The 68,372-nt window shown below is 34.2% G+C and overlaps 2 protein-coding genes and 3 long non-coding RNA genes across 5 annotated transcripts; 4 read left to right on the top strand and 1 right to left on the bottom strand.

Annotated features, from left to right (window-relative positions):
• Nucleotides 1-6,004: 6,004 nt before the first annotated feature.
• Nucleotides 6,005-8,588, top strand: LOC131618276 (uncharacterized). Its single transcript, XR_009288781.1, has 2 exons — nt 6,005-6,105; nt 8,306-8,588. It is a non-coding gene; the product is annotated as an uncharacterized LOC131618276 (long non-coding RNA).
• A 3,470-nt stretch (nt 8,589-12,058) lies between these two features.
• LOC131618277 (uncharacterized) lies at nt 12,059-14,643 on the top strand. The gene is made up of 2 exons (XR_009288782.1): nt 12,059-12,159; nt 14,361-14,643. It is a non-coding gene; the product is annotated as an uncharacterized LOC131618277 (long non-coding RNA).
• A 9,522-nt stretch (nt 14,644-24,165) lies between these two features.
• LOC131618278 (uncharacterized) lies at nt 24,166-26,750 on the top strand. Its single transcript, XR_009288783.1, has 2 exons — nt 24,166-24,266; nt 26,468-26,750. It is a non-coding gene; the product is annotated as an uncharacterized LOC131618278 (long non-coding RNA).
• Nucleotides 26,751-30,138: 3,388 nt separating this feature from the next.
• On the top strand, nt 30,139-32,138 carry LOC131618279 (probable WRKY transcription factor 41). The gene is made up of 3 exons (XM_058889538.1): nt 30,139-30,597; nt 30,706-30,834; nt 31,332-32,138. The coding sequence occupies exons 1-3, from the start codon at nt 30,266-30,268 to the stop codon at nt 31,918-31,920; spliced, it is 1,050 nt and encodes a 349-aa protein (XP_058745521.1). The 5' UTR covers nt 30,139-30,265; the 3' UTR covers nt 31,921-32,138.
• A 26,216-nt stretch (nt 32,139-58,354) lies between these two features.
• Nucleotides 58,355-60,104, bottom strand: LOC131618281 (hydroquinone glucosyltransferase-like). Its single transcript, XM_058889539.1, has one exon. The coding sequence runs from the start codon at nt 60,024-60,026 to the stop codon at nt 58,608-58,610; it is 1,419 nt and encodes a 472-aa protein (XP_058745522.1). The 5' UTR covers nt 60,027-60,104; the 3' UTR covers nt 58,355-58,607.
• Nucleotides 60,105-68,372: the final 8,268 nt, after the last annotated feature.

Here is a 68,372-nt window from a genome sequence, read left to right on the forward strand (position 1 = left end):
TTTTTAACTTTGAATAACAAACCAAAAAATGAAGGTTTCTTTAAATCTTCCCAAAAATATACCATGGGCCTCCATGTAGGTATAAGTCCCAAGCCCTTTGTAAATACCTGTTTACATAGCTTTGAATAAATTCAAGTGGACTTCTCCCCGAGTGTGAGTCCCGAGCCCTGTGTATACAAATGGATCATGCTTACAGGTATATTTCCTTCATAAACTCCATTATATACACACACACTTTGTCATATATGTATAACTGTTCATGTTTGTTCATGTACTTGTTCATATTTGTTCGTACTTGTTCATACTTGTGATTGTGTTATATATGCTTGTTCAACTTAGTACAACACTAGGTTCCCCATAGCCTCCTATTGGGCTTCGTGCAAAGAATCTCCCTAGTTTAGGTTAGGACATAGAGTATGGTTTCCCGGTGAAATCGCTCTAAGAGCTCAAACCAACTATACCATGCCTCCCCTTGGGCTTTGTACAAACGAGTGACCCTCCCATAGCCTCCTCTTGGGCTTACAATGCAAGGACCCTGGATTGTCCCTCCCATAGCCTCCTCTTGGGCTTACAATGCAAGGACCCTCGGATAGCCTCCTCTTGGGCTTCGTACAAGGACCCACGGGCTTCTTATAAGCATCCCCCAATATCCAAAACCAAATACCCTAGGAGATTAGACATTTATCATCTCTATGCTAGGAGTATCTCTTCTATATCATCACAAACAATCAATCAATCAATCAAACTTTTTTTGCCACAAGGCTGGCTAATCAATCAAACTGTTTTACCACCGTACTGGATGATTAATCAAAGTTTTTGTCACAAGGCTGACTTCATTGAAACTTTTGCCACAAGGCTGGCTGATTAATCAAAGTTTTTGTCACAAGGCTGACTTCATTGAAACTTTTGCCACAAGGCTGGTTAAACAACAAAAACATCTTTATCATTCTAAGCACCCTAAGTGGCATGGCCCCGGGCTTATAATGAAAAGATTTTCAAAAACAAACAGATGTATGTGATGATATAGATTAGATACATCTAGCATTTAGACGACATTTGTCTATTTTCCTTTGCTTCCACTAGCATAAGTGGGAACTACGATTGCTCTGACTTTCTCAACATCCCTTTGAGAATACGTAGGCACAAGGTCGATCCTTGGCGAGCAAAACAAAACAAAAAAAACCATTCAAACCTTAGCACCCTTAGACCCCGAGCTACAGATGCTCTGATTCCCTCTAAGGGATATGTATGCAGAGGATCGCGATGATCTTTGCGAGCATAATCAAACAAACACCTTAGGTCCCACCTATTTCACAAGAACCTCCACCACAACAAGAATGGAATGAAAAACAAAGCAAAGAAACCTATAGAGTACTATAGATACGTTGGGTGCTAATACCTTCCCTTCGTATAACCAACCCTCTTACCCAAAGATCTCTCCCCCCACTTTTAGGTTATTGCAGCTTTTTTCCTTTTCCTCTTTTGGAAATAATAAAAAGTTTGGTCGGTACAAAAGAAAAATCATTTTTTATGAGCACTCGAGCCCAAAGAAGGCATCAGGTGTCTCATCCACGAAAAAGAGGAACAAAACGATTTTTCGCCCGCGACAGCTTCCTTCAGGGACCGCTTCAACTGTTCATTGGATTCGCGAAACTGATCGATATCTCAGATTAAGCTAGCTATAGTGGCCTCAACATCCTATTTCTTTTTTTTTTTCATTTCAGCCAGTTGCTTGGTAACCTCATCCGTCTGGCAGGCCAACTCTTTGAGGTCATCCTTCAACTTGGTCACCTCCTAGATCAATCGAGCCTCAACATTCTCAGACTCATCCCCGACCTCGAATAGAGCCCGGGTCATCACAGTACACCCGGTTCATCACAGTACACCGCATCAGATAAGAGCTTAGATTAGCATAAGTTGCTGAGCCCCAATGGACTTGGCCTTGTTAACATCTTTGGTAGAGTTCATATGGTCATAAAGAAACTTCATGCCACCAAATCTATTTGACCAGAACTTGAATTCACCGGAAGGCCGCGACTATCGGCTACTATCGTCGGTCTATTTCATTAGGGTAGAAATAGCCAGGTCGGGTTTGCTCATAGTGTCTCCCGATAATCTTTTTGCCTTCTTTTATAGGGATTTGCCGAGGTTAGTCAGACGGGGCCGGAGCGGCATCACAAGGCACCGAAATCATGGTAATTTCTTTTTCCGCCCCGCCCGTTTCCTCTTTTTCAGAGCCCAGGTTTTTATATCGGTCAGGTCGTACTTCAAGGCGGATTAACCAGCTCTCCTAGCTCTAGCTTCGACCATTAATTTTCTCTGTTCTATGATGTCAGCAGCTGATATTTTCTCTGTAACAAAAACAAAGTACGGTTAAGAAAGCTAAGGCGATACAAATACTTGTGTGATAGGGCTTATAAAGCCTTACCCATATATTTTAAGAGTTTATCTTGATCATAAACCATGGTCATTATGTCTTTAACCTTCAACATTTTGAAGGAGTCTAAGATGGCCAACACTTGGACTTATTCCACTTTCAACTTGTCGTAATCAAAATCGTAAACAGGTGATAGGATGCCCGTCCAATAGAACAAGAAGCGAAAACTACCATCCATCGCATACATGAGTCTAAGGAATCTGTCTCCGCTTTTGACGTGAATAAATATGTCCTTAAAGCCTTTATAGTTAGAGGTAAAAAGTCCGGAGGAAGCTTCTGCTGGGAGCCCCATTAATAGAGACCCAAGTACCTTTATCCGCACCCTTCAATTTGAAGAAAGAAAATAATAGGCCCAGGGTGGGGTTTATGCTCAATGTTTCACAAATAACATCAAATGCCTTGATGAATACCCAACCATTAGGATGAATATGAACTGGGGCTATATTTAATGTGGTAAGGAGATCGACATCAAAGTCGGAGAAAGGGATATGGATTTTGAAATCCTAGAGCACCCTGATATATAAGTAGAAGAATTCCTCATTTACACCTCGAGGACGATAAAGACATACTCTCTCACTGTCCTCGCTGGGTTCTAGTATTACATCCCTCTTCATTCCCAGTGGATAAAAGGTTCTTGATAGAGCGATGCTTACCAATATCGTTGTGGTTAACGGTGATACACTTGTAGCTTAAAACTTCCGAATTAACAAAAGACACGTCCATCTCTATTAGAACATCTACAGAACCTAAGGAGTTAGATTCCTAGTTTGAATTTCTAAGAGACGTGTAAATGTCACCATAAACCTCCCTAATTATTTGGTTAAATCCAGTTTATCCTAAATGACCCTCACAATATTTCATGCATTGTGCCCAGAGTTCCCTCTTTTCTAGGGCATTTCGGGGAACAGGCGCATTCCCTGAATCATCACACTCTTGTATAAGCACCATGATTGAAAAACAAAAATGATGAAAGTATAAGCGCCATACTAACTTGCATAGCGGTTACGATAGTCCAAAAGTCCCATGAACGTTACCATAATTAAATGAAGGTGTTATGCCTAAACGATTGCGGCGGCGAGAGTTACACTTGGTTATTTATGAGTGGAGAGGAAGGGTCATCTCTTAAATAAGGAAGGTCATAAGGATATCAGATAAAAAGGAGCCTCCCTTGGAGGGAAAAGACAAGCATACACTACATAAAACCACCATATACATCAACGATACACCTAAAAGTTGCAACCCTACATGATTCACTTTGGGAGGGTTATCCAAACGTGTTTTATCAGAACAGTAACATTAATATATAAATATATAATTATGAGAGATTGAAAAAGTGAAATCAAGAAAACAAAAAAAAAACTTGCGCCTCACTTTTTATAAAAATTCAAACTTGCGCCACACTCTATTCGTAAACTAGTGTGACATGTTAGAGGTCGTTCTATCTACAAGGGTGGATATACTCTGACCATTCTCTGGGACTCTAAGACAATTGAAGTTCCTATTAGTCGTGGTCGATTACTTCACCAAGTTTCCAAGATAACAACAAAAAGAGTTTGTTGTTTTTACTGGAGAAATATTGTTTGCATGTTCATATTACTTAGGACCATTGTCTCCGAAAATGGAACACAATTTGCAAGTACATCAATAACTGAAATCTACAAAAATCTAGGAATATAGACAAAATTCATATCGATCGTGCACCCCAAGACAACGTGATTTCATAGTCGACCAACAAAGTCATAATCACCATCATGAGGTATTATGGTCGAACCAGAGGAATCCCCACTCATCAACCAAAGAGAACCCATTTTAAATGGTTTACGGTTCAAATGCAATGATCTCAGTTGAAATCAACATGCCTACATGGCAATGAGAATACATTTTTGAAGAAGACAACTGAGCCTAACTTGAAAGCTCGACAAACTTTCCATAGGAGGTTAGAGAGATGGCTCAAATACATGAATTTGTGGAAAATTAAGGAGCAGTAAGGAGATACAACATGAAAGTAAGACCTCGAAGAATAAAAGAATACAGCCTCGTATTGAGAAGGTGGTGGATTCGGCCAAAAATCACAAGTTGAATCCCTACTAGGAAAGCCCATATCGGGTGCAATAAAAGTTATCTCAAGGTGCATACAAGTTGGAAAGTCTATAAGGAAAGGAAGTTATGAGAACTTGGAACATTGTAAACTTAAGACACTATTTTAGTTAAAAACGGGCCTCAAAAGGCCAAATAAATTTTACTCATAAAATGTTATGTATGAATAAACGATGTCTCATGGTAGCACTTTTTCCCCTGCAAGAGCATGGGTTTTTAATGAGACAACCCTGATGTTTTGAAAAATATCTTGTATTGTTGAGGTACTAAGCTCCTTGGAAAATCAAAGCTCTTAGAAAAGCGTGAATCCAAAACCTTCGGGCTCTTCGTGCTTAAATTTAAAGCTCTTAGAAGAGCGTCAAGCTGGAACCTTCGTGCTTTCTATGCTTAAAATCAAAGTGCTTAGAAGAGTGCATATCCAAAACCTTCAGGATCTCGGTGCTTAAATTAAAAGCTCTTAGAAGAGCGACAAGCCTAAACTTTCAGGTTCTCAGTGTTTAAATTTAAAGATCTTAGAAGAGCACCAAGTTGGAACCTTCGGGCTCTCCGTGCTTAAATTCAAACTCTAAGAAAAGCACCGAGTCACAACCTTCGGGCTCTCCGTGCTTAAATTCAAAACTCTTAGAAGAGTTCCAAGCCATAACTTTCGAGCTCTTTATGTTTAAACTCAAAGCTCTTAGAAGAGAGTCAAGGTGGAACTTTCGGGCTCTCTGTGGTTAAATTCAAAGCTCTTAGAAAAGCGCTAAGAAAGAACCCGCTAGGCTCTCATGGAAAAATCAAACATAACCATTTTCCCAAAATCACAACAAAGAAGACTAACACTAATGAAATTATATATAAAATGATATAACAAACAAATATCCAATCCAACTCAACTAATTAAATAGTGTCATTACAAAATCTCCACCTAGGGCTTAAAGTGTAACATCCCGATTTTTATTAATATTTTTATTAATTATATTAGTAATTATATTATTTGGTGTTTTTAATAATTATTTTCTTAATTTAGTCATTTCTGATGTTTATTGAAATTTTCACATTTTGGGATGATTTAGTCGGTATTAGTTCGGGATAGCGGATCAATATTTAATCGAAGATTTTAATATTTTTAGTATTAGAAATATTAATGAGTTAATATTTAGCGTTTTGGGAATTTTTCGAGTAATTAAGATTAGACCGAAAATATGAGACATTGAGTTATTAGAGGATTTTATCCGTATTTATTTTATTATATTATTTTATTTTACTTGGTGTGTTAAATAATTATTTAATTGTTATGAGATATAATAATTAATTGAATTAATTAATTTTGTGTATAATTGTGTTTATTGGGTTTAATGGGTTAATTAAGTTATTAGGGATATATAATTAATTGTGCCTAAGTAGTAGAAATAAAATATGAAATTGATTTGTGGGTTAAGCCCATTAAAAATAGAGATAGTAAGGAAAATAGGGTTTTAGAGGTTATAACTCATTTGGGGAAAAAGAAGAAAAAAGGAGGCTAGAGGAGAAAGAGGAGAAGAGAAGAGGATTTGGGGAGAAACTAGAAGATTGAAGGAGATTGATTCAAGGTAAGGGGGAGAATCCCTATTATTATGGGTTAGTATAATTGGGTCAATGGATAGAAACATGTTTAAGTTAAAATCCCTAATTTTTATAGTTTTGACATTGTTAGGTTTTGATGAGTAATCCTTGATATGTGATGAATCATTATGTTTGAAATTGATATATTGAAGCCTTATTTTAGTATGTAGTACACTTAAGAATGAAAGGAAGAATAAGAAAGTAGCAGTCCTGTAGCGACATTCTTCTTTTCTTTGAAACAGTAGCGACATTGTTTCTTTTCTCATGTAGATAAATTGCTACTATATATTACTTCACATGAGCTATGATATACACATTGGTTCATTATGATATATGCTTAAATAATGTAGCAGCAAGAAAAGTTTACTAATATAATATTTAGTGATTATGAAAAATCTTCACATGTTGTTTAAATAATTTTGATACTTTTAGAATCTTAAAAGATTTTATGCTACTTCATTTTCAATTCTATCATGAGTGTACTAGTATAAAATTATACTGTCTTGGTTTAACTGGAACAAGTACTGTAGCTTCACTTCTAAAATTATATATATAATAGAAATTGGAAATGAACCTTTATAATTGAAATACAATAGAAACAGTCCCGTTTGATCGAATAGCCGAATTAAGCGGTATAATTAATTGTCCGGAATTTAATGAAAATTTACATGATAGCTAAGTTTAATCAGTAGATTAACGTGGTGGTGTTATTTTGTTGAAAATTGTAATTTTTACAAATCGACCGAAATTGTGTTTTATTTAAATATTCTTTATAAATAAATTATAACAATTTAATAGAATTGTCAATAGAGTTGTTAGAGTTGTCAATAGAGTTGTTAGAGTTGTCAATAGAGTTGTTAGAGTTGAAAAATAAGTTGTCAGAGTTGTTTTGAGTTATTAAGAGTCATACTTTTAATTGTTTTGTGTAATTTTGACATGTTTAGAGTTGTCAGTGTATGATGTCAGTGTTGCCTTTTTGTTGAAACTTTAACAATTCATATCTTTTGAACTGTAACTCCGTTTGAGTCTCCGTTCGAAGCGTTAGAAAGCTAGCGCGATATTCTTTTCAATAAAAATGGTCATGAGCAATAGAATGCTAGAAATTGGAAATGGAGTAGAAATAGAAGTGAATTAAATTAATATAGTATGATTATTAATTGGTTGATTAAATTAATAGTTGAATTAATTTCAATGTGTTTAATTGATTGGAATATAATTTGGAATTAGATCAACTATTCGGTTTGTTGGTAAATTACGATATTTTGAGAATTTATCTGTAATTGGGTTTTTGGCTCGAATATTTATGTTGAGAATAATATATTGTCATGCCAATGATGTTATTTTGATAATGTGTATATTCATATATATGTGATAAATGTGAATTGACATGAGATAGTATACTAGTGTTAATTGGATTTTGTGAATCGTAATTGATTAATTGACCTTTTTATATGTGAATGATATGTATGTGTTGAGAATGTTATGTACAATATTGTGGATAATTCATAGAGTGAATTATTGGAATATGCTAAGTATTAAGATGGTAGAGATGATCTTAATTGCATATGTTTGATTAACATTGTACATACATTCATATCATGGTGTGCCTTGAAACAAAGGTGGTTTGCTTTGAAACAAATGCGAGGCTTCGATTCTAGAGTGAATCGGAAGCGGTAAACTATATGTTTACATTTTGGTGGGCTTTGGTCTTGTCCGGATCGGAAGCGTGGCTTGGATTCTAGATATTGAATCGGAAAGCGGTGAAACATTGGGTTCACATTGCGGTACCACATGCATAGCGTCACATATCTTGCATTGAGTCACATTAGAATTATGCGATAATTGATTATGTGAAGTTGATGTAGTTGTGATGTGTGTATGAGCTTGATAATTGAAATGAGTAATGTTTGAATGCATATTTGATTAAATGTGTGAATATGTGATCATTATGGTTGTGTGCGTAATTGAGAATATAATATTGGAATTGAAATATTATACTCTTTATACTTGTTGTATACTTGATAACATGTGAAATATCGATCGATTATTATTATCTACATGATTATACATAGTGTGATTAATTACTTGAAATGTTAATTTAACCATTGTATCTTATTATACTTCCTTCATAATGATTCGTATTCTCACCCTTCTGTTTTAATGTTGCCCTCGTTTGGCGACATGCAGGTTCTGGAGTTAGTAGTTCGCGTGTGATCTTAGTCGGAGTTTCTTCTGAGTTTTTGGAGATTAGGTAGTAAGTCGATGCTCTGGTCATGTAACACTGGGTAGACTAGTTATTTGAACTCATGTTTCTATTCGGTTATGCATTACGCTTGATTTGAGAACCTGTTATGTTATTACTTGTTGTTTGATAGGCTCTTAAGCCAAATATTCCGAATTATGTTTTAATTTATGTTGATATGATTATTGAGACTTGATCATGGTATGGGACATGGATCATTTTATGAAACACATGAGTATTAGTAGTTTTCGCTGTGAATGCATATTCTAGATAAAGTATGATTAATTGAGAAGTGTTATTTGAAATGACCAGGTGTATCATATATTGTAAGTAAATGCTGTCGGTTTTTAAAGGCTTTTTAGTTTTTGAAAAGTCGATGTGACGCCCTTTTGAATTATATGCATGCTTATTCTCTGATTATATGCTTATTTATTTTGGGGTATAAAAGGGGTGTTACATTAGTGGTATCAGAGCCTGGTTGACCAGTTGGTCAAGGTTATTAATGTCTTTTATCCTGCTGTATTTGATTCGTGTATCTGACACGATCGATACTGTTTTGCCTGGATGTTTGGTTGTTTAGGACGATGGATGCGGGAAGGAGTGTTGACATTAATGTTGAGGCAATGATGAGGTGGACTGGTGCGATTGGACAAGAGCTACAAGAGAATGTCGGTTAAGGAGGAGAGGATGTGTTCCGTGCTTTTGGAGACTTTCAAAGGTGAAACCCGCCGATCTTTGAAGGAGGGTATGGACCAGACAAAGCGCATGCATGGATGAGAGAAATTGAGAAGATCTTTCAAGTCGTGAGTTGCACTGATGTATAAAAGGTACAGTTTGGTACTCACACGCTTACAAAAGAAGCTGACGTTCGGTGGAGTAATACTGTGTGGAGATTTGAAATAGAAGGTATTGAAGTTGCTTGGACTCTTTTCCGTGATGCATTTTTGGGAAACTATTTTCCAGAAGATGTGCGTGGAAAGAAAGAAGTGAGGTTTCTACAGTTGAAACGAGGAGGAGAACAATTCCGTGAGAAATCGTATGATGACATGAGGGAACAATCTGGTCTTGGCAAGAAGCCAAGTGGGGGAGAAGCTTCTAATCCAATTAAGTGCTACAGGCGTGGCGAGACGGGTCACAAAACTGTTGATTGTGGAGTTGGTTCGAGTAGGATTTGCTACAGTTGTGGTAAGCAAGGACACAATTGTGCCATGTGCAATAAGTCAAAGAAGGATCAAGCGAAAGGAAAAGTGTTTGCGTTGTCTGGTGCTGAGACTACTTCTAAGGATAAGTTAATTTGAGGTGTGTGTTTATTATTGATAATGGTGCAACGCATTATTTCATTCTTTGGATTGTGTTATAAGATTGGACCTTGTTTTACCTGTCATGCATAGAAGTATAGTTATTGATACAACTGTTCTGGCCTTGTTTCTACTTTTTTTACGTGTTTGAATTATCCGTTGAGCATCTTTGGTAGATATTTTGAGAATTCATTTAGGTTGTTTTTCGTTAGACCAAGTTGATAAATTTTGGTATGAATTGTTTGAAGTTGAATCAAGTAATTGTAACTTTAAGGGGAGATTGTGGATCTCGGTGCTGTAAGTGACTTCGAGTGCAAGTTCTGAAGGAACACTATTATAGTTCAATAACGATGGTTTATGTTTCATTATGATTGTCGACTGTCTATTGACAAATTGAGGACCTGATCACCCTTAATCTATTGTTGATAGGAGGCGATATCGTATTGAACGAGATAGACTTGTCTTACTAACTTAGTAGCGTGTAAATCGACTAAGGAGAAGTTGAAGAGTAGATTTGAGGAATTGTTTGAGAAGAGGTTCATTGTCTGAGTGTATAGTCATAGAGTTACCACTGTTCGTCGAGTAAGAAGAAAGAAGGTTTTATGAGGTAATGTTTCTTGAGGATATTTGATTCAAAGAGCGACGATGATCATGTTTAACATTTAAGGATTGTGTTATCGGTGCTGAAAGAGAAGAAGGTTATGTAAAGCTTTCTGAATGTGAGTTTTGGTTGGAAGAAGTGAATTTTATTGGATATGGGATTTCAAGTTGAGGTGTGTTGATGCAGATATCGATAAGTGGTAGCTTATGCTTCAAGGTAAGTTAAAGTTCATAAGGGGAATTATTCGATGTATGTATTGGATTTGTTTGCCTTTGTGTTTGTTTTGGAATGTAAGAGGCATTGTTTGTGTGGATCAAGGGTTGATGTGTGGAGTGATCACAAGAGTTGAATATGAGGTAAACAAGACGAGTAGAATTTCGAAGGATTTTAATCTTTGGTTTGAATTACCATCCTGGAAAAGTGAAGGTTGTGGCTGATGCATTGAGTAGGAAATAATTTTATAAGTCATGTTGAGGATTCAAGAATTAGAAATCGTTGGAACGATTTAGAGGGTTGAGTTTGGTTGTGAAGCGGCGTCTTTGTGTGTTAAGTTGGTATGTTGAAGCCTACTTGGAATATTTTGACAAGATTTGAGAAGGTTAGAAATTGGATTTTTTTCAATTGGTTAACAAGATGATATTGATTAATCAAGGAAAAAGTAGTAACTTTTGGATTGTCGAGAATGGTGTTATGAGATGTTGTGATCGAGTTTGTATTCCTGATGGTTAGAATTCGGACAAAGAGAACTTTGGATGAAGGGTATCGTAATGGTTGAGTATACGTCATGATGCTACTAAAATGTATCAAGATTTGAGGAAAATGTTTAGTGGTAAAGTATGAAGAGGGATATAACGGAATTGTGTATTTGAGTTGGACTTGTCAGAAACCGTTTAGTTGGTGCAACCGTTATTCTATTCGAGTAGAAGTGAGATAGTATCTCTATGGATTTTGTTTCGGGTTGCTGAGAACATCGAGTAATTGTGGATAGGTTGACGGGATGCGCTTATTTTATTCCAGTGAGGATGGATTATCGGATGGAGAGACTTGCTAAGTTTGACATCGAGAGAACGGTGTGTTTGCATGGTATTTCATTCGAGTATTGGAGTGACATCCTTGGAAGCTTGTATGGTTGAAGATGTGGAACATTTTGTATTGGTATGAATCGGGAGATAGTAAGCGTGGTTTCGGTGTCGAAATGGTTGTGTCAATTGAATTTTCGAGGACGAAAATATTCTAAGTGGGGGAGAGTTGTAACATCCCGATTTTTATTAATATTTTTATTAATTATATTAGTAATTATATTATTTGGTGTTTTTAATAATTATTTTCTTAATTTAGTCATTTCTGATGTTTATTGAAATTTTCACATTTTGGGATGATTTAGTCGGTATTAGTTCGGGATAGCGGATCAATATTTAATCGAAGATTTTAATATTTTTAGTATTAGAAATATTAATGAGTTAATATTTAGCGTTTTGGGAATTTTTCGAGTAATTAAGATTAGACCGAAAATATGAGACATTGAGTTATTAGAGGATTTTATCCGTATTTATTTTATTATATTATTTTATTTTACTTGGTTTGTTAAATAATTATTTAATTGTTATGAGATATAATAATTAATTGAATTAATTAATTTTGTGTATAATTGTGTTTATTGGGTTTAATGGGTTAATTAAGTTATTAGGGATATATAATTAATTGTGCCTAAGTAGTAGAAATAAAATATGAAATTGATTTGTGGGTTAAGCCCATTAAAAATAGAGATAGTAAGGAAAATAGGGTTTTAGAGGTTATAACTCATTTGGGGAAAAAGAAGAAAAAAGGAGGCTAGAGGAGAAAGAGGAGAAGAGAAGAGGATTTGGGGAGAAACTAGAAGATTGAAGGAGATTGATTCAAGGTAAGGGGGAGAATCCCTATTATTATGGGTTAGTATAATTGGGTCAATGGATAGAAACATGTTTAAGTTAAAATCCCTAATTTTTATAGTTTTGACATTGTTAGGTTTTGATGAGTAATCCTTGATATGTGATGAATCATTATGTTTGAAATTGATATATTGAAGCCTTATTTTAGTATGTAGTACACTTAAGAATGAAAGGAAGAATAAGAAAGTAGCAGTCCTGTAGCGACATTCTTCTTTTCTTTGAAACAGTAGCGACATTGTTTCTTTTCTCATGTAGATAAATTGCTACTATATATTACTTCACATGAGCTATGATATACACATTGGTTCATTATGATATATGCTTAAATAATGTAGCAGCAAGAAAAGTTTACTAATATAATATTTAGTGATTATGAAAAATCTTCACATGTTGTTTAAATAATTTTGATACTTTTAGAATCTTAAAAGATTTTATGCTACTTCATTTTCAATTCTATCATGAGTGTACTAGTATAAAATTATACTGTCTTGGTTTAACTGGAACAAGTACTGTAGCTTCACTTCTAAAATTATATATATAATAGAAATTGGAAATGAACCTTTATAAATTGAAATACAATAGAAACAGTCCCGTTTGATCGAATAGCCGAATTAAGCGGTATAATTAATTGTCCGGAATTTAATGAAAATTTACATGATAGCTAAGTTTAATCAGTAGATTAACGTGGTGGTGTTATTTTGTTGAAAATTGTAATTTTTACAAATCGACCGAAATTGTGTTTTATTTAAATATTCTTTATAAATAAATTATAACAATTTAATAGAATTGTCAATAGAGTTGTTAGAGTTGTCAATAGAGTTGTTAGAGTTGTCAATAGAGTTGTTAGAGTTGAAAAATAAGTTGTCAGAGTTGTTTTGAGTTATTAAGAGTCATACTTTTAATTGTTTTGTGTAATTTTGACATGTTTAGAGTTGTCAGTGTATGATGTCAGTGTTGCCTTTTTGTTGAAACTTTAACAATTCATATCTTTTGAACTGTAACTCCGTTTGAGTCTCCGTTCGAAGCGTTAGAAAGCTAGCGCGATATTCTTTTCAATAAAAATGGTCATGAGCAATAGAATGCTAGAAATTGGAAATGGAGTAGAAATAGAAGTGAATTAAATTAATATAGTATGATTATTAATTGGTTGATTAAATTAATAGTTGAATTAATTTCAATGTGTTTAATTGATTGGAATATAATTTGGAATTAGATCAACTATTCGGTTTGTTGGTAAATTACGATATTTTGAGAATTTATCTGTAATTGGGTTTTTGGCTCGAATATTTATGTTGAGAATAATATATTGTCATGCCAATGATGTTATTTTGATAATGTGTATATTCATATATATGTGATAAATGTGAATTGACATGAGATAGTATACTAGTGTTAATTGGATTTTGTGAATCGTAATTGATTAATTGACCTTTTTATATGTGAATGATATGTATGTGTTGAGAATGTTATGTACAATATTGTGGATAATTCATAGAGTGAATTATTGGAATATGCTAAATATTAAGATGGTAGAGATGATCTTAATTGCATATGTTTGATTAACATTGTACATACATTCATATCATGGTGTGCCTTGAAACAAAGGTGGTTTGCTTTGAAACAAAAGCGAGGCTTCGATTCTAGAGTGAATCGGAAGCGGTAAACTATATGTTTACATTTTGGTGGGCTTTGGTCTTGTCCGGATCGGAAGCGTGGCTTGGATTCTAGATATTGAATCGGAAAGCGGTGAAACATTGGGTTCACATTGCGGTACCACATGCATAGCGTCACATATCTTGCATTGAGTCACATTAGAATTATGCGATAATTGATTATGTGAAGTTGATGTAGTTGTGATGTGTGTATGAGCTTGATAATTGAAATGAGTAATGTTTGAATGCATATTTGATTAAATGTGTGAATATGTGATCATTATGGTTGTGTGCGTAATTGAAAATATAATATTGGAATTGAAATATTATACTCTTTATACTTGTTGTATACTTGATAACATGTGAAATATCGATCGATTATTATTATCTACATGATTATACATAGTGTGATTAATTACTTGAAATGTTAATTTAACCATTGTATCTTATTATACTTCCTTCATAATGATTCGTATTCTCACCCTTCTGTTTTAATGTTGCCCTCGTTTGGCGACATGCAGGTTCTGGAGTTAGTAGTTCGCGTGTGATCTTAGTCGGAGTTTCTTCTGAGTTTTTGGAGATTAGGTAGTAAGTCGATGCTCTGGTCATGTAACACTGGGTAGACTAGTTATTTGAACTCATGTTTCTATTCGGTTATGCATTACGCTTGATTTGAGAACCTGTTATGTTATTACTTGTTGTTTGATAGGCTCTTAAGCCAAATATTCCGAATTATGTTTTAATTTATGTTGATATGATTATTGAGACTTGATCATGGTATGGGACATGGATCATTTTATGAAACACATGAGTATTAGTAGTTTTCGCTGTGAATGCATATTCTAGATAAAGTATGATTAATTGAGAAGTGTTATTTGAAATGACCAGGTGTATCATATATTGTAAGTAAATGCTGTCGGTTTTTAAAGGCTTTTTAGTTTTTGAAAAGTCGATGTGACGCCCTTTTGAATTATATGCATGCTTATTCTCTGATTATATGCTTATTTATTTTGGGGTATAAAAGGGGTGTTACATTAGTGGTATCAGAGCCTGGTTGACCAGTTGGTCAAGGTTATTAATGTCTTTTATCCTGCTGTATTTGATTCGTGTATCTGACACGATCGATACTGTTTTGCCTGGATGTTTGGTTGTTTAGGACGATGGATGCGGGAAGGAGTGTTGACATTAATGTTGAGGCAATGATGAGGTGGACTGGTGCGATTGGACAAGAGCTACAAGAGAATGTCGGTTAAGGAGGAGAGGATGTGTTCCGTGCTTTTGGAGAATTTCAAAGGTGAAAGCCGCCGATCTTTGAAGGAGGGTATGGACCAGACAAAGCGCATGCATGGATGAGAGAAATTGAGAAGATCTTTAAAGTCGTGAGTTGCACTGATGTACAAAAGGTACAGTTTGGTACTCACACGCTTACAAAAGAAGCTGACGTTCGGTGGAGTAATACTGTCTGGAGATTTGAAATAGAAGGTATTGAAGTTGCTTGGACTCTTTTCCGTGATGCATTTTTGGGAAACTATTTTCCAGAAGATGTGCGTGGAAAGAAAGAAGTGAGGTTTCTACAGTTGAAACGAGGAGGAGAACAATTCCGTGAGAAATCGTATGATGACATGAGGGAACAATCTGGTCTTGGCAAGAAGCCAAGTGGGGGAGAAGCTTCTAATCCAATTAAGTGCTACAGGCGTGGCGAGACGGGTCACAAAACTGTTGATTGTGGAGTTGGTTCGAGTAGGATTTGCTACAGTTGTGGTAAGCAAGGACACAATTGTGCCATGTGCAATAAGTCAAAGAAGGATCAAGCGAAAGGAAAAGTGTTTGTGTTGTCTGGTGCTGAGACTACTTCTAAGGATAAGTTAATTTGAGGTGTGTGTTTATTATTGATAATGGTGCAACGCATTATTTCATTCTTTGGATTGTGTTATAAGATTGGACCTTGTTTTACCTGTCATGCATAGAAGTATAGTTATTGATACAACTGTTCTGGCCTTGTTTCTACTTTTTTTACGTGTTTGAATTATCCGTTGAGCATCTTTGGTAGATATTTTGAGAATTCATTTAGGTTGTTTTTCGTTAGACCAAGTTGATAAATTTTGGTATGAATTGTTTGGAGTTAAATCAAGTAATTGTAACTTTAAGGGGAGATTGTGGATCTCGGTGCTGTAAGTGACTTCGAGTGCAAGTTCTGAAGGAACACTATTATAGTTCAATAACGATGGTTTATGTTTCATTATGATTGTCGACTGTCTATTGACAAATTGAGGACCTGATCACCCTTAATCTATTGTTGATAGGAGGCGATATCGTATTGAACGAGATAGACTTGTCTTACTAACTTAGTAGCGTGTAAATCGACTAAGGAGAAGTTGAAGAGTAGATTTGAGGAATTGTTTGAGAAGAGGTTCATTGTCTGAGTGTATAGTCATAGAGTTACCACTGTTCGTCGAGTAAGAAGAAAGAAGGTTTTATGAGGTAATGTTTCTTGAGGATATTTGATTCAAAGAGCGACGATGATCATGTTTAACATTTAAGGATTGTGTTATCGGTGCTGAAAGAGAAGAAGGTTATGTAAAGCTTTCTGAATGCGAGTTTTGGTTGGAAGAAGTGAATTTTCTTGGATATGGGATTTCAAGTTGAGGTGTGTTGATGCAGATATCGATAAGTGGTAGCTTATGCTTCAAGGTAAGTTAAAGTTCATAAGGGGAATTATTCGATGTATGTATTGGATTTGTTTGCCTTTGTGTTTGTTTTGGAATGTAAGAGGCATTGTTTGTGTGGATCAAGGTTTGATGTGTGGAGTGATCACAAGAGTTGAATATGAGGTAAACAAGACGAGTAGAATTTCGAAGGATTTTAATCTTTGGTTTGAATTACCATCCTGGAAAAGTGAAGGTTGTGGCTGATGCATTGAGTAGGAAATAATTTTATAAGTCATGTTGAGGATTCAAGAATTAGAAATCGTTGGAACGATTTAGAGGGTTGAGTTTGGTTGTGAAGCGGCGTCTTTGTGTGTTAAGTTGGTATGTTGAAGCCTACTTGGAATATTTTGACAAGATTTGAGAAGGTTAGAAATTGGATTTTTTCAATTGGTTAACAAGATGATATTGATTAATCAAGGAAAAAGTAGTAACTTTTGGATTGTCGAGAATGGTGTTATGAGATGTTGTGATCGAGTTTGTATTCCTGATGGTTAGAATTCGGACAAAGAGAACTTTGGATGAAGGGTATCGTAATGGTTGAGTATACGTCATGATGCTACTAAAATATATCAAGATTTGAGGAAAATGTTTAGTGGTAAAGTATGAAGAGGGATATAACGGAATTGTGTATTTGAGTTGGACTTGTCCGAAACCGTTTAGTTGGTGCAACCGTTATTCTATTCGAGTAGAAGTGAGATAGTATCTCTATGGATTTTGTTTCGGGTTGCTGAGAACATCGAGTAATTGTGGATAGGTTGACGGGATGCGCTTATTTTATTCCAGTGAGGATGGATTATCGGATGGAGAGACTTGCTAAGTTTGACATCGAGAGAACGGTGTGTTTGCATGGTATTTCATTCGAGTATTGGAGTGACATCCTTGGAAGCTTGTATGGTTGAAGATGTGGAACATTTTGTATTGGTATGAATCGGGAGATAGTAAGCGTGGTTTCGGTGTCGAAATGGTTGTGTCAATTGAATTTTCGAGGACGAAAATATTCTAAGTGGGGGAGAGTTGTAACATCCCGATTTTTATTAATATTTTTATTAATTATATTAGTAATTATATTATTTGGTGTTTTTAATAATTATTTTCTTAATTTAGTCATTTCTGATGTTTATTGAAATTTTCACATTTTGGGATGATTTAGTCGGTATTAGTTCGGGATAGTGGATCAATATTTAATCGAAGATTTTAATATTTTTAGTATTAGAAATATTAATGAGTTAATATTTAGCGTTTTGGGATTTTTTCGAGTAATTAAGATTAGACCGAAAATATGAGACATTGAGTTATTAGAGGATTTTATCCGTATTTATTTTATTATATTATTTTATTTTACTTGGTGTGTTAAATAATTATTTAATTGTTATGAGATATAATAATTAATTGAATTAATTAATTTTGTGTATAATTGTGTTTATTGGGTTTAATGGGTTAATTAAGTTATTAGGGATATATAATTAATTGTGCCTAAGTAGTAGAAATAAAATATGAAATTGATTTGTGGGTTAAGCCCATTAAAAATAGAGATAGTAAGGAAAATAGGGTTTTAGAGGTTATAACTCATTTGGGGAAAAAGAAGAAAAAAGGAGGCTAGAGGAGAAAGAGGAGAAGAGAAGAGGATTTGGGGAGAAACTAGAAGATTGAAGGAGATTGATTCAAGGTAAGGGGGAGAATCCCTATTATTATGGGTTAGTATAATTGGGTCAATGGATAGAAACATGTTTAAGTTAAAATCCCTAATTTTTATAGTTTTGACATTGTTAGGTTTTGATGAGTAATCCTTGATATGTGATGAATCATTATGTTTGAAATTGATATATTGAAGCCTTATTTTAGTATGTAGTACACTTAAGAATGAAAGGAAGAATAAGAAAGTAGCAGTCCTGTAGCGACATTCTTCTTTTCTTTGAAACAGTAGCGACATTGTTTCTTTTCTCATGTAGATAAATTGCTACTATATATTACTTCACATGAGCTATGATATACACATTGGTTCATTATGATATATGCTTAAATAATGTAGCAGCAAGAAAAGTTTACTAATATAATATTTAGTGATTATGAAAAATCTTCACATGTTGTTTAAATAATTTTGATACTTTTAGAATCTTAAAAGATTTTATGCTACTTCATTTTCAATTCTATCATGAGTGTACTAGTATAAAATTATACTGTCTTGGTTTAACTGGAACAAGTACTGTAGCTTCACTTCTAAAATTATATATATAATAGAAATTGGAAATGAACCTTTATAATTGAAATACAATAGAAACAGTCCCGTTTGATCGAATAGCCGAATTAAGCGGTATAATTAATTGTCCGGAATTTAATGAAAATTTACATGATAGCTAAGTTTAATCAGTAGATTAACGTGGTGGTGTTATTTTGTTGAAAATTGTAATTTTTACAAATCGACCGAAATTGTGTTTTATTTAAATATTCTTTATAAATAAATTATAACAATTTAATAGAATTGTCAATAGAGTTGTTAGAGTTGTCAATAGAGTTGTTAGAGTTGTCAATAGAGTTGTTAGAGTTGAAAAATAAGTTGTCAGAGTTGTTTTGAGTTATTAAGAGTCATACTTTTAATTGTTTTGTGTAATTTTGACATGTTTAGAGTTGTCAGTGTATGATGTCAGTGTTGCCTTTTTGTTGAAACTTTAACAATTCATATCTTTTGAACTGTAACTCCGTTTGAGTCTCCGTTCGAAGCGTTAGAAAGCTAGCGCGATATTCTTTTCAATAAAAATGGTCATGAGCAATAGAATGCTAGAAATTGGAAATGGAGTAGAAATAGAAGTGAATTAAATTAATATAGTATGATTATTAATTGGTTGATTAAATTAATAGTTGAATTAATTTCAATGTGTTTAATTGATTGGAATATAATTTGGAATTAGATCAACTATTCGGTTTGTTGGTAAATTACGATATTTTGAGAATTTATCTGTAATTGGGTTTTTGGCTCGAATATTTATGTTGAGAATAATATATTGTCATGCCAATGATGTTATTTTGATAATGTGTATATTCATATATATGTGATAAATGTGAATTGACATGAGATAGTATACTAGTGTTAATTGGATTTTGTGAATCGTAATTGATTAATTGACCTTTTTATATGTGAATGATATGTATGTGTTGAGAATGTTATGTACAATATTGTGGATAATTCATAGAGTGAATTATTGGAATATGCTAAATATTAAGATGGTAGAGATGATCTTAATTGCATATGTTTGATTAACATTGTACATACATTCATATCATGGTGTGCCTTGAAACAAAGGTGGTTTGCTTTGAAACAAAAGCGAGGCTTCGATTCTAGAGTGAATCGGAAGCGGTAAACTATATGTTTACATTTTGGTGGGCTTTGGTCTTGTCCGGATCGGAAGCGTGGCTTAGATTCTAGATATTGAATCGGAAAGCAGTGAAACATTGGGTTCACATTGCGGTACCACATGCATAGCGTCACATATCTTGCATTGAGTCACATTAGAATTATGCGATAATTGATTATGTGAAGTTGATGTAGTTGTGATGTGTGTATGAGCTTGATAATTGAAATGAGTAATGTTTGAATGCATATTTGATTAAATGTGTGAATATGTGATCATTATGGTTGTGTGCGTAATTGAGAATATAATATTGGAATTGAAATATTATACTCTTTATACTTGTTGTATACTTGATAACATGTGAAATATCGATCGATTATTATTATCTACATGATTATACATAGTGTGATTAATTACTTGAAATGTTAATTTAACCATTGTATCTTATTATACTTCCTTCATAATGATTCGTATTCTCACCCTTCGGTTTTAATGTTGCCCTCGTTTGGCGACATGCAGGTTCTGGAGTTAGTAGTTCGCGTGTGATCTTAGTCGGAGTTTCTTCTGAGTTTTTGGAGATTAGGTAGTAAGTCGATGCTCTGGTCATGTAACACTGGGTAGACTAGTTATTTGAACTCATGTTTCTATTCGGTTATGCATTACGCTTGATTTGAGAACCTGTTATGTTATTACTTGTTGTTTGATAGGCTCTTAAGCCAAATATTCCGAATTATGTTTTAATTTATGTTGATATGATTATTGAGACTTGATCACGGTATGGGACAAGGATCATTTTATGAAACACATGAGTATTAGTAGTTTTCGCTGTGAATGCATATTCTAGATAAAGTATGATTAATTGAGAAGTGTTATTTGAAATGACCAGGTGTATCATATATTGTAAGTAAATGCTGTCGGTTTTTAAAGGCTTTTTAGTTTTTGAAAAGTCGATGTGACGCCCTTTAGAATTATATGCATGCTTATTCTCTGATTATATGCTTATTTATTTTGGGGTATAAAAGGGGTGTTACATTAGTGGTATCAGAGCCTGGTTGACCAGTTGGTCAAGGTTATTAATGTCTTTTATCCTGCTGTATTTGATTCGTGTATCTGACACGATCGATACTGTTTTGCCTGGATGTTTGGTTGTTTAGGACGATGGATGCGGGAAGTAGTGTTGACATTAATGTTGAGGCAATGATGAGGTGGACTGGTGCGATTGGACAAGAGCTACAAGAGAATGTCGGTTAAGGAGGAGAGGATGTGTTCCGTGCTTTTGGAGACTTTCAAAGGTGAAACCCGCCGATCTTTGAAGGAGGGTATGGACCAGACAAAGCGCATGCATGGATGAGAGAAATTGAGAAGATCTTTCAAGTCGTGAGTTGCACTGATGTATAAAAGGTACAGTTTGGTACTCACACGCTTACAAAAGAAGCTGACGTTCGGTGGAGTAATACTGTGTGGAGATTTGAAATAGAAGGTATTGAAGTTGCTTGGACTCTTTTCCGTGATGCATTTTTGGGAAACTATTTTCCAGAAGATGTGCGTGGAAAGAAAGAAGTGAGGTTTCTACAGTTGAAACGAGGAGGAGAACAATTCCGTGAGAAATCGTATGATGACATGAGGGAACAATCTGGTCTTGGCAAGAAGCCAAGTGGGGGAGAAGCTTCTAATCCAATTAAGTGCTACAGGCGTGGCGAGACGGGTCACAAAACTGTTGATTGTGGAGTTGGTTCGAGTAGGATTTGCTACAGTTGTGGTAAGCAAGGACACAATTGTGCCATGTGCAATAAGTCAAAGAAGGATCAAGCGAAAGGAAAAGTGTTTGCGTTGTCTGGTGCTGAGACTACTTCTAAGGATAAGTTAATTTGAGGTGTGTGTTTATTATTGATAATGGTGCAACGCATTATTTCATTCTTTGGATTGTGTTATAAGATTGGACCTTGTTTTACCTGTCATGCATAGAAGTATAGTTATTGATACAACTGTTGTGGCCTTGTTTCTACTTTTTTACGTGTTTGAATTATCCGTTGAGCATCTTTGGTAGATATTTTGAGAATTCATTTAGGTTGTTTTTTGTTAGACCAAGTTGATAAATTTTGGTATGAATTGTTTGGAGTTGAATCAAGTAATTGTAACTTTAAGGGGAGATTGTGGATCTCGGTGCTGTAAGTGACTTCGAGTGCAAGTTCTGAAGGAACACTATTATAGTTCAATAACGATGGTTTATGTTTCATTATGATTGTCGACTGTCTATTGACAAATTGAGGACCTGATCACCCTTAATCTATTGTTGATAGGAGGCGATATCGTATTGAACGAGATAGACTTGTCTTACTAACTTAGTAGCGTGTAAATCGACTAAGGAGAAGTTGAAGAGTAGATTTGAGGAATTGTTTGAGAAGAGGTTCATTGTCTGAGTGTATAGTCATAGAGTTACCACTGTTCGTCGAGTAAGAAGAAAGAAGGTTTTATGAGGTAATGTTTCTTGAGGATATTTGATTCAAAGAGCGACGATGATCATGTTTAACATTTAAGGATTGTGTTATCGGTGCTGAAAGAGAAGAAGGTTATGTAAAGCTTTCTGAATGTGAGTTTTGGTTGGAAGAAGTGAATTTTATTGGATATGGGATTTCAAGTTGAGGTGTGTTGATGCAGATATCGATAAGTGGTAGCTTATGCTTCAAGGTAAGTTAAAGTTCATAAGGGGAATTATTCGATGTATGTATTGGATTTGTTTGCCTTTGTGTTTGTTTTGGAATGTAAGAGGCATTGTTTGTGTGGATCAAGGTTTGATGTGTGGAGTGATCACAAGAGTTGAATATGAGGTAAACAAGACGAGTAGAATTTCGAAGGATTTTAATCTTTGGTTTGAATTACCATCCTGGAAAAGTGAAGGTTGTGGCTGATGCATTGAGTAGGAAATAATTTTATAAGTCATGTTGAGGATTCAAGAATTAGAAATCGTTGGAACGATTTAGAGGGTTGAGTTTGGTTGTGAAGCGGCGTCTTTGTGTGTTAAGTTGGTATGTTGAAGCCTACTTGGAATATTTTGACAAGATTTGAGAAGGTTAGAAATTGGATTTTTTTCAATTGGTTAACAAGATGATATTGATTAATCAAGGAAAAAGTAGTAACTTTTGGATTGTCGAGAATGGTGTTATGAGATGTTGTGATCGAGTTTGTATTCCTGATGGTTAGAATTCGGACAAAGAGAACTTTGGATGAAGGGTATCGTAATGGTTGAGTATACGTCATGATGCTACTAAAATGTATCAAGATTTGAGGAAAATGTTTAGTGGTAAAGTATGAAGAGGGATATAACGGAATTGTGTATTTGAGTTGGACTTGTCAGAAACCGTTTAGTTGGTGCAACCGTTATTCTATTCGAGTAGAAGTGAGATAGTATCTCTATGGATTTTGTTTCGGGTTGCTGAGAATATCGAGTAATTGTGGATAGGTTGACGGGATGCGCTTATTTTATTCCAGTGAGGATGGATTATCGGATGGAGAGACTTGCTAAGTTTGACATCGAGAGAACGGTGTGTTTGCATGGTATTTCATTCGAGTATTGGAGTGACATCCTTGGAAGCTTGTATGGTTGAAGATGTGGAACATTTTGTATTGGTATGAATCGGGAGATAGTAAGCGTGGTTTCGGTGTCGAAATGGTTGTGTCAATTGAATTTTCGAGGACGAAAATATTCTAAGTGGGGGAGAGTTGTAACATCCCGATTTTTATTAATATTTTTATTAATTATATTAGTAATTATATTATTTGGTGTTTTTAATAATTATTTTCTTAATTTAGTCATTTCTGATGTTTATTGAAATTTTCACATTTTGGGATGATTTAGTCGGTATTAGTTCGGGATAGCGGATCAATATTTAATCGAAGATTTTAATATTTTTAGTATTAGAAATATTAATGAGTTAATATTTAGCGTTTTGGGAATTTTTCGAGTAATTAAGATTAGACCGAAAATATGAGACATTGAGTTATTAGAGGATTTTATCCGTATTTATTTTATTATATTATTTTATTTTACTTGGTGTGTTAAATAATTATTTAATTGTTATGAGATATAATAATTAATTGAATTAATTAATTTTGTGTATAATTGTGTTTATTGGGTTTAATGGGTTAATTAAGTTATTAGGGATATATAATTAATTGTGCCTAAGTAGTAGAAATAAAATATGAAATTGATTTGTGGGTTAAGCCCATTAAAAATAGAGATAGTAAGGAAAATAGGGTTTTAGAGGTTATAACTCATTTGGGGAAAAAGAAGAAAAAAGGAGGCTAGAGGAGAAAGAGGAGAAGAGAAGAGGATTTGGGGAGAAACTAGAAGATTGAAGGAGATTGATTCAAGGTAAGGGGGAGAATCCCTATTATTATGGGTTAGTATAATTGGGTCAATGGATAGAAACATGTTTAAGTTAAAATCCCTAATTTTTATAGTTTTGACATTGTTAGGTTTTGATGAGTAATCCTTGATATGTGATGAATCATTATGTTTGAAATTGATATATTGAAGCCTTATTTTAGTATGTAGTACACTTAAGAATGAAAGGAAGAATAAGAAAGTAGCAGTCCTGTAGCGACATTCTTCTTTTCTTTGAAACAGTAGCGACATTGTTTCTTTTCTCATGTAGATAAATTGCTACTATATATTACTTCACATGAGCTATGATATACACATTGGTTCATTATGATATATGCTTAAATAATGTAGCAGCAAGAAAAGTTTACTAATATAATATTTAGTGATTATGAAAAATCTTCACATGTTGTTTAAATAATTTTGATACTTTTAGAATCTTAAAAGATTTTATGCTACTTCATTTTCAATTCTATCATGAGTGTACTAGTATAAAATTATACTGTCTTGGTTTAACTGGAACAAGTATTGTAGCTTCACTTCTAAAATTATATATATAATAGAAATTGGAAATGAACCTTTATAAATTGAAATACAATAGAAACAGTCCCGTTTGATCGAATAGCCGAATTAAGCGGTATAATTAATTGTCCGGAATTTAATGAAAATTTACATGATAGCTAAGTTTAATCAGTAGATTAACGTGGTGGTGTTATTTTGTTGAAAATTGTAATTTTTACAAATCGACCGAAATTGTGTTTTATTTAAATATTCTTTATAAATAAATTATAACAATTTAATAGAATTGTCAATAGAGTTGTTAGAGTTGTCAATAGAGTTGTTAGAGTTGTCAATAGAGTTGTTAGAGTTGAAAAATAAGTTGTCAGAGTTGTTTTGAGTTATTAAGAGTCATACTTTTAATTGTTTTGTGTAATTTTGACATGTTTAGAGTTGTCAGTGTATGATGTCAGTGTTGCCTTTTTGTTGAAACTTTAACAATTCATATCTTTTGAACTGTAACTCCGTTTGAGTCTCCGTTCGAAGCGTTAGAAAGCTAGCGCGATATTCTTTTCAATAAAAATGGTCATGAGCAATAGAATGCTAGAAATTGGAAATGGAGTAGAAATAGAAGTGAATTAAATTAATATAGTATGATTATTAATTGGTTGATTAAATTAATAGTTGAATTAATTTCAATGTGTTTAATTGATTGGAATATAATTTGGAATTAGATCAACTATTCGGTTTGTTGGTAAATTACGATATTTTGAGAATTTATCTGTAATTGGGTTTTTGGCTCGAATATTTATGTTGAGAATAATATATTGTCATGCCAATGATGTTATTTTGATAATGTGTATATTCATATATATGTGATAAATGTGAATTGACATGAGATAGTATACTAGTGTTAATTGGATTTTGTGAATCGTAATTGATTAATTGACCTTTTTATATGTGAATGATATGTATGTGTTGAGAATGTTATGTACAATATTGTGGATAATTCATAGAGTGAATTATTGGAATATGCTAAATATTAAGATGGTAGAGATGATCTTAATTGCATATGTTTGATTAACATTGTACATACATTCATATCATGGTGTGCCTTGAAACAAAGGTGGTTTGCTTTGAAACAAAAGCGAGGCTTCGATTCTAGAGTGAATCGGAAGCGGTAAACTATATGTTTACATTTTGGTGGGCTTTGGTCTTGTCCGGATCGGAAGCGTGGCTTGGATTCTAGATATTGAATCGGAAAGCGGTGAAACATTGGGTTCACATTGCGGTACCACATGCATAGCGTCACATATCTTGCATTGAGTCACATTAGAATTATGCGATAATTGATTATGTGAAGTTGATGTAGTTGTGATGTGTGTATGAGCTTGATAATTGAAATGAGTAATGTTTGAATGCATATTTGATTAAATGTGTGAATATGTGATCATTATGGTTGTGTGCGTAATTGAAAATATAATATTGGAATTGAAATATTATACTCTTTATACTTGTTGTATACTTGATAACATGTGAAATATCGATCGATTATTATTATCTACATGATTATACATAGTGTGATTAATTACTTGAAATGTTAATTTAACCATTGTATCTTATTATACTTCCTTCATAATGATTCGTATTCTCACCCTTCTGTTTTAATGTTGCCCTCGTTTGGCGACATGCAGGTTCTGGAGTTAGTAGTTCGCGTGTGATCTTAGTCGGAGTTTCTTCTGAGTTTTTGGAGATTAGGTAGTAAGTCGATGCTCTGGTCATGTAACACTGGGTAGACTAGTTATTTGAACTCATGTTTCTATTCGGTTATGCATTACGCTTGATTTGAGAACCTGTTATGTTATTACTTGTTGTTTGATAGGCTCTTAAGCCAAATATTCCGAATTATGTTTTAATTTATGTTGATATGATTATTGAGACTTGATCATGGTATGGGACATGGATCATTTTATGAAACACATGAGTATTAGTAGTTTTCGCTGTGAATGCATATTCTAGATAAAGTATGATTAATTGAGAAGTGTTATTTGAAATGACCAGGTGTATCATATATTGTAAGTAAATGCTGTCGGTTTTTAAAGGCTTTTTAGTTTTTGAAAAGTCGATGTGACGCCCTTTAGAATTATATGCATGCTTATTCTCTGATTATATGCTTATTTATTTTGGGGTATAAAAGGGGTGTTACATAAAGGACCAAATACATAAATAAATAAAATAAAGTACAAGGGAAAGAGGATAAAGTCCTTAAGCATTAAGGGCAGCATCAACAAGTTACTGTCTTAAAGGGCCCTAGTCTCCCTCAACAACCTTGTTGGTGGCCGCCATCTCCATCAAGAAAGAATCCCTCCCATGCTTAATTTCTAGGTCTTGGGTGGCCTCGGGATAAGTTTCATCCACCAATCGCTCATCTAATACAACCTTGAAGAATTCTAGAGATAGGACCATCCATTCTCGCCTCCTTGTGATCAACATTTAGAGACTGGAGAAGAAAATTCTAATCCTTGACTGTTTTCATAAGCAAGCCAACATCGGCTTCAGTGGATGAGAGCTTATTACAATGAGTTTTGCAAAGGCTCTCCATAGTTTTTTCTTCTCCAAGAGGTAATATTGTTGCTCCTTCACTACCTCCAACTATTCTTCAAGGGAAGATATCATATCATTGGCTGAGGTCAACAATGTGTGATTGACCTCTTTGGTTTCTTTCATCTTGATAAACTCGCCTTTCAGCTCATTTTACCTTTGGTTGGAGGAATTTGAACCCTCAAAGAGAACTCTCCCTAGAATAACGCTCCTCGTCAAGTATGTTCCTAAAAGCCGCACTATCTTATAAGCACCCATGGTCTTTTCTTTCTCAACACTCTTAACTGTGTTGAGGAGATCATAGAGGAAAGTTAGCCTGTCAAATTTCCTACCCTATAATTTAAACTCTCATTCGTCTTGGGCGGAGGAAGAGGCCCTTTTTGAGGTATACTACCCTCTTTTTCTCACATCAGTCCATCCATCTCTAAGTCAATTAAATGGGTGGCACCAGAGTCTACGAGCGATTTCCCCAAATATGCTTTGTTTTTCTTTGTTGGGTGAGACTTGGATCCCTCCTGGGCGGAACTGGCAGAAAGTTTCATAGAAACAACTATGACCATGCCCCCTTATCCATATTTTCCTTTTCCTTGGTGCCCTTGTCTGGAAACTAGTAGTGTCACTCAGGTGCACGAGTTGAGTCTCGCCTTAACGGGATTTCACCTTTGCCATTGTCGTCTTTCTCTCAACCATCAAAACTTGAGTCATCCTAAATGCAAAATGACAAGGAATAATAAAAAACAAAAATAGACAAGAAAGGCGAGAAGACCAAACAAAGATGGTGAAAACACATTACCCAAAAACTCCAACAATTTGGGATAGTCGATCTCGTATCGAAATAGGTCTCGTGCCCACTTAAACTCTTCCAGAAAGTCAATCTCTTCTTTCCCTGTTTCACTCAACCTACTTGGTTCATAATCCATAGTCATGACGGGCTCACCAATCAAACAAAGAGGAAATTGGTGAGGCCCATCTTCCTCATAAATAACCTTAGGGAAATGGGCACTTCCTCTGACCCGAACACATTTATCCTTTTAGCCTTTTCTAGTTTGAAGTGTACGGAGGAAGCCGTGCCCGATTATGAATGATGCTCAGAGACAACATCCACCCTTGGCCACGCCTTTAGTTTTGTATGAAAAAAAGATGCAGGTGGTGGGGGAGATATGAAGACCCCAACAAATCACCTAAAATCCTCGAGCAAAAACTTGACTATTAGAATGCAATTAAAAAGAAGCAACATGAAATATGCTCAAATTTAAACCCACCCCAAAATCATCAATGATCCCACATAAAATTTCATCTTTATTTGTCGCTTTAGAAAATATAAATAAATTTTTTTATTAATACATTTATTCATTAAACTTCAATTCAATAAACTATTTTATTAAATATAATTGATAAAAACATCAAAAGAAACTCAATTTATTGTTATAATCTAACATAATATAAAATGAAGATACTTATTAGTTTAAGGACCACAAGAGTAGTAGTAGTAGTAGCAGCTCCTAAGGAAAGGGATATGTTCCTATATGATTGAGGTTCGTGGGACTAGGAATGCATTGAGCACAAAACAAAACCATTGACCAACCCTATAGAGCCGCCTAGCACAACAAATATCAATCCATGTTTGGTGATAAAAAATGGCCAAAAATATTTATTAGTCCTGTCAATTTTTTTTTAAAAAAAAACTTTGTTAATTATTATTAAGATTTTATCTTTGTTTGCTAATTAACTAAAAAGTGATACGTATGTTAATTGTTAACTACATTCTAATTATTATAATGCCTCTTGGCTTTTAATCGAATATTAATCAAACACACATGTGTATCATCAACAAGACATTATTTTATTCATTCATTCTAGAACTCATAACTATATAGAGAAAATATATATTCTAGAACTCATAGTTCCCCACCTTTGCGTTGTTAATTAGAGACTCTCATTTTAATAGCTATCAACATCAACTAAGCAAAGTGTTGTATTTTATTCGAGACTTTCCTTGTCTTTAAGTCCCATTCATTCAAAAACATTATCTCAACCAAAAAATTTGGAGAGACTAAAAATATATTTAGAGTCTGTTTACAATTTAAAAAATATTAATAGTAATTATATATCTTTAAAAATAAATTTTATAATAAAAATCATTTCAAATTCATTTGATATAAATTAAAATAGTAATTTTAATATTTAACAACTCTAGATATTCATTGTTAAAAAGTTTAACATGATAAAAGCTGCATACTTTTTCAAAAAATAAAATCCTAAAAATAATTTTTATTATTTTAAAAATGTTACAAAAAGTATTTAAAACAATTTTATTAAAATAAACCAATTAAATATAATTTTAAAAAAATCTTTTAATTTTTTTTATAAAATATGTAGCATTTTAAATTATTATTTTTTACAAAAGAGCTCTTAATCTATAACCTAATATATGAGAATCAACCTAGAATTTTCAACCCTTGTTCCTCGTTGTTGCTCACTACCATCATGGTAGAGTATAGTAGCACCAATGTGTCCTTTTTTTTCTTGACCTATTCAATGGCCTAAAATATTGAGGCTCAAGGTTTTCACATTAGAAATAGTCAATAATTTCAATATAAATTTCATGGTTTGTTCACTTTTTTCCTTTCTATAAACACGCAAAATTAATATGAATATACACCATAGTCTTTTAGCCAAAAAAACAAGGACCCACTTGGTAGAAAAACACACTCATCACCCTTTCCTTCTCTTTTCTTCATAATAAATACCACCTTCCTCTCACCTTCATTTTTGAGCATACCCTTCACATAATCACTTATAATCTCCTCCTCAATTCAACACTTCCTCAACAATTTCATTTCAATTTCAAAAAAAAAAAAAACTATATTTTTTACCAACAAATTTCAAAAATGGAAGTGATTAAGTATGAACAAATTGGTGTCATTGGGGAACTAAGGCAAGGTGAGGAGCTAGCAAAGCAACTTTATGGTCAAATTTGCTCTTCATCTTCTTCATCAACATCATCACCATCATCATCAAGTTCATCATCACATGAAGCAAATGAAGTCTTACTTGATAAAATACTTTTGTCAATTGAGAAAGCAATCACCATGGTGAAGGATAATGTGGGAAATTTCAAGACAAAAAATGTTAACATGATTGATTCTCATTGTTCAAATGGAAGTCCTAAAAGTGAGGTTCAAGATTCAGATTTCAAGCAAAAACATGTCTCCAAGAAAAGGTATTGTCTTAATTAAGTTAGACATTAATTCATTGTCTTTTAAAGGTTTTCATTATTTCATAATAATTTTCTCTATATGTGATTCTTTGATTTTTTTTTGGGATGTAGAAAAACTATTCCTAAGTGGACAGAACAAGTGAAGGTGTATTTAGAATCAGCTTCTGAGGGGTCTATGGAGGATGGATATAGCTGGAGAAAGTATGGACAAAAGGATATTCTTGGAGCTAAGTTTCCAAGGTAAGAATCAGATATAATTGAGGATGCAAATTTAAACTGTTTAACGTACGTTTAATTAAAATTTCCGATGAATTTGACAAAATTACGATGATAGTTTTTATTAAAATTACGGTGGTTTATTGTAATTTTAGTTTTTCTCAAAGTTTTTATTTAAAAAATTTGAAAATTATAGGACTGTTTTTTTGGTATGCAAGTGGCCTTATCTTACTAAAATATTATTGACCAATCAAAAATAAAAAATTAAAGAAAGAAAAAAAATTAAATAACTAGATAAAAGCAAAGTTCTCCAAAGGACAAAGAAAGATTATATTCTGGTAGGTGCAATAATGTGTTATCACTATGCTGTGCTCAAAATAGAAAGGACATTGAAAAAGTTCAACAATTGTACCAACTACCAAGTTGCTATTTTTGTGTTTATCATTCATTCATGCACAAATATAATTTTTTATTTATTTATTTTTTCTTATTATTTAACAAATTGTGATTTGTATGTGCAGAGGATATTACAGATGCACACATAGAAACGCACAAGGTTGTTTAGCTACAAAGCAAGTGCAAAAATCAGAAGCAGATCCAATGATATATGAGATAACCTACAAAGGAAGACACACATGCATCCAATCAAGTCATTTGAACAAACCACATTCATCAAAAAAGATGAAGTTTGGACAAAACAATTCACAATTACCCAATCAAAAAATTCAACCACAAGAAGAAAAAATCCAACCAACAACCCAAGAGATAATTTCCACTTTTGACAACAAAGAGGATGTGTTTCCATCATTCAATTTTTCTTCTCCTACAATAGGATATGAAAATGAAGATGACAAGATATTTTTAGAGACATTGATTGAAAACAATTTCATGGAAAATGAAGACAACAACAATATATTCTCGGAGTCAAATGTTTTTACTTTGTCACTATTGGATTTGGATAATATTGGGCTAGGCCCAAGTGAGTCTGACATGAGTGATATGATTTCAGGCCCGAATTCAGTTGTCGATTCGTCGATAGATTTAGATATCTTTGATGATATGAACTTCGACATGGATTTTTCGAGCAACATTCAAGAATTTTACTATTGATCAGTTGTCACAGTTTGATATTTGTTTTATGTAAGTTTTGTAGATTAAGATTAGTATAATTGAAGAGAGTGAATAAGAATAATGAAACTTCATGTTCTTGTTATTCAAGATAGATTTTGAGTACTTAGGTGTAATGTAAAAATCATTTGTCTTCTTTTTGTTCAAGCAAAGGAAGAATGGGTGAAATAAATAGTTTTTGGTTTTGTCTCATATTTGATGTATAAACTATAAAGTTTGTTATCAATGCATCATTTCATTAAAGAGAAGAGATCATAATTCCTATCTCTCTCATCTTTCTTAGATGCTGCTTTTGTAGAAAGATGATTATGGTAGTGTTTAGTTGTCTGTCGTTATCAAAATTGAATGCAAAATAATTATTATTCCATTAATAATTATTTTTTTATTATTCTTACACGAAAAATAGTTGAATAAACTAAAAATAGTAAAATTCATTATAGGAAATATGAGAATAATTTTAACAAAAGAAAAAAGTTTATATTTCTTTTGAAATGTGTATATAATGAAAACTAAAAAAATTGCAAGTAATAAATATGATTTTATAAAATTATTGTCATTATATATTTGTCTATTTATTTTTTTCTAAATATATAAATAATTTATTTATTGTTATGAATAATCATGAGTAATGAATGTTTAATCTTTTGTCTCATAAAGTTCTGCTAAATGTTAATCAATTTCTTTATTATGTATTTTCTCCGGTTAGAGGTGGAAATAGCCTAGGCTAGTTAGGTTACGTTTTTGAAGGCTTGAGTCTGGCCTACAATAAATTTACAAGGTCTAAGTTTGGCCTATGACTTATCATAGACTTAATCTTTTGGCATGATTTGACCTTTTTAAAAATTTGGTCTCGCCTGAAAGCATATTTAAAAGCCTGTATCTCATTAAAATTTTCAATTAATCCATTTTACTTAAGAAGCCTTATAGGATATATATATATATATATATATATATATATATATATATATATATATATATATATATATATATATATATATATATATATATATATATATATATATATATATATATATATATATATATATATATATATATATATATATATATGTCGACCTATTTAGCCTTTGTTCTAATATATATGCATACATGGGCTAGCCTATTTAACCTTTTTTTTTTAATATATATGCATACATGAGCCAACCTATTTACCATATCTCTAATATATATGAAAATATAGGCTGACCTATAAGGTTTCATAGGCTTTTTTAATAGCTTAAGTCTGACTTATTTAATAAAATAGACATTTAAAAAAGCCTAAGCCTGACCTCCCTATTAAATAGGTCTGGTCTGGTCTTAAGTAGGCTAGGCTATATGTCCCTATAGGCCGATCTGACCTTAAGTAGACTAGACTATAGGTCCCTGTAAGTCGGCCTGGCCTATTCCCACCCCTACCCCTGATCTCATATACTTATTTTGTAATCCATATATATATATATATATATATATATATATATATATATATATATATATATATATATATATATATATATATTTGAGAAATTTATACCTTGTACAATCATATTATATTTCTTTGATCACTCTCTTGTTAAAATTCAGGAAGAATTTAACATTAAAACATTTTTATATGGTTGTCCAAAATTGAATTTTAACACATTAAAGTGTTAATATGTTCTTGATTAATTTCATAATAATTTAATATTTAAGCATCTCTAAAGGAATGCACGAAGAATATTTTTTCTTGATCATTGTTTATGGATATAATTTGTGATATGGTTTTTGTAGAACTAAACTTTAATATTAAATTATCTCCAAAGAATTATTCAAAGATTTGATTTTAACTGATTATTGTGTTTATCAATAATGGATGAATTCCAGAAGAATTCAACATTCAAGCATCCTTAAAAGGTTGCATCTATAATATTAACAAATCCCATAAGGATAACATCTATAATATTAATGAATTCCATAAAGATTGCATCAATTATGTTAAAAATTAGCAACATAATGGCATTAATTAATAATATTACTCAATTCTTGAAATTGCATAAAAAATAGTAAAGTATCTCAGAGGAATTTCACAAATGCGTAAATTGTTTTATCTTTATTCTTGTTTGAAGATATGTAGTATAGTTCTTAAAAAACAGATAAAAAATTACATCATCCCTGAAAGATTGTTTAAAAAAGAAATTTTTAATCATTTGTTATATCGTTCACTAAAAACTATATACTTCACTAAGGGATTGCCCATATAATATATTTTTTTTATCGTCTATGGCGATTGAGCCACTGTTTCTGAAGAACTAATATTTTAATATTAAGATCCTTGAAGGATTATAATTTTTTTTATCTTTGTTGATAGAGAATTTTGGTTGAGTTTTATAAGAACCATGTCATTGGACTATGATTGAAGTTTATAAGATCAGTTTAATATGCTACTGAGTAGCAAAATTAAGAATATATTTTCAAGAATATCTTGAAAGATTACTCAGAATTGTGATTCCGTTTTTTATTGTTCATAAAATATTAAAGGTCACATTTTTTTGGAACAAAATCAAACCTTGATTAATTCAAAAAACCACTAATTACAAGGCGATCACTCGGATCCAGTCCTCAAAATGACAAATAAACACTAAGAGCACATAAACCAACATCAACTTTGCTATGTGCTCTTTTAGCCTATTGTTATCCCAGCCTCTATACAATATTATATCTATTATGTTTCTTCCTATATTGTTTTTGTCCCCTTTGTTATTAAAGACTCTATTATCTCTATACTTCCAAACCCCGTAAATTATTTTCGTGGAAGCAAGCTTGAGTAGAGTTGCTCTCCACCCCATTTCTTTACTTTCCTTCACAAGCCATTGTATTTCATCTTTCCACTTTTTAGGCTCATGTTTAATTTGTATCCAATCCAACACAGGGCCTCGGATCTCTTTCAACTCCATGCTGTCATAGAAGATGTGATTCAAGTCCTCAACTTTTCCATACAGACAACAAATATTATTATCTAACAGCCCAAATTTATGCAGTCTTGCCTTAGTAGCCAGTTTCCCATGGCAAGCAAGCCAAAGAGCAAGCAGAGATCTTGACCTTGCTACATTCCCATACATCAAGTTTCTCCAAATTACCTTTGATTTAACATTGATTAATTCCTCATATACTTTCTTCATATGGAATTTCTTAGTGCTCATCATATGATCCCACACATCTCAGATGTTGTTGATATTCTCCCTTTGCTTCAAAATATTTTTCAGAACCACAAGTTACTTTCTTTAGCCTTAACCTCCATTAAGTTTATTTTATTGAAATAATAAGTGGATCCACTTAACCCAGAGGCTGTCAGTTTTTTGGCTTAAATTCTACAAGTGTTTCATCATTGTAGCCTTGTTCCAAACTCCAAGATTTATAATACTCAGACCCCCTTGTTTCCTAGGCTTGCAAATATTCCTCCAAGCCACAGGGCTTTTCCTGCAAATAGCCTCCCCACCCGTCCATAAGAAGGATCTACAGATAGCATCAATCTTTTTTATCACACATTTAGGTATGGGGAATCACATCATCTAATAGTTGGACATTGCAAATGAAATACTCTTGATGAGTTGTAATCTTCTAACAAAGCTCAAAAGTTTTTTGCTCTAATGTTTGGTTCTACCTGCAATTATGTTAAGGCCCGTGTAGTGGTTAATTGAAAGCTTTTTTCTTGTGAGTCACACTCCTAGGTACCTGAAAGGAAGGGTACCTTCTAGGAAAGAAGTTAATCTCTGGATGTTCCTCTTTGTGCATTCATCCACTCCATTAAAATAGATCCTACATTTGGTTGGATTCATCTTCAAGCCAGTAGAACTAGTAAAACAATTGAAGGTTTGCATCATAACTTCCACTTAGCCATAGTCCATTCTAGAGAACATTAGCTAGTCATTTGCAAAAGTGGGATGGGTAATCCTCATCTTCTCACACTTGGCATGGTGATTAAAGTTAGGGATTTCTTGCATCTTCCACATGATTCTGTTGAGATACTCTATCATAATGAGAAACAGGTAAGGGGATATGCGATCCCCTTGCCTTATTCCCCCTCTTTGCCAACATAATCCCAGAGTGACTCCCATTAATGCAAAACCTGTATGAACAGATGAAATAGCAACCATAATCCATCTGGAGAATTTGTGAGGGATACCAATTTCTTGGAGAATACTCTGTAATGCATACCAATACACCATATCGTAGGCTTTATGCATACCTAGTTGCATCATACATCAGGGTGTTCCATTTTTTATTTTGTAGCCCTTGATCAGTTCATATGCCAGCAGACTATGATTATGTATTTGCTCCCTAGGAACAAATGCAGCTTGAAAATTGCTTATGATACTTCCAAGCACTTTTCTCAATCTAGTTGTTAAGACCTTGGAGACAATCTTATAGATAGTAGTACACACTGAAATAAGTTTGAAATCCTTTATGTATTTAGCATCTTCAGTCTTGGGAATAAGAGAAACAATAGTGTAGTTGTATCGCACGCTCGCGAAATGATGAACAGAGTCGCCACCAATATATTTATCCCAAAGAGGGAAAGGAATATCAGAAAACCTAAGGTGAATAAGAACGAGGTCTTTCGACCAGAGATAAGGTACGGGAGTCGGTTACGCAAGGGGAAGGTACTAGCACCCCTCACGCCCATCGTACTCGATGGTATCCACCTATGTTTGTTTCTATCTAAAGGGTGTGTAAATATATAGCTTAATGCAAAAGGAATGCATGCAAATGAAAGAATAAGAAACACGGGGAAAATAAGGTTTATAAATAGTTGTGCTCGCTTAGGCCCCGCGACCTAATGCCTACGTATCCTTTTCAGGAATCAGAGCGCCGTAGTTCGGCTCTTTAGTTTTTGTTTGTTTTTGTGTTTTTTTAGTGGACGAAGTTACATTCGCACTCCGCTGCTCGACCTCTGGAGTCTTAAGCTGGGAATGGAGCGAAAATAACGTGTCCGATTAAAGAAGGCCTCGGAGGCGAGATAGAGAAGAGAGTTTGAGCGTTTCGAGGAAATCCCTTAAGCAAGGGAAACTCGAGTTACTCTATGGTTTGTGTTTTTTAGAAGTTGGGAACTTACGCCTGAATGGGACCCTTAAGCAAGGGAGATATAAGCACTCGAACATTCCCTTAAGCAAGGGAGGTTCAAGCTTCCATTCCCTTTTTAAGAATTTTCACTTTGATTATTAGTGTTTTAAGTGTTTTCTTTGTATTTTTTAAGGGAATTAAAATCAAGCATTTGTTAAGTGTTTTAAAGTTGAAAAGGAAAAGAAACTAGCCTAAGTATGAAGGGAATTTCTACCTAATTGTTATCATGGTTTCTACCTAAAGTTAGGAATTAAAGAGACATGAAAATAAAGATCACAATTAGAAGTCAACAAGTAGGATACATGAAAGTAGTACAAGAGCATGAAATAGAACAAGTCAAAATATAGCACAAAAGTGAATTAAAAGTACTATTATTTTTATGTTGATTTTTATGGGAGAAATTGAATTACAAGTCAAGTAAAAAGACTAAAAATCAAGTAGCCTAAAAACTAATATTTTTTGTGCACATTTTTATGTCATTGAAGTCTAGAAAGATAGTGGAAAAATTAGTATTTTTATACCTAAAAGAAATTGGTAAAAATCTAATTAAAAGGACCTAAAATCCTAGCAATTAAATAGAGTCAGGGGGTGTAATCTGAATTATGCTGTTGTGAATAGCAGGGGCGTAGGCCCACTGGTACAGGCCCAAGAACTTATTATTTTGCTTATTCAGATTTCCAAAAAGAGAGTTATGGGCTCAGAGGGGAGTGTGATCAGCAAAAAGGCCCAAGATTATTATTCAAATCCAGTATTATTGTTATCAGATTTTAATCAATTAATCATCAATTAATTCAATTAATCACAATAATCCATTAATTCCAATTAATAATATTCAGCTTATTATCAATTAATTACTAACAATTAAGAGAAAAAGATTAATTAAGAAATTAAAGAAAAAGGGTAGAAATTAGGGTTACATGAATGTGACGCTCAGACTTGTTCTTCCCCTCTTCTCACATTTCGCGAACGGCGCCGGAGTCTCCCATGAACCAACGGCGATGGTACGACGGCGGAGGGCTTATCCTCTCCGTTCCGATCCTCTCTTCCTCTCAGCTCAAACATTCCTCTCACCTCTCGTCTCTCGATTCACTCTCTATCTACGATCGACCCGAATCAACTTCGAAGCTCTATCGCCTCTTGCTTTCAGACTCTCAAACGCGGTTCGTAATATGGTGCGATTCTGGTTGAAGATGATGAACGAGATGATTGAAGATTGGAGGTTCGTTGATATGATGATGGCGGTTGATGATTGATTCTACGTTGTTGTTGTTGCAGGTGAAGATGAGATTATAGAGAGGTTGCAAATCTGTTGAAATGAAGAACGGTGTTGATCGATACCGATGGAATTGAAGGCTCTGCAGAAACTGATGGAGATTGAAGTCTTGTGGTGAGAAGGTTGAAGAACGATGAAGAGAGATTCAGAGATGGTGAGAGAATCGAAGTTGTTCGAAGATTTTGGTGTGAGGAAGATTGTGATTCTTCTGCAGGTTCAAGAACGAATGATGAAGGTTGATTTTCTGAGTTTTTTTGTGTATGATGATTTTGCAGGCTGATGATGGAAATGAAGAATGATTATGGCGATTGACTAAGGTTTGAGGAAGTGGAGAAGATTGGAGAGGGTCTGAAGATTGAATAAGTGAAGAGAATTATGGAGAATTTGTGTGATTTGAAGGTTAGAGAATGAAGCTTGATGATGATGAAGGTGAATTGTGGAGAAGGTTAAGAAGCTGAGTGAAGATGGAAAAGATGATGAATGGTGATATTGAAAATGGAAGAGTGGAAGAGAGGTGGTGAAGATGATGATTTCTGGAGAAAATGGTGGAGAGTTTGAAGTGAAGTTGAGTTTTGGTTTTATAGAGATTCCAGGTATTCACAAACTCTCTGATTTTCTGTTTTCATTCTGTTATGGTTTGCAACTGAATCTGTTTTGGGTTAGTTAGAAGTTATAGGTGGTTGAGAAATTCTGTTAGGGAAGTTGAGTTAAAACTGTTAGTTAGGAAACTGTTAGGAAGTTAGTTAGATGTTGGGAAAAGTGGAATAGGTTAGTGAGATGTTATGCAGCTGCTATGTTAAATGTCAATAGAATAGGGATGCAAGGTTAATTATTCTAGAAACTGTAGGTTAGCATTGGTTTTGTGTAAGTTGAATGTTAATAGCTGCTGAATGTGAAATCAATAGGTGGAAGGTCTGAATCTATCTTGTACCGATGCAGTCTGGGTTTTGGTATGTGTATGTGACTGTTTTGAATTTTTATTTTGAATGCATGCTGGTGTGAGGTTCGATGGTTGTTTGGGATTACGCAGGGCTGCAATGTAAGATATGGTTTTTTTCATTTTTGCTTTTGTTGTGGATTCTGAATTAAATTACGGCTGCCTGCAGGTATGGACACTTTTGGATTTGCTGCCAGTGAAGTTTGAGTGTGCTGCTGGGAGTATTGATTTCTGTATTCTGAATAGCAGGATTGCTTTTTATTCTGAATGATTTAGTTTACGGCAGCATTACAACATCGATGCATATAACAGTTCGATTCAAATGTACTTGGCAGGTCACGTACAGAACAAATGGATCATGGTTTGAAGAACATCTTGCAAATGGAGATGGAGAGCAATGTTTCTTTTGGATATGACTTGGAATTCAACAAGCTGTGTAATTGCTTTAGTGTAATGTGATTACAGGATGTGTAAAGTTAACTTGAAATGTAATAAAGTATCTTTTTCTTGTAATGAAGTCTTGGAAGATTGTAATGAATGGATTTTGAATAATGCAATTCCCTTTTGGACATGTACATTCTTGTAATGAATTTATTTTTAATAATGACATACTTGTATTTTCCTTCCAATTTGCTCTTTTTGAGTCAAATCTTCTCTCTTGGAATCGATGCTCCATCTAATTTGTGATACAGGCAAAGAATAGATCCAAACTTATATGAATGAACCATGTCGAATCGAGAATCAATCCACACTTGCACTTTTTAGCCTCCTCAAGTAAATTAACTTCATAACTTGTAATAGAAGCACCAATATAAACCAATTGCTTGCAATAGAAAGAAGATGCACGATCCACTATAGAACTGATAATTGTAAGCCAAGAGGATTGCAAGGAATACCATAGACAAATCCCAATTCCCATGAATATATTATGATTATTAACTTGAGAAATAGACTCTAAATCTTCATCCTTACTCAGAACGATTTGTTAAGCTCAAGCATAAGGGATAAAACCCTAATATTTCAAAATACTTGATCCATATCCAAATTTATTAATTATGACGCATGATGTTAGATGACCTAATATGCGAATGATTGTAAAGCAATAAGCCAGATATAAATAAATTTAGATGGGCAAATTTTGGGGTGCAACAAGTTGAAAGCCTTGAATAATCTTTCATGCCCAAAGAATTCCAAAATAGTTGTTATCTGTTTACGGTGATTTCCGGCAAACAACCGCTAGTCCTCCAAACTATAAAATATACTTTGGTTACTCGCAGGATCGACTAGATTGATCCTAGGACATAGTCAAACAATTGTCTTTCGATATGATTTGATTCATGTTTGTTTGTTCTGACTTCAAGAAAACTTGTTTGTGATGTGATTGAATGAATATTCACTTAAAAACAACACTTGTTATATATGTTAATATGACTTTTGACAAAGGAAATGTAAACAAAAGCGTGTAAACTGCAGGAATGTAAAGTGCAGAAATATAACGTGCAAGAATGTAAAAATGCAGAAAAGTAAAGTGCTTCAAAATGAAAGTTAAACGAAAGGGATAAAGGAATTGAAAAGATACTTGAATAAAGAAAGATACAAATGTATTTAATATGGTGTTGGTGTCATACGTACATTTCTCAGCGAACTCGTTCTCTTAACACTTGATACTTGAGTGATTTGTGAGTGATTTGTACAAAATGAACACACGGAATCCTAACATTAAGACCCTTATTTATACTAATTTCAACCCTCACGGTCCTACACTAATCTGATGCCATATTGCCCACAAGGATCCCTGGGATGCCATCTGTCCTTTGTGCGGTTACACAGACTACTTCGAAATTCAAATCCTCCCGCCTGAATCCTCTTTCGACGCGTGGCAACGTGATCAGAACCGAGAATGCCACGAAAACACATTAAGCCTCAGTACCTTACGTATTTCGCAAAACGTTTAAGTCTCAAAGATAAGTCACTTCGAATTAGCTCCGATTCTAACCATCTCCACTCCAACTCAAACAACATTCTCGAAACATGGCCGTCAGTAGCCATTTTTAAATCTCAAAAATGGTCATCAGCAACCATCTTTCCTTGAAACATAATCCTTCAAAGAATATTTCCTCTAAACAAAATCTCCAGCCAACAAATTGCCCCCAATAAATGCTTGTTTCGAAAACAAGAGAAATAGGCGTTTCTTGTTTTGATGAGATTTTGTTTTATGCACTTTTTAGTGTTCCAAGACAACTGACTAACGTCATAATCATTTATGACTCCACTTTCAAAACGTCTTGTCATTTTCAAAGATGTCTTCTCATAACTTACATTCCCACGTTCTGTCATTACTTCATGATCATTACTCCTATATACTAGGAGTAAGGCTAACAACTATTCGACCGCCGTTGGATTAAATCAACGCCTGCCGCGTGTCTTTTGACCTTTACCCAAAAGATTTGAAAGGGTTTCCGTTAAACCTTTAAATACTTGAACTTCTACCCTCACATAACTTTCACTTCTATTCTCCTGCGTTCATCACAGAAAAGAAAATCCTCTTTGGTCTCGTTTAAGCCATTTCTTAAACCAAATTTACTCATGGCGTCTTCATCAAATGCTCTTCAACCCGTTCAAAAACTTCAAAATCCTACACAAATAGGGAATCAAGAACACATTCCAGACCCAAATGCTGCAGAGGCGCGCGCCATCTACGCTTCTCAGGTAATCATTCCTTTTGAACTTTCTGGAAAAACTCATGCTTTCATGGGTCCTTTACCAGGAGGAAATAACCCTTCTTTGAGTAAATTTTTTCCTGCTTATTATAAAACTAGACCTTTAGTTAGCAAGAATAAGATAGACGAAGATGGTCATCCAATCTTAGCTGCTCCTGACAACGCGGAAGAAACCTCGATTGAAACTTCTCCGGTCTTAGAGAAAATTAGGTTAATCTATGTAACCAATTTCGTGAAAGTCTTTAGGTCAATCCCTTTAGCAAAAGATCCTGGATTGTATTACGCTTGGCTAGCGAAAGTGGAAAAACAAAAGGCTTCTTTCTGGAAACAACTAGGGATTTATGACCTAATCCAATTATCCAAAACAGGCTTAGAATATAACCAAACCATGTTAGTAGCGTCAGTTTATTTCTGGGATGCTTCTCACAATACTTTCTACCTTCCATGTGGATTGGTTACCCCTACCCTCTTTGACGTAGCTGCTATCACAGGGCTTCGACCAACTGGAGAAACCTTCGATCCCAATTTCATGGATACTGACACCATCCATTTTAATGAAGCAACAGTCACTTATACTGCTTTCATTCAACAATACCACAATGAAACGAACACAGAAGTCTCAGATGAAGAACATATTGCGTTTCTAGCACTCTGGCTTTCGAGATGCGTCTTTTGTTCTAGGTCCATACAAGTAGCAAAAAGATATCTTTGCATGGCTAACCAGCTGAATGCTGGGAAAAAGTTAAACTTAAGCCAGTTAATTCTAGGATTTCTCTACGAGAATCTCGGTGAAGCAACAGACCTTGTTAAGAACTACAAAACAGGATCTCTTCTTTTTGCTGGTCCTTTCTGGTTGTTGCAACTATGGCTTAATGCCACTTTTGAGGCTCACCTCCCATACAAAAGTGTTGTGGATGAAGAAAGTACAACTATAAAGAATCGAACAGTGGAAGGAACCAGATTAGCTTACCTAACTCCAAAAGAAGAAACTGGCAAACTTCGTGAAACCTTCTTGGCATACATAATGATGTTCGCTAAACTTTATCAATTTATTCCCTCGATGGCTCCATTCGTACAACGGAAAGTGGGTCCCGAATGGTTTACTCGAGAATTTCCAGCAACCTCTTCCGACCAACAAGCCGAATCCATGGCTATCTGGGAAGCTTTCCTCACCCCAAAGTTGTTATATCACCGACTTCGATCTCCAAAAAGTCACTGCTGTCTTCTTGTTATCAACCAAATCTGGTTTCGAGACAATTTGGGTTGGTTCAACTCAAACCGAAATGCTTGTACGGAAAAAGGAATCACATGTGTCTACACACTTCGCATCTGGAAAAAGATGAATATGAGTCAAAAATCTCCAAATATGTTGGCATCACCACTTTGTCTCCCGTCTCTTTCGAACCTGCTTTTTACTCTACCATAGATTTTCATCAATGGTGGACAGATTATTATTCCATGCAAATCTTCGATGTTGAAAGCCTTACTCGGGAACTAACTGAAGCTTTTGCTGATGTGCAGGCGAACTTCCATAAAGGTACTTCGACTCATATTAAAGAAATCCAAGCATTTAAAAAATTCTTTGAAACTATCTACAGGCCTGATGATCTTAGTCGGACCGTTCGTGAGGTTGCGGTCACTTTACGTGAAAAGTTTTCTGCTAAACTGGATAAGTTGAAATTGCCCACGTCTGTTCGACCTGAACTACGTTATGAAGTGGCTTTTGAACTTAATCCTCCAAAATTTCCTCCACTACCTAGTGCTGATTTTGGTGTGGCTTTAAGCCCTCCTTTTCCAGACTGGTTTGTGTGTGGGAATGTCATAAAAATCCTTCAGGAACAATCTAAAAAACGCGTTGAACGAGTGGTCCCGACTAAGCATACCTTGGATACTTTCAAAGGACATCTTCATATAGGTCTTGAGCACGTTCGCGTCTTGACTCCAATACCTGAAGGTTGGGGTTTAGACAATCCTTCGACTAACTTTTCCTTCTTCACTGAAATACTAACTCATATTTTGTTCACAGCCGTTACTCGAAAGAGAAATATCAAGGAAGCCCCTGCACAGAAGGGTTCTGGAGCTTCGAGGAGCACCAAGGCAAGTGGGATTGATTCTGTCACCACAGGCAAGAAACCCACGGTACATACATGCTTTATATTCTAACTTGTGCAATTTTATGAATATTACTCACTTGGTTTTAATATGTATTTTCAGAGTTTGAAACCTCCAGCGCCTTCGAAGCGAAAAAATCCTCAGACAGCTGCTTCAGATGACGAAGATAAATCTCCTCCTCGTACTAGACAAGCAATAAAGAAAAGACAGAAAACTGCCACCCTTTTAACCAAAGAAAAGGGATCTGGGACTTCAAAGCTTACTTCGTCAAGTGATAAGATATCTTCTGATGAATCACCCTTAAAGGCTGCTAGTACTATCCCTATTGTAGAGAGCCACAACTCAAGCCCAGACAATGTTCCAACCAAGGTATTTGGATTTCACAACATAATCATCTTTTCAAATTTTAATTCTAATGATTAAGTCCACATCTTACCTTATAAATGTAGGATGATGTGGGCACATCTACTTCTGATCTCAAAACCTCAAGTCTAAACATTGATCTTGACAATCTTCGAGGTAAATGTCTGCCTTTTCGAATGACAGATGAATTGCTTACAACTTTTCCATTTTGATCAATTCTAAGTGTCCAACACAGGTGTTTCTCGACACAAATCTCATGTGCTTTCTCAGGTTATCGAAGACGCTCAGCCCCTTGCAACCATTATTCCAACTGTGCCTGCTGAAGAAAGCCATTCAAATGATGATTCTCCACCTACTCATCAAGATGAAAATATGGGGGGAAATCCTCAGTGTTCGGATAGTGATAATGCAGCCGGACAACCAACTGGCAGCGAAGATACTATATCTGAGCAAGATGCTGCGGAGGAAACTTCCAATTTGCCTACACCTGGTCCTCATGAAACTTCGACCTTTGGAACTATAGTCACTCCTGTGACTACTTCGAAGCAGGCCCCCACAATGCTTACTCTCTCAGAACTGGAGCAACTCAAGAAAACTGATCCTGTAAGCTTCCTCAAGACCATGATGAGTGTTGATAACGTTTCGCCCATTGGGCTTGAAACTTCTTCTAATGTTCTGGCGGATACTGGCGACAAGGATGATATTCCTAATCTCCTTCGTCAAATAAGGGAAAAGTTCTTTGAAACCAACCTCGTTGAAGCTCTAAGCAAGGATTCCACCAGATGTTATAGCTTAAACAATCTTTTGAAGAAAGTGGATTTACTTCTGGTCTCAGAGGAAGTCTCGGAAGTGATTGTTTTACTGGGTTCTCTGATTGATCAACTCCAATCTAATCTTCTTCAAAAACGAAATGTTGACGAACAACTCACAACAAAGGTGACTTCTCATAGTTCTTCATGGAAAGCTGCTAATGATGCAACAAAAAAGGCTGACACCTTTAAGCTTGAACGTTCGAAGAACCAGAAGGAATATGAAGATTGTGAAACGAATATCAAATCCTGGAAACAAGAAATTGAACTCCTCGAAGAGAAGATAAAGAATGCCCAGTCTCGTCAGGCAGCAATCCAACAAACCAATCAGGAAGAATTGACTGAAGTGGCGCAGCTAGGGATTCAACACTTCGAGACGGCACAGAAGCTAGTGCCAGAGATCGAAGAACTGAAAAGACAACAGGCATTAATCGAACGTCATATGTCTTTATGGGAATCTCAATATTCGAAGATGAAAGATAACCTTCCCAAGGATTTTAATTAAACACTTTGGACCTTGTACTATCCTTTTGTGTTTCGTACTTAGTTCTTTTTTTTTTTTTTTTGTAATCAAACTTCCCCAAGAATGTATAAGCAGTTTTATCTTTCCATCTTCCACACATCAAATTCTGTAGTTGTCACGAGTAGCGTTTTAACAATTCCTAAAAACTGCCAAAATTATTTTTATTATCATAATGACTTTAATAATGCACCCACGTGACATGATTACTCTTCGCAGCCTCTCACACCTAGACTTGACGTTTCCACTCCCCTAGCCGTAACCATCATTAAATGATGACATCACTTTCTCAAAACGTCTATTTGAGACTGTTGAAACGGTAAAGCGGCAAGCAACAAAAGTTTTGGAAATATTCTTCCGGGAATTTATCGTGTCCACAGAGATTAGTGCTACTGAACTGCCGTTCGACGGATTCTTAGTTATGAGTTTGGTTTTGAATGGGTTTAAATATGAAATGGAAAAGTAAATATCAACACAAAAAGAATACATTCTTCAAATAGAAGAAACTATCAAGTATTGCATATAATCTACTCTTCACAAACTTAAACTTATCGACCAGTTGCACTTAGTCTACTATACTCCTTAAACCATTCACGTGTTGCCCGTTGTCGGCATTCGTGTCCAAACACCTCCACGAGTTCTATTGTATGCTTAGTTGACGATTTCTCCACCAATCAAACATACGGTAGCTTACCGTGTTAAATTAAAATATTGCTCGATCGACGATCTCTCCACCAATCAAACAACCCGGTAGCATTACGAACCAACACAAAGTGAACATTAACTCTTCATCTATCTCTACAATCAAGAAGCTAATGATTATCTCTCCTAATCAAGATTTGTGAGGTCTATCTCTACAATAACACAAACCCCTAACATCAAGATGCAAAACAACCCACCAAACATAACCCAAACATCAAGATGTAAAAAATCAGGAAAAACAACAAGTTTATATTGTAAAGCAACTTTATACAACGCCATGGGCGACAAATATACATGAGATCAAAGTATATATATATATATATACAAAACCCACAAATGAAACCACAAAGAGAAGAAAAGAAGAAAAACCCAAAAATCTCACGGTTTGTCGGCTGCGATTGATGAAGGATTCAACCCCGGATCATCCATTTGATAGCTCCAATGCGTTTTCTAGCATCTTTCCACTCAAAAATGGTTGTGATGACTTTGGGAACAAATACCCCAAAGCATAACCCTAAAAAATGTGATTTTTCCCTATTTAATGACTTTCCAAACCGCCCAGACCGCGCTTAGCGCGCAAATCCGCGCTTAGCCCGCTCAACAGAAAATTGAAATCTTATTTTGGCCATATCTTGAGAACCGTAACTCCGATTTATGCCCGGTTTGAAGCGTTGGAAAGCTTATTTCATGCTCTATCTAACAATGACAACATATCAACCAAGTTGGTGATTTATTATTATTTGGTTTTGAGCTTTATTCGCCGAATGAATTGATTCCGCCGCTCAAAATCGCGTGTTTGAAGCCGTGTCTTCGCCACGTTATTGCTCATGCTCCAAATACGCCTCAATACCTACAAAATGAATAGAAAACAATCAAAAATTATAAAAGTATATGAAGATACATCTATTCACAAAGTATACGTATTTATACACAAAACGGGGTATTATTCGAACGGTATTAACAAAAAGTATCGATAAGTGCCACTATTTACAAACACAAAATAACTACATTTTGACACTTAACAACTCTCCCCAACTCGAATTTGTTTGTCCTCAAACAAGGCCAAACACTCAAATCGCAAAAGTTAAAATCCAAAGAATCAAGAATCAACACGATTTAGAAAAACGAAACAATTGTACGGTTCAAACAAAAACGTACCAACAAAGTAAATACTTACCACAATCCTACAACGACAACATGAAAATGAAACGGATCCTAAGTACAAAAATCATACAAAACATTCTAAAACAAAACAAGCTCAATCAAAAATCACGCCTAGCAAAAATTCATCGGTAGATGAAAAACACCGAAAGGTGAGGACTTTGACACACACCCGACAAACTTGCAAACAATAGACAAAATTATGCGTTTATCCAAAAATAGTATCGAAAACGCAATGACACGAATCACAAGGGCTTTAAAGGTTGTAATGTGGCTCGGTTAACAAACAAGTGATAATTCCTAAAGCTAATCAAAACAAAAACTTGCCTAAACCTAAGGGAGTAATTACTTCCACAAAGTTTCAAACAAAGGAATTTCAATCAAACTTCTTCTTCCTCACATGTTTCACACCAAACACAATACTTATTAACACAAATCTTATTCCAAACTCTTTTTATTCTTTTCTTTTTCCATTTTTTTTCTTTTCTCTTTCTTTTTCTTTTCTTTCTTTTTCACAATTTTTTTTTTTTTATTTTCACAACCATATACCAACCACATCATAAAGAGGCAAACATCCTCTCCCCAACTTGAATCCAACCACAATATACATTGAATACTCCCTACTTTCTAAGGCAAGGTAAAAATTCAAACTATAAATCATAGTTCAGGGTTCAAGAAACAAAGAATCAACATCCAAACACAATCGAAAACCAAACGCTCATAGACAAGCATTAAGCAAAAACAATATGGATATTGACAAAAAGGCTCAAAGGGGGTTACTAATGATCACACACTCACAAGGTGAATTGATATTTAGCTATGGTAGTTGTGCTCAAAATCAAACAAGTGCCTTGATCACTTTCGTGCATTCACAAAATCAATACAGACGAAAGATTAAACATAATAGTATCCAGTTAAAACAAGAAATGTCGGTCACTCACATATATACACAATGGAAAGCCACCTCACATTTATGGTAAAAAGGGGAAACTAATGTGATTCAAGTCATGAGCAAGTTATGCAAAAAGAATGAATAATATGAAAATTGTACAAATGAAAAGTCTCATAAACATGTTATGCTATAGAAAGCGATAAACGAGTACCTTGCTATGTACAAATTCGAACAATCATTACCGCACAATTGGCATGTTGAATCAATCAAAATTGAAGAATTACCAAATGCGACTTCAAGTAATCAAGCCAAAATTTGAGTCTAAACAACAACAAAAGAATTAAAATTATAACTATAAAATATAAAACTATAAAGCCTTGGTGTAAGTGGGAATAAGGCGAGTCAAATGAATCATTAAAAAGAATTCATTAGCTAAAAGCTACAGACCGCGCTAAGCGCGGTCTAGCACGCTAAGCGCGCTACACCAGAAAGACAAAAACCAGTGCAACAAAACAGAAATTCCAGTGTGCCTCCACTTAACACATTTACATCTCATTTACAGAAAAACAGAAAAATAAAACCGTTGGGGTGCCTCCCAACAAGCGCTCGTTTTACGTCGTTAGCTCGACGCCTTTTATTGTTTCGCGAATGGTAAGAAACTTCCTCGTGGTACGCCAATGCTTTCGCCTCAAACGCAACCTAAAGGAAACGTCCTGCCCAAACACTTAACAAATGAATCAAAAGCAAAAGTATATACAAGTATGTGTAAGAACATAATATACATAAAACACAATATTTACAAAATCCTTATTTGGCTAAACAAATTGAAAAGTGAAGATTTATAATTTACGAACTATCCGAGTTCAATTTGTTTAGCCAACTTCACCTTGCTAAATAGCAAAAGTAAAGAGGAACAAAATCAAACACACAAACATGTATAAGTATGAAAATATAAACATGTATCAATATAAGAAAATATATAAGTATGAGAATATGCACAAAATATACGATATTCACAAAACTCAAAAACAAAGAAACTATCGCAATGCGAATTCAATAAAAACACCAATCCCCGGCAACAGCGCCATTTTATTGAAACGGTAAAGCGGCAAGCAACAAAAGTTTTGGAAATATTCTTCCGGGAATTTATCGTGTCCACAGAGATTAGTGCTACTGAACTGCCGTTCGACGGATTCTTAGTTATGAGTTTGGTTTTGAATGGGTTTAAATATGAAATGGAAAAGTAAATATCAACACAAAAAGAATACATTCTTCAAATAGAAGAAACTATCAAGTATTGCATATAATCTACTCTTCACAAACTTAAACTTATCGACCAGTTGCACTTAGTCTACTATACTCCTTAAACCATTCACGTGTTGCCCGTTGTCGGCATTCGTGTCCAAACACCTCCACGAGTTCTATTGTATGCTTAGTTGACGATTTCTCCACCAATCAAACATACGGTAGCTTACCGTGTTAAATTAAAATATTGCTCGATCGACGATCTCTCCACCAATCAAACAACCCGGTAGCATTACGAACCAACACAAAGTGAACATTAACTCTTCATCTATCTCTACAATCAAGAAGCTAATGATTATCTCTCCTAATCAAGATTTGTGAGGTCTATCTCTACAATAACACAAACCCCTAACATCAAGATGCAAAACAACCCACCAAACATAACCCAAACATCAAGATGTAAAAAATCAGGAAAAACAACAAGTTTATATTGTAAAGCAACTTTATACAACGCCATGGGCGACAAATATACATGAGATCAAAGTATATATATATATATATACAAAACCCACAAATGAAACCACAAAGAGAAGAAAAGAAGAAAAACCCAAAAATCTCACGGTTTGTCGGCTGCGATTGATGAAGGATTCAACCCCGGATCATCCATTTGATAGCTCCAATGCGTTTTCTAGCATCTTTCCACTCAAAAATGGTTGTGATGACTTTGGGAACAAATACCCCAAAGCATAACCCTAAAAAATGTGATTTTTCCCTATTTAATGACTTTCCAAACCGCCCAGACCGCGCTTAGCGCGCAAATCCGCGCTTAGCCCGCTCAACAGAAAATTGAAATCTTATTTTGGCCATATCTTGAGAACCGTAACTCCGATTTATGCCCGGTTTGAAGCGTTGGAAAGCTTATTTCATGCTCTATCTAACAATGACAACATATCAACCAAGTTGGTGATTTATTATTATTTGGTTTTGAGCTTTATTCGCCGAATGAATTGATTCCGCCGCTCAAAATCGCGTGTTTGAAGCCGTGTCTTCGCCACGTTATTGCTCATGCTCCAAATACGCCTCAATACCTACAAAATGAATAGAAAACAATCAAAAATTATAAAAGTATATGAAGATACATCTATTCACAAAGTATACGTATTTATACACAAAACGGGGTATTATTCGAACGGTATTAACAAAAAGTATCGATAAGTGCCACTATTTACAAACACAAAATAACTACATTTTGGCACTTAACAGAGACGTGCGTGTATCAGTTTTCAAAATGATTACACTCCAACTTCCAAGGTGGGAAACGGCGGAGGCCATAACTTCTCTTGGGGATACCAAACGTAGTCCAATCAAAACTTAAAAGATAAACAGTTCTTTTATGGCCAACGTTTTCTATATAAGGCTTAGCATTCTACTCATTCTTTCATTCTCTCATCAAACTCTTATCAAAGTTTTCCTTTCTTCTCCTTACCCTTTCAAATACAGAGTTTGATAAAACCTCTTGTACTCTCTTCCTCAAAAATGGCGCAACCTTTGACTTACGTTACCATCAGGTCCTGCATCAAAAAAGAATTCAATCTCTCTGAGGAGGAATTCGATGAAAACCGCATCAATATTGGCGTACTCTTTGCTGACCAATAACTCCAGTTTTATCAGGAAATCCTGGAGGGGTCCCTTTATCCTAACATGCTGGCAGATTTCTGGATGTTTGCGTCCCTCCGCATAGATCCAGAAGGAAGAACCACCATTGTGTCTCAGGTTCTAAGGGCTCACATTACTATTACTCCCTCAACCATCTCTGAACTGCTGAGGTGCGATAATTTTGGAGAAGCGTTTGACGATAACACCATTAACATGACTACCTCTGATGTCCTGAGGTCCCTCATGGCTAATGATCCCTTTAGCGCTAAGATCATTAGGGTTTGGCACCAACTTTTAGTGGGCAACTTTCGTCCACGAAACCCTGATCAAGACAGCATCATGGTAGAAGATTTGGAGTTCATACTCTGTGCTCTCCGAGGAAGGAAAATCAACTTTCCATTGCTGATCTTCAAGCAGCTTGTCGAAGCTGTTGCTATGGCCGCCTCTCGTCAAGGCGTAGTGACGTGTCTTCCTTATGGAAGGTTGATGTCCTACATGTTTCTCAAAAAAGGGGTAGTGAGAAGAATGCGTAAGTCAGGATCTCTAGATCTCTTTGAAGCAGAAAGCTTGCCCCTGATATCTTTGGAAGGTATATAACAGAGGATCAACTAGAGGGTGCGTTGTTTGAAGCTTTGATGCAGATGTTATAGGTCTTAGTTTTATTTTTGAATGCTCCTTTTAATAGCCTCTAGTATGCTTCTATTTCTATAGCCTTTGTTGTTAGTGGAAACATAATCTTTTCCAAAGTGAATGTACTATTTTAATCTTAATGAAATGTATTTTGACATTGCTTTGTCTTCTTACTTTATTTACCACGTATCTTGCTTGAAACACGAAGCCATTTTGGTGCTTGTTCAACCATTTTGGCCTACGTAGCATACTTTGAATATCTACGTTTTTGCAATTTTTACTTCGTGCATGCTTTGTTTGTATCTTTTCAGATACTTCCTGTTCACTCTTAAGATCCTACGATCTTCTGTCAACTCTTCTATCTCATAAGCGTTATTTGAGAATACTTTTAAAATTCGAAAGGGTCCTTCCCAGTGTGGGGACCATTTACCTAAAACCTGATTCTTTCGATCTATAGGCAAAATAACTTTCCAACCTAAATCATTGTTAATAAATGTTTTACCTTTCACCTTTTTATTATATGCTCTGGACACCCTTTCTTTTTGTCTTTTTATCATTTCCAACGCTCGAAGTCTGTTTTCGTCCAAATCCACCAGTTCGTTCATCATCAATTCCCAGTATATGTTTGGAGGAATTTCTCCCTGTCTTTGGATCCGTACTGATTGCAAGTAGATCTCAACTGGGAGCACTGCATCGTGTCCGAACGTCAATTGGAAAGGTGTAGTGTTTGTAGCTTCTTTTGGCGATGTTCGACAGGCCCAGAGTGCTTGGTCCAAAGTTTTATGCCAACTTTTGGGTTTTTTCCCTACGTGTTTCTTTATGAGACCAATTATTATCTTATTTGCTGCTTCAACTTGTCCATTTGCCTGAGCGTAGTAAGGTGTAGAAGTAAACAACTTGAACCCCATTTCTTTGGCGAAATCTTGCATCTTTCGCCCAGTAAACACTGATCCTTGATCTGTGGTTATACTCTCCGGGATTCCGAATCTGTATATAATGTGTCTTTGAATAAACTCAATCACAGCCTCCTGATCCACATTTGCAAGTGGTATCGCTTCGACCCATTTTGTGAAGTAGTCTATTCCCACTAAGATATATCTTTGACCTTTAGAAGACTTGGGGTGAATTTCCCCAATTAAGTCTAGTGCCCAACCTCTAAAAGGCCATGGTTTTATTATTGAACTTAATTCATTTGTAGGAGCATGTTGAATACCTGCATGTTCTTGACATTCTTGACATTCCATATCGAAACAAAAGTCATTTCATTTTGTGCCCCGCTTGGTGTGCACCACACGCTCCGCTATGTACATTTGAGAGAGCCAAATATGCTTCCGCTTCACCCAGACATTTTAGCAAAACTCCTTCAGGAGTTTTCTTAAACAATTCGTTTCCCATTAGGAAGTATGATAAGGCTCGATACTTTACCTTTCTATCTGTGTCTGTCGAAGGATCTTTTAAATAGTTCACAATTGGACTCCTCCAATCCGTATCTGCTAAAGAGTCTATATTTAAAACTTCAAACTCCTCTTTGTTAGCGAAACCTAGTTGTGAGTTCTCCAGATCGCTTGGGGAAAGCTTGGTGGCCATTGCTTTGCCTCTTACTTCGATTAGTTCCTCTAGTTTTTCTTTTGATACCCTGTATCCTGAGGCTAGATGTGCCAAATCATTCGCTTCTTGATTATTTAACCTTGAGACATGATTTAACTCCACATATTCGAATTTTTTAAGCAGCCTATTTGCTATGACAAAATACATGATCAAATTCTCTTTGATACATACTCTAGTTGCCCCCAATTCTAACAAAGCTTCAAGCCCAGCGATCAATGCTTCGTATTCAGCTTAATTGTTCCATTTTTTATTTTGTAGCCCTTGATCAGTTCATATGCCAGCAGACTATGATTATGTATTTGCTCCCTAGGAACAAATGCAGCTTGAAAATTGCTTATGATACTTCCAAGCACTTTTCTCAATCTAGTTGTTAAGACCTTGGAGACAATCTTATAGATTGTAGTACACACTGAAATAAGTTTGAAATCCTTTATGTATTTAGCATCTTTAGTCTTGGGAATAAGAGAAACAATAGTGTAGTTGAAAGCCTTGAATAATCTTTCATGCCCAAAGAATTCCAAAATAGTTGTTATCACATCTACCTTCGCAATCTCCCGGATGGCTTAAAAAAATTGGCTCCAAATCCATCCAGTCCTGGGGATTTCAAGTCACCAATGTCTTTAAGAGCAGCAAATATTTCTTTCTCACTAACAGGAGCGGTCAAGCTGTCTCTTTGAATCTTGTTCAGTTTGTTACCCTTCCTCATAGCCACAACATCAATGTATTTCAAGTTTTCTTCTCTCTTCCATATAAAATTCTCATAGTACCTCATAACTTCATCCGCTATATCCTTTTGACTTGATATAGTGGTTACATCATCCTCATGCAGAATATTCATAATTTTGATATGCTGCTTAGCTTTAATAGAGGCACAGTAATATAAGTTGTTTACATCCCCTAGTTTTAGCCACTCAAGCTTTATCCTTTGCCTAAGCATGTCCTCCTCAATCTCATTCCATCTTATCAGCTCCTAATAAGTACATTTCTTAACTCCTTCAGTTCTATTTTTGTTCATCGTGTCAGACACTAGAGCTTGTTGGGCTTCATCAAGATCTGATCTTGCTTTGACAATATTCTGCTTAACATGAGCCAGGGGCTTACTCAGCTTCTTCATCACAGGTTGGAGTCTTTTCAATTTATCCCAAAGCATAAACATATGCCTCCCCTCTACAGATTCTCTCCAGCTTCTATTGGCAGCTTCTTCATAACATGTTACATTAACAACACAGTTGATAAACTTGAAGTTGGTTTTAAGTTGAACATGTTGCTGGCCCTTCAAGTACAACAGGGCATGGTTTGAGACATTAATGGGGAGGGGGTAACATATGCAAGGAAGTATCAAGTTGGGCTTGAAATCATTCAACATTCCCCAAAACCCTATCAATTCTAGAGTAAATTATTCCTTCCGTGTGTTTGTTTGACCAAATAAAATAGTCCCCTACAATTAGGGGTGATCAAAACCAAACCAACCCAATAGAAAACCGCAAACCAAACCAAACCAAACCGAAACCGCAAAAAACCGCATTTGGTTCGGATTAGTTTGGGTCAGTTTTTACAAAACCGCACGGTTTGGTTCGGTTTGCGGTTTGTATTTTGTAAACCGAACCAAACCGAATCAAACCGCACTATGTTACAACCTAAATTTTACTAACTCACATCCAACCCAAACTTAAACTTATTATATATTAGCATTATAATTACGAACAATTTTCTCATCCTTACACATATAATTTCAGTCCCGATCTTCTAAAATCTCTAATAACATTATCGCACCTTCTTTGCCACATACATCTTCCCTCTTCTTCTATAATCTCTACTCTCTTATATTCTTTCTTTTTCACCTTCTCATTTTTATGTAAATGTTTCGTATTTCAGTTTCGTTTTTATCGCATATCTTCTTCTCAAATCTCTCGACACTTTTTTTCTTTTTCACTTTCACTAATCTTTCGTCTCTTCTATTTTTTTGTTTCGTTATAATAATTTTTATATTGTTTTATGCTATTATTTTATGTTTAATATTCCACTTTTGTCTAATTTAATTTTTACATATTAAATGGAAAATTGTTGTCAAAATATGACGAGTTTTGTTGTTATTTGATAGTGTATGAATGTATAAATACAAAATTATGTTATCATCTATATGTGTATGTATGGCTCAATAAAATATTTGTAAAAAACTGAACCAACCGAACCGAACCAAACCGCATTAGTTTGGTTTGGTTTGGTTCGGATTTTTTTTAAAAGTCAACCGAACCAAATCAAACCGCACTATTTTTTCTCTTGCGGTTCGGATGATTTTTTTCGTCAAAACCGCCCAAACCGCACCGCGAGCACCCCTACCTACAATAGCCATCTCAAATAATCCTACTCTGTCTATCATATTTTGAAGGTCATATATTAGATTATACTATATTCTTATAAGTGAACAAACTATTTAAGATTTTTTAAGTTTGATTTAATTAATAAAAAATAATACATTTTTGTGATTATGACTTTTACTTTCTCTTTTTGGTGTTAAGATTATGATTTTTACTATTATAAATTATAAATTATAGTGCAGTAATTTGACCTTATAATGGTGTATCATTTTAAACACAATAAATTTTAATAAAATCAAATTGAATATTATTTAACGATTTTATTAAAAGAGAGTAAATAAATGTAGAGAATTTCTTTACCCACCTCCCTATGGGGGTCACCCCCAGCGAAAACCCCATTTTACCCCGTTTCGGAAATGCATTTCTGAAATATTTTTTTCTAAATTTTTCCAGACTTCGGAAGTGCATTTCCGAAAAAATCCCAAAAATTGGGATTTTGACTAATTCGGAGATGCATCTCCGAAACAACAAAAAAAAATCTAAAAAAATTCCAAAAATTAATTTTAGGATATTAATTAATTCACATATCATAAATTTGATATAATTTATGAGTAATGAATAATAATTATATATTTTGATATAATTTATGAGTTATGAATAATAGTTATTATATATTTCTATCCTGATTCATATTTTAAATTTTAAAATAATTTTAATTAAAAAAATTAAAATAATTTCACTTACAAAATAAGTTATAATTTTTTGTTTATATATTTATAATAATTGTTATATATTTATAAAAAAAATTAAAAAAATGAGTGTTTTAATTTATATATTTATATAATAATTATAATAATTATTATATATTTATAAAAATTATATATATTTATATATTTATATATTTATATAATAATTATAAAAATTAAAAAAATGAGTGTTTTAATTTATAATAATTATTATATATTTATATATTTATATAATAATTATTATATATTTATATAATAATTATTATATATTTATATATTATATATTTATATATTTCACTTACAAAATTAATAATTATGATTATATATTTATATATTTCTATTCTGATTCATAATTAAAAGTGAGTTATAATTTTTTATTTAGTTTAAAAAAATTAAAAAAAGATTTTGTCTTAATTTTATTTAATGAATAAATTTTATATTTAATTTTATATAATTCAAAATTTACTTATGAAATTAAGATGTTTTTTATTTATATAAGTTAGTAAAATAATTTTTAACTTTAAAATTGTTTAGGAAATTTTGATTCACCTTGATTTTATTGATTCACCTTCATTTTATTAATTCACTTTCATTTTATACCTATTAATTGTATTGATTCACCTTGATTTTAATTTTTTTAATAATTATTGAATTCTTTCGGAAGTGTATATCCGAACTAATTTGGTCTTGGAATATTTCGGATATGCATCTCCGAAAACACCCCCTCTCCCAAAAAGGGGTGTTTTCGGAAATGCATCTCCGAAAACTCAAAAAAGGGGTGTTTTCGGAAATGCATCTCCGAAAACACATTTTTTCGTGTTTTCGGAAGTGCATTTCCGAAAACACATTTTTTTTCCTATAAAAGTACATTTTCGGAAATGTATTTCCGAAACAAGGAGTATTTTGATAAATTTGCCAGAGGTGACTAAGAAGGTTAGGAGGTGGGTAAAGAAATTCTCTAAATGTATAATAATTTATTTATCCGTTATTTTTTATAACAGGATTTCTCATCATATTTCTCATCATGAGAAGGAAATTTTGAGAGTTATCTGGAAGTCTTGGATGCCATCAAAAGTCAAAATTTTGGATGAGATTAATCAAAGAAATAATTGCAACTAGAGACCAGCTTGTGAAAAGAGGAATTATTGAGAACAATGAAGAGAGTTTTTGTGCTTTTGGTTGTTTGTAGGTAGAAGACACTTACCATTTGTTCCTGAATTGTGTCAAGATATAAGGTTTATGGGATAAGATTAAACTATGGCTTGGGATTGAAGTATTATATGGTTCAACGTGCTGCAGCCATTTTAAGTATATGGTGGATGGATTGAAAATACTATGCTCACCAAAGAGAACAGGAGTTATTTGAATGGCAACTTGTTGGTATATACAATGGGGTGGTAGATATGGAGAAAATTCTGCACAATATAAAGATATTTTCATGGTGGTGGTTGGCAATTGATAAAAAAAAAAAGTAACATAATCATAGACCGGTAAATTTTATGTATATAGTTAAAGGTGGCTGAGTAGGATTTTGGCAAACCATTATCCCTTGTAATTTGTACTCTGCTATACATCATTGATTATAAAAAAATAAACTCTAATACCACAACAACTCTAAAGCTATAAACAGCTAAAGATTATTCACAATTATAGTTTTAACAAATACATATTACAATTGAGAAAAGAGAGTAAAAAGAATTACTCCATCAAGATCGCCTATTTATAGGAGTACTAAAGAAGAAGAAGAAAATAAATAAAGAAAATTATTTCTTGTTTTATTATTGATCAATTAACTCATAGATATTCAATATTGACCAGGATTCTACTTAAAATAATCTCATACTAAACTAGATTACAAATGGACAATAAACTGAAACGAAACTTCAATTTGGTATTGCTACACCTTTCCATTTGTGAGCCAATTCACATATTTGTTTTCCGGAAGACCCATTTTCCTTTTGAGCATTATCAGCAGCCTCTTTGAAATCCATCATATTACTACGAACTTTCTTTCCTTCCTCACCTTCCATCAACCTCATCACAACACTTGCAATTTCCTCCCTTTCAATCAACCCATCCTCACCAACATTTACTCTAATACCAACTTTAACCTCTTCACTAACAAAAATAGCATTCATCTTTTGCTCTGCATAAAGTGGCCATGCAATCAAAGGGACACCATTCACCATACTCTCAAGAATTGAGTTCCAACCACAATGAGACACAAACCCCCCAATTGAGACATGGCTCAAAACTTGAGCTTGTGGAGCCCAATATGGAACCACTAAACCTCTCCCTTTAGTCCTCTCCACAAAACCATTAGGTAGAAAATCAAATGGGTCAACATTACTACTAGCAATAAAATTTAAATCATTTTCAACTTTATCATTTGGACACCTCAAAACCCACAAGAATCTTTGTTCACTCATTTCCAACCCTAAAGCAAGTTCATTTGTTTGAGCACTAGTATGTGTTCCGCCGCTACCAAAACAGACAAACACAACACTTCCATGTGGCTGCTCATCCAACCATTTAAAACTAACTTCAAATTCAGATTCACTATCAATAGTGTCTTGGTTCACCAACGGTCCAACCGGATAAACCACCGGTTCACTCTTTTGTAAAAACATGAAAGCCTCCGGTTCAAGCTCAAAGAAACTATTCACTATTATTCCCTTAGCCAGTTTGTATCTTTTCAAGTGACGGAGGAAACATCTGTAAGCTTCATTGGTTCGATCTTGAACCGGAGTTGGTAGGTCTTTTCCATGAACCGTGTAACAACCAGGAATATTAAGCGGTTCAGGGACATCCCTAAACTCGCACTGAAACTTTTGGTCGAGTTGGGGAAGATAAAAGGCCAAAGACAAGCTATTTGCGGTGGTGGGGAAGAAGATATACGAAGGGATATCGAGTTCGGAAGCCGTGTCAATAGCGTCGGTGCTAAAGAGGTCGACGATGAGGGTGGAGAGACGGTGGGAAGTCGTGAGAGAGAGTAGGGTTTGATGGAGAGAAGGGAGAGAGCGGAGGATGGTGAGTGTCATGAGTGGTTCAGGTCTGGTGTTGGGAGGGAGGTCGGAGAGGCTGACTGGAGGGAGAAAGATGTGGGAAATGGAAGGTGGAAGGGAGGAGAGTACGGTGGTTTGAGCCTTGGAGGGTGGAGCGTCGGAGGGGATGATGAAAGTGACGGGGAGGTTGTGGTGGTTTGTGAGGCGTTTGGCGAATTCAGTCATTGGAATGAGATGTCCCATTCCTGGACTTGAAACCATGGCTATTAGAGGTGGTAGTTTTTGTTGGTGTCCCATTGAAGATAAAAGATAATGCTAGGAGGAGTGAAGGGTGTGTATGATGAATGGAGTAAGAGAGGAAAGCATTTAACAGAGAAAGAATAGTAGAAGATATGAAATAAGTGAGTTATTTAATGCTTTGTCTGACTAACTGTGTTGTCGTACATGCATGCAGACGCGTTTTAACCTCATCTCACTGTCTTTACCTAATAGTCATATGGGTGCAAATGGATCGGAGTGGTTAATATAAGGACAACGTATGTGGTCCACGTACGTTGTTCTTATATTTAGGGGTGGACAAAAACCCGCCAATTGTCAGTAACCGCAAAATTAAATGGGCGAGTCGGGTCGGACGAACGGGTGAATGTATGGCCATATCGGTTTCATGCTGGTTTAAATGGGCGGGTTCAGATTTGAAACCTAAACCCAGCGGTATCGCACCCGCTCGTGAATGCGTATGAAAAGGATACTACATCGAAGAGTATTTAACTTCTTATAGTTAAAGCATTTTTTTATTGTAAGAGTACACCTATTATACACTAAAATAATTAATATTTAATGTCTGAAATTTCACTGCTCGAGATTTTTATACAGTATTCATTTACATTCACATCAATATTGTACTATATTAGTAGCTAGCTGTAACTTAGTAGGTAGCTAGAGTGTGTAGAAGAATAAAACATTTTCATTTAGATTATACTTATTTAATTTAACCAAATTGTTCTTTTAAATTCTTATTAACATTATTTCTTACTCTTCTTCAAATCAGGTCTATATTTTACAATATTACACGATAACTAAAATCATTTTCTCCTTCCTTTTTCCTCTTCGCCCTTCTTCTTCACCGTCTGTTTCTTTTTTTAAAGTATCAGCTTTTTATATTTAGTTATTCTTTAATTAAAGTTTGTGTTTGGTTGATTAACATGTATGTTTTATAGATCTTAGATTGATGAAATAGATTTGAGATTAAGATACTGATTTGTTGCTCTTTTGGTTTTTGTTTGTATATTGCTTTTTGTTAAAAAAAAATCTGCTTGTTTAACCTGGAAACCCGGCCAAATTAACATGCAAACCCGTAAACTGTTTGATCCGCAACCGTCCAATCCGTAGCAGTAAAATGGGCGGAAACAGGCTCTAGTTTAGTTTTTTATCTGCGGTTTGGGCCGGATTGATCATTTGGGCCTGAACCCGCCCAACCCCGCCCGTTGTCCACCCCTAGGTGTAAGGATTGTTTGCAATTGCATTCTCTATAGTACCATTTGCTTACCTAATGTATTCAAAAGCGAGAGTCGAATAAATTAAATTAACTAAAGTGGAATTGAACTTTTGAATTGATTCATGGATGCGAGTCGACCCACGAACTCAAATCGAATTAATTTATAAATTGTTCGAACCCATTCATTTACGAGTATATCCAATCCAATCCGCAACAATCCATTTTCGGTTCTAGTATCGGAATTGAATTTTGCAACCCGCAGACCGATTGATCCATTGATGTGACATTAATAATTTCTTATTATTATATTAAATAGAAATATAAAATTATTATCTCAACTAGTAAGAAACCCGTGCTATCGCACGGTCCCGTATGGATATTCACATCACATGTCAACCAAATCATCATTTGTAAAGTTTAAATTCATTATTCAATTGGTTAACATTGACATAGTTACAAATATATGCTAATAATATGCACAAACTTTTAAGCATTGATTCGTATTTACAATAAATCGTACAACCGGTTATCTAACTTCACTTATTTAAAACAGCAGCAAGAAAAATATTTAAAAGATTGACATTAAAATATGAGTTAACAAAACTCAGTTGAATCCAGATGAGTTAATTTAAAAACTACAAATTTGAATAAAATCATTTTTCCAATTCAAATAACATTACTTTTAAGATATTACTCCATTTTTCCAAACCTAAAATTTATAACAGCTTCCTGTCAAATATCAATTTTAAATTCTTCTTATTATATCATATTTACAGTTTTTACAAAGTTACAATATATGACAACTCCCCGTCGAATTTCAGTTCTAAAGGAATATGTACATTCCATGGTATCTTGAAATTTATATTCTAAATGAATATTTTCTTTTTTTTGTCTAGGAGAATTTCATAATAGACGTTTAACGCTACAAAATTTTAAAAATTTGTAAATTTTAAAATTATTTGATATTTAATTGAATAATTTTAAATAAAAATATAATAAAATTTTAAAAAAATATAACTAATAATAATAATAATAATTTTAAATTTATATAAAATTTAGTATGCTTGATAATAATATATAATGATGATAATTAAAAATTAAATTAATTGTTTATAATAACTTAGTGATATTTTTGAAAATCGACATATTCTCACTCTTAAAATTATGTTTAAATATGTGTTTTTCATTAGAAAGTTGTGTTTTTTATATATTATAATTGTCTCATATTTTTTATTAAAACAAATATTTACAGCAATTTTTAGTATAAATATTGTTCTTTTATCTTTAAGAAATTATAATTTACATAGGTATATAATTGATTCTTATAAAAGATAAAATATCTACTATTTTCTCTTATGATAATCACCTGCAATATTTTTCTCATATTTAAAAAAGTAATTAATAAATTTAATAGATTTAATTTATTTAGTAATCTTTCAAAAATATTACTTATATATTAATAATTATAACTTTGATTTGTATATTTGTAAGACCGAATTAAAGTATGACATGAAATATTAAAATTTGATTTGTAACTTTGATTTACATATTTATATATTAATAAGTGTATCTTTGATTTTAATTCTTTTAAATTTTAAATTAGGGTGATTTATAAATAGAAAGTACCTGTAATCTATATCCCTTTCATATTATAAGCACTCATAATCTTTTTCATTAAAAATTAAAAAATTTAATAGATATGTAGGTATAGTTTGCATATTCTTAATATCAAATTAAAATATAACATGAAATATTAGGATTTCTTGTCGACATAACTTAAAACCTGTTTATACTTTATATAGAGTAAATTGATTAATCTATTAATTTATCTCATAAATATTTAATTTATCATAAAATATATTAAATAAAATTTATGCAATGCAAATAAATAATATAAATTAAAAAAAACTAAATAAATTATGATTTTTTTAAATCTATTATAAAATTAGAAAATACTCGTAATCTCTAACCCTCTCTTATTATATTAATTATAAGTATTCGTAATCTTTTTTATATATTAAAAAAAATCAAAAAATTTAATAGATATGAAGGAGAAAGAATTTGAAGTTCGTGTGTAATATCAAATATGATATTTGTGTATATCCTTTTGATGTATTATTAGGGATGTCAATTGCATCTGTTAATGGGGATCCCTGTGGGGAATATCTGTGCGGATATCCGAAGTTGGGGATTTTTTTCCCCGTGGGGATGGGGATGGAGGGAAAAGTTCCCCCGATAACACTTTGGGGCGGGGATTGGGAAAGTATCCTCCGTCCCCGTGGATTCCCCGACTCCGAAGATATATGTTAATTTATATATTTTATATATTATATAATTATATAATTTTACAATGTATTAGAAAATGAAGAGTCATTAGAAGTTATAGATTTGTCACACATAATCAACCACTTGCGCTGGACGACATCGGTGTTGTGGTAGTAAATTAGTGGAAGCACGGTAGCAAGAAGTTATGTTACTATTTATTTATTTTTACATAAAAAATATTAGCAACATCAAGTTCTTTTGCTTTTTTTATTTATTATTGATGCAAGATGTATTTTGATTTTTTTTATAAAATAAAGACGCAAATGCGTTTTAAAAAATACGGAAAAAAAAAAACAAAATACTAGTGTCATAGTTTTGATCAAAAAGTGTAGAAATTTTCTTAAAATTCGATCTCCGTGGATATCCGTGGGGATCTGTGGGGATGGGGATGGAGGGAAATATTCCCCCGTGGCGGGAATTGGGGATGGGGATGGGGACTAAATTTAGGGGCGGGGCGGGGAGTGGAGAAGCATCCTCCGAACAATATCTGCCCAGTTGACATCCCTATGTATTATCAGTATGCTTTATTGTTTAGATAATAGAAAAAAATGTAATTCGGTATAAAGTGTATAATTGGTAATAAGTAATATGAATTTATTATTAGTAGTAAATCAAAATCTTTTTTATATGATTAAATGAATTAGAATTGATATTAATTTTCATTATTAATTGAAAATCAAATTTATCTATAGAATAAAAAATGATATTAATTGTATTAATTACATATATGATTAATGTCAATTATATAAATTTAATGTAATAAGGAGTAGTTAATTAAAATTGGTATCAAATTAGTAGTACTAATCTGTAATACAATTATATAAATTTAATGTAGTTACTTATTCTAGCTTTTTAATTAATGTAGTTTTAAATGATATTAGTAGTAATATTTTCTAAAATTTGTAGAAATATATGTAGAAATAATGTTTTAATAAATTATAAAGGATAAAAAAAGTAATAGTAATACATAAATTTAATTACTTAAAAAAATATGATAGACAAAAAATATTTTCAATTTATGAAATATGGTGAGTGGTTTATGTATAATTTATTAATGAAATATGGTGAGTGATTTATGTATAATTTATCAATAAAATGTGGTAAACTATAACTTTTGTCTTTTTATATGTACTGACAATAAAATTTATATTTCACATTTTCTTTTAAAAAGCAAGAATTAAAATGCAAAAACATCACATTACATGTTACTTATAACATAAACACGACTAATGAAATATTTATACTATTTTGATTAATGTACTTCAAAAATAAAAGAAGTTTAGAATGAAAAAAAAACTACCCTTTAATTTTAAAGGAAACACAACAAAATACACTAAACACAAACTATTGCATAGGGTCTAATACATCCAAACAGCGCAAAATCCCAAAAAAAAAAAAATACTTTTACATATTCTTCTTGTCCCAAAAGGATCCATGAAATGCAATAAACAACAAAAGATGATTAGCAATAGAAAACTTACAAACATAAATAATTTGGGACTCTTAATCCAATATAATTTTTTTTATTATTAGGTTGATTTATGTTAATTATTATAATTGTTATTAATAATTTATTAATATTGATTATTTTTCAAATACAAAATTGTAATAACGAATATATTAAAAATAAAGAATAGATTAATAAAGAAACAATTGCAATAACAAATCGATTCACTTAATAATAAAATAAAATCTTACCTTTTCAGAAAATCCCAAACGATTTCATAAAGGTAATGAAACAAAATGAATTTGGAATCAGTAACTACTATTTTTAATGTTTTAGAAATAGTGTAGCATATGCTATGTATTTAAAACCCATAGTTCAAGAAAAGATAACAAAAGTATGCAACAAATTAAGAAAAATAAACTAACATCATAAGCAACATATTCACATATTCATCAAGAAAAAATACCAAAAATCATGTAAATAAAATTGTAAGGAAAAAAATCAAGGATTCAAATGCTAAAAAAATTGACAAAAAAGAATGAACAAAGGGATAAGAGTGAGAGGTGTATGCTAAGAAAGTATTAGAGTAGCATAGTGTAGTGGGTTATGGACTGCCACCTGTCCTTTGTATCTAGCATAGTGTAGTGTGTTATGGACTGCCACCTGTCCTTTGTATCTTCCTATTACCTGCTATTGCAGGTCACCTGTTACTAGTATAAGTAACAGGTGCCACTCTCTATCAATGTAACAAAACTCAATACAACAGATTCTAACAGATTCAGTTACAGCACCATGAAGTGCTTCTCTCTCTACTCTTTCTCTCTTTCTAACATGGTATCAGATTAAGCCTTAGATCCATCGTTCCTCTAGCTCCGATGTCGCAACCTTCTTCTCCGGAGCGATCTGCATCTCGTACGACGGCGGCGTCACCGCTTCCAGTCATTGACGATTCGAATCGTCTTCATTTTTCGCTTAAGTTTGCGCAGAAGTTAGATGAAAAGAATTTTCATCTCTGGCGCCAACAGATTGAACCGTATATCAATGCTCACGGTCTCACAGAGTTTGTTGTGTGTTCGCGAATTCCGTTGCAGTTTGTTGATGATGCAGCGCGTGCGAACGGCACCGTCAACCTTGAGTACACGCGCTGGTTACAGAAGGATCAGATGTTGCTATCGTGGTTGTAATCGACGCTTTCCAGTGAGATTCTCTCGCGTGTTCTTGGTTGCACGCATGCTCACGAACTCTGGGATCGTCTTTTTGGTTACTTTCAGAAGCAAACACGAGCGAGAGCTCGTCAACTTCGTGTTGAACTCCGTGCGATTTCGCTTGATACTCTGTCGATTCAGGAGTATTTACTCAAAATTCGTACAACTTTAGACGCTCTTGCTTCCATTGGAGATCCTATACCAGCTTCTCATCACATTGATGTGATTCTTGAAGGTCTTCCTTCAGATTTTTCACCTGTGGTTTCTGTGATTGAGAGCAAGTTTGGTGTCATGGACCTTGATGAAGTTGAGATCCTGCTTCTTGCTCATGAACTTCGTTTAAACAAGTTCAAGAAGATTGCACCTCCAGATCTAGTTTCTCTCAACCTTACACACACTTCCTCTCCAGTCACCAAACCTGATGAGAGCACTCATGTGTCTTCTGAGGCTTCTGCACAAGTGTCTAGTCAGCCTGCTGAATCTGAAGCTCAGTCCACTCGTGGTGGTCGTGCTTTTAGGGGAGGACGCACTGGTAGAGGCAGAGGAGGCAGATTTGGTTCAACTATGGTTCAGTGTCAAGTTTGCTCTAAAACTGGACACACTGCTCTGAATTGTTGGCATAGGTTCAATCAACAATTTCAACCTACCTATGGTGCTCAATACAATCAGGTATGGACAGCTTCTCCTACTCCTATGGATGTTCAAGCTGCCAATGTTTGGTCCAGACCTACTGCTCCTTACAGACCTGCTCAAGCTGTTGCTGCACCTGGTGCTTATGTTGCTCAGACTGTCCCTAGTGTTTTTGTTGCTCAGAATGTGCCTGCAGCCAATGCTACCACTGCCTAGTATCCTGATTCTGGTGCTTCCTACCATGTGACAAATGATTCCAGAAACTTATAACAAGCTGCACCTTATGAGGGACATGATCAGATCCTAATTGGCAACGGGAAAGGTTTGGATATACTCTCCATTGGCTCTAGTGATTTTCAGTCTCCTACACAGGCTCACACAACTCTCACTCTTAATAAACTGTTGCTTATTCCTTCTATTACTAAGAATCTAATTAGTGTCAGCCAGTTTTGTCGTGATAATGCTGTCTATTTCTTATTCAATTCTAACTCATGTCTTGTCAAATCCCAGGCCTCACATGAAGTGCTGCTAGAAGGTTTAGTAGGTTCTGATGGTCTTTATGTCTTTCCTCCTCTTAATCTGGCTGGCTCCAGCTCTGTGGCTTCTTCCAGTTCAAGACCTCCTTCTTTTGTTCCTAGTTTAAACTCAGCCATTGTAGCTCCTACTAGTCTTAAGTCTGGAGCTATGTCTCCCAATGTAACTAGTTTCAATACTTCAAATAAGTGGCACTTAAGGTTAGGGCATCCTAATCAGCAGACACTTAAACTTGTACTTCAAAATTGTAATATTCCTTTCAATAATAAAGAATTTCTTTCATTCTGTACAGCTTGTTGTATGGGAAAATCTCACAGACTTCCCTCTTCACCTTCACACACTGTCTACACTAAACCTCTAGAGTTGATATATGGTGATCTTTGGGGTCCTTCTCCCAATGTGTCCACCCTTGGGTTTAGGTACTACATGTCTTTTGTAGATGCTTACTCCAAGTTCACTTGGATTTATTTTCTCAAGAATAAGTCAGAAGCTTTGTCCATTTTTCAGCAGTTTAAGGTCATGGCTGAGCTGCAACTTAATACCCCTATTAAGGCTTTCCAATCTGACTGGGGGGGTGAATTTAGGCCCTTTAATAAACTGTTATCTGAGCTTGGCATTGTTCACAGAGTTGCCTGCCCTCATACACATCACCAGAATGGTGTTATTGAGAGAAAGCATAGGCATATAGTGGACACAGGACTTACATTACTTAGTCAGGCATCTCTTCCCCTTATCTATTGGGATTTTGCATTCTCTACTGCTGTTTACTTGATTAATAAGTTGCCTTCTGCTTCTGTCCACTCTCAGATTCCCTACTCCTTGCTGTTTGGAGTCAGACCTGATTATCATTTTCTTAGGGTGTTTGGTTGTGCTTGCTTCCCATTACTCAGACCATACTCCACACACAAATTCAACTTTAGGTCTCAAGAGTGTCTGTTTTTAGGGTATTCTACTTCTCATAGAGGTTATAGATGTCTCTCCCCTTGTGGAAAACTGTATATTTCAAA

Source organism: Vicia villosa, linkage group LG7, assembly GCF_029867415.1.
Source record: "Vicia villosa cultivar HV-30 ecotype Madison, WI linkage group LG7, Vvil1.0, whole genome shotgun sequence".
In the NCBI taxonomy this organism is placed as follows: domain Eukaryota; kingdom Viridiplantae; phylum Streptophyta; class Magnoliopsida; order Fabales; family Fabaceae; genus Vicia; species Vicia villosa.

Coding starts and splice junctions, on each gene's coding strand:
- LOC131618281 (XM_058889539.1), bottom strand. CDS start 60,026: ATGGGACACCAACAAAAACTACCACCTCTAATAGCCATGGTTTCAAGT.
- LOC131618279 (XM_058889538.1), top strand. CDS start 30,266: ATGGAAGTGATTAAGTATGAACAAATTGGTGTCATTGGGGAACTAAGG. Junction 30,598..30,705: donor AAACATGTCTCCAAGAAAAG/GTATTGTCTTAA, acceptor TTTGGGATGTAG/AAAAACTATTCCTAAGTGGA. Junction 30,835..31,331: donor CTTGGAGCTAAGTTTCCAAG/GTAAGAATCAGA, acceptor TTGTATGTGCAG/AGGATATTACAGATGCACAC.